Source organism: Glossina fuscipes, unplaced genomic scaffold (assembly GCF_014805625.2).
Source record: "Glossina fuscipes isolate IAEA_lab_2018 unplaced genomic scaffold, Yale_Gfus_2 60803, whole genome shotgun sequence".
NCBI lineage: Eukaryota > Metazoa > Arthropoda > Insecta > Diptera > Glossinidae > Glossina > Glossina fuscipes.
Window position 1 is genome coordinate 343,207 of NW_024003102.1, and position 72,089 is coordinate 415,295.

Below are 72,089 nucleotides of genomic sequence, written 5' to 3' on the forward strand. Positions count from 1 at the left end.
CGTTCATTTCTAGACAAATTATACCCTAAAACATTTGTAGCGACTTTAGAAACATAGTCAAGTTTCAGTTATGACAAAAATATCACGTATATTACGCTCATGAATGTCACCAAACCCATTAAGTTTCATGATTAGATGAATCCTCTTTTGATATAAAAATACATATATAAATAATTCGTAGAAATAAAGACTAAAGCCTTATTCTTAAACTCTTCCCATGCTAGGTCATTCAATCTCCTTATAAAAATATGCGGGCATTCCACTGATCTTGTATATTCAATTCAATGTGTTAGGATAACCCTTGGTAGCAAACTCAACTTTGGTCCACACATTGACAATGTCTATGCTAAAGTTTTTCTCACACTCCGAAAACTGCACAATATAAATCTATACTCGATTCTGCAGGTTAAACATACCGTTGCGTATTTCCTCCTCATGACGCATGTTAGCTACGTTATTCAAGTCTTTTCTGGGTCCCAAAATTTTAATTGAACGACTGCGGTTTTCTAGATCAAATACAAACTTTTTCATATTAATAACACGTTTTCGAACTCGTCAGTCGAACAATTTTTATTGTTCGTGTTGCTAAACATGGAATGTCTCACCACTGAGTCTGAAATCCTTCGACAATTCTTTAAATACGTTCAGAAGAAAATTGACCTAGTACTAAACTGATAACGTATATTTTGTTGCTGGTAGGAATACATACATAGGAATACATAGTAACAGCCATGTAGCTGCCTTCTACACTCACTTTTCTTATAGTTACTTTTTGCAAATAAAATGTATCTATGTAACTAGGTAATAGGCCTGTGGGTTACTTACACAATAAATAAATAAATTAAATGAAGATGAATAATGTGTTCGAACCTCGCTGAAATACCTCCGTTTTGTTCTCTTACACTAAAGAACTTATTCACTTATTTTGCTATCTTGCGTCTATTAATTTAATCTCTCTATTTTCTTACATTAACCAAATTAAAGTGGGCAAACTATTGTTTTTATTGCCCATCTGAAAATGCTATTGCTTTTGATTCGCTAATGTTGACTCAAGTATTTTCATTTATACATAATACGCTTGGTTACCCGAAAAGAAAAATTAATTATGATCGGAATGAAAATTCGGCCTATATACGCAGAATAATATCAGTTGCTCAAACTGAAGGTAATAGACGGCTCTGACGAGTTTCGAATAAATATATTAAGTAAATTACAAATTTATGAAAACAACACTTTAAACTTTCCATTTTTTCTTTGAGCTTTTTCAAGTTGAATCGTTGGGCTTAAAGACATTGAGGGTAGACATTCATCCGGGAAATTAGACCAAGGACCTATTTTCTAGTCTTTTCTCAAGGATCGCAACATTAACAACGCAGAATAGATGGATCTTATTTATAATATAATTGGCCGCTATACACTAAATAGTATTTGTTTAAAAAAAATATCAGAAAGTGAATACGTTACAAAGAATAGTTTTCCATTTTTCAAAACCGTTGTTTAATGTTTAGTTTGAAACTGTCTCTTTTAAGTTAACTTTTTATTTTATCGGATCGCGATTCGTTGAATTTAGTATTTTATTAATGCAACTACACCGACGTATTTACAATGACATATTTTTGGTTGACAGTGACAAAATTCGTTTTGGTACTCATAGCTGAAAACTAGGGTTTTCAAATTTATGTCTAGGTTTCCACTTAACATTGCTGCACTTTAACTATAGGAACATCAATATGACATATTGTAACTTTGAACCGCTTAGTCATGTTCTTTGCAATCAAATCGAAGAATAATTCTTACCTTTATTTTATTGATTACTAGCAAATAACAAATTCCTCAATAAATTTGTAAGGTCGACGTGTCCGGGTCACAAAAATGAGCTTTTAAGTGGAAAAATTATTGCGGAAGACTATAAAAAACCTTTTTTTAGCTTTTTAAACCATTCTTTAGTTACCCTGTATTTAAGAACTTGAAAAAATGTATTCATATGTTATTGTCCACATGTTTTGTCAATAAACTTACAGAGTATGGATTTAAAAGCTGCCGGATAATTTAGATGAAATGCTCGCTTGTATTGAAAACTCTACCGCACTTGAAATTTGAACTCGTGACAATTGAGTCGTTAGTCGCGATCCTTTGTTTACTCGGCTACACATGCGAAACTTAAAAAAAAAAAAGGAAAAATGTTAAAATATAACAAGAACGCCTTCTCTTTGGATATTTTTAACTTAGAGGTGTTTCCGGTTCAGAAGTTATCCAATGTAATTTTGATAAAATAAAAAATTATTTAATTTAAAATAATTTAATCTATATGTTCGTAGTTGGTGTAGTATATGAGCAGTTTTGAAAAATCCCGCTGTTTGATTTAAACTGAATTAAAATTTCCAATTTGCGACCAAAAGCAATGTTTAAATTAACTTATCAAAAATTTCTAGTACAGTTCTCTGTAAATTATTATCAGGAGGTATCAGGTTGAGGTATTTTTCCTTCTTGTTTTTTCTCCAAGGTCCTAGAAGTACCTTTCTTAGAGCATCTACCAACGAAGGAAAAGCACGTTTTACAGTTTATCTGTTACGAAACTGCAGCAGAAAAGACAAGCAATTTTATATAGACGGATTCAATATAAGCGCATTCATAACTAACAGGAAAATCTTCTTTGAAAGAACCTAAATAATTTTCAAAGACATCTATTAATACAGTGCTCTTTTCCACAGGTAACACCGTCAGAGCACTTCGGGAAGAGCTCCAACTTTCAAGGGTAGAATTCTTTTTGGATAATCATTTTATTTAGTAAGCTCTTTAAAGTTAGAGGCAGCTTTTATGCTAACAAAGAAGTGCTGCTTTTGTGAAAATTTTCAACTAAAACTTGCTAACTGCTTAACACAGTCCGTTTTAAAAATAAGATTTCTTCTACTCGCTAATCCATACACAATTTTTTTATTTCAGATAGAAAATCTCAATACAAGTTGTGTCAATTAAATAGCGGTAAATTATTTTGTGTTTAGTAAAACCAAAGATATTAATTTTTCTAAAACGTAAAGATAAATTCTTACATCATCCTTTAAACGTTTTCCAAATTTCATCCAGGTTGAAGAAGTTGACTTCATTGCTCCAGTGCTCTCTAATGTTTAATATTTAGCAGCGAAAACTGAACATTACTGAAAAATTTTAGCACAATGTGGTGATAAAAACATCCAAACAAATAGGTGATAGTGGTTGATAAAAAGTATAATGAAAAATAAATTAAATAAAGGCAATGGTTTGGGTAAATAAACAACAACAAATAAATGCGACATCATGATTGAGTAAAGTATCAATAACTACAATAATAGCAACAATTAATAACACCACATCCTTGATAAAATATCAAACTCTTGCAGCCGCGTTTTTTACTGGTGCGCAGGTATCACAGATTCCACAGCTGATGCCACCGGAGGTATTTCAAAAGGGCTACATTGGCCATGCCCTAATTGCAGGAAGAAAGACATTGGTTGTTATAAAGCTGTAAATGGCTTAACCTAATTAGAAGATGGTGGAAAAATTGGTCAATCCTAGTACGGTTAGCTATGCTGCGGCTGTAAAACACAATGAATGAAGCCTCAACAGGTTCTGATAGATCTGTCATTTCTAACATTTTGCCTCTCATAATTTATCATTTTCAAAAGCCATAAATAATTAGGTTTGTTTTGCTACATTTAGCGCTATGATATATTCATCTTATTATTGGACGTGAGCTATTTTCTGTGCCACGGAAAAAAAGTTTTTATCTCAAGGTTTGGTCCATGCACAGAGATTAGAAAGATTAGAGAAAATTTCTAATCTTAAATCCGATAAAGTATCTTTACGTTGAAAGTAGCTCAAGGTAGGAAGATAGCATCTTTTAAAATGTTATTGCCCTCTTCTGATTGTCCGGTTTACCTACTGGTCTTGCACAAGGAACGTCAACAAATCTTAAACAAATTGGCGTGATTATCGTACCGGGGGAGTTTCATATTCCGAAAATAGCATGAAGTTCTAGCAAAAAGGCTAGCCATGATCTATCTTTGTACTTTAGCAGAGTAGATTTAAATGGAATGTTTGGTTTTCGCTTCTTAACTAGCTTCTTAACTAATTTAAAATGACATGCAACTCCTATCATAATTTTCTGGATCTTGTATTTGCTAATGGATTGGAAATAGCAAAATCGGCAGCTTTTGCAAATTCAGAAGATATTTTTCATTCGGTCAATGGTATTACCGTCGAGGGCTTAAGTAGTATTCTTACAGGGTCGTAGGCTCTCCTAAATACGCTTCGAAATGGAAAACGAACTGCAACATCCGGAAACAATTATCGGTTGAGTTGGATTAGCATTTATACCATTTAAGCATTGAATGGAGCATCAAATGTTTTGCAAAAAAGCTTAATAGTATTTTTTGTTAGATCCCTATGAGCGTAGACAGCCACAAATAACTAAACTTTAGAAGGAGTCTTAAATAGTTTTATAAATGTTTCGGTTCCAAAAGGAAAACAGCGATCTTATCCGCAAAAATGCAATATAGCAATTTCAACGCGTCTGATCAGCATGGAACATCCAATTTGTTTGTTAAATTTGTAGAATAATTATAGATTCGCTGTGCTATGCATCTGTTCAAATAATAGTAGGACTGCAAACAAATTTCCCCCCTTTTTACCAAAAATTAGAGATTTGTTGCGAAAGAACGGTACATTACGTTTTATTCAAAGTAGTGTCCATCACAAGCCATTACTATTTTTCATCTTTCTAGCAGCATTCGGATACCGCGTCGAAAGAACTCTTTATCTGTTAAGTTTATTCACGAATCTACCTAATTTTTGGTATCTTCAAATGATGTAAAGCGTCGCTTATACAGATCAGGTGCCATTGATCCGAATAACTGATAACCCGAAAGGGCAGTGTCTGGTGAACACAGCCGGTGGGGTAGGATATAACAATTAAGAATTGCAAATGTTTCCTGAACGAGATTTGCTAGATGGTTTCTAAATCAGCTTATTGAAAACTCACTATATCATGACTTTTGACCTATCATGCCCATTTTTTGTCGCAATTGTATTAACTATTATTAGTAACAATGCTTAGTAAAAGTTTCATTTGGTTACAAACAATAATACACGGTGCACTGTACACGATATTCTGTCAATGGCTGACCATCCTAATGCTATTTGTAGTTGTCACATGCTCATGCATGGTAACGATATGAAACCTTTTCATTCGTCCAATAATTTAAAACGGTTTGATATTTTTAAGACGGATTTTCTTTATATAATAAATGTTTTTACTTCATTAGAAATGCTATAAAAAGTTCATCTTTCGCTTATGATCAAATGCTTGTGATCGTCTCATCAATCAATATTCTAGGCATACTGTTTGATGTTTAGCCTGCATATTCAATCCATTGTTAGCAAAGCAAAAGCTGCGTTAGGTTTTATAAAACGATATTTTAAGGAATATGACGATCCATTTGTGTAACCACGGGATGTACATAGCACTAATACGACTAAGTTTAGAATACGCTAGGTATGTTTGGGCCCCTAGCTACTGTTGTTGCCTAGAGATGGTTCAATTATTGCGAAAGAAATTTCTATTGTTTCTGTTAAGTAATCTAGCATTGGATCCAAATGTAATCCTCCTTCATATGAAGATAGTTTAACTTTAACGCAATTACCGTCCCTAACGAAACGGAAATTGACACTAATACTTACGCTCCTAAGAAATTTGTCGAAGAAAAATAGTATGTCCGCTTTTATTAAGCGACAAAGATTTCAATGTGCCGGTAAGGGCGCCAACATAGCATAAGCCCACTAGATTAGTGCAATGTCGTACAATTTATAAACTTTATTTACCTTTACGGATCATATGTAAAAACTGGGAGTATCACTGATTCCTATTGACGGGACGCAAAGTACTAGTTAAGAAATTCTTCGGTAACGAAAATGAAAAACTAGTTGCCTCACAATGCATAATCACTTATAACGTATATTACCCTAAAATTTAATATGTGCTGCCTTCCTAGTTGATTTAAGTAGTTTTGGAACTTATGTTGTCACTGCTGAGAAGAGTATCTTAACGTAGATCTAAGCAAATTATTTGAAGGACATATTATTATTGTATATACATTTTTCCTCTAAGATGTCACAATCATTCTTTGTTAATATTTTCTCTTGTTGATATGTTGATGTCCACATGCTAATGCATTCATTTGAATTCTTTAGCGCCTACATTCTACGTTTTTACATGCTTTCCTGCTATCAAAGATTGTGCAACTACACCATTAATCTCCTTAAAACTAGTCTACGAAATAATATTTTGGCTGTATTTTAGCCAATCACATGAATACCAATGAGAATACAAAGTAACCCATCACGCAGGAAATTTAGAAATCGTTTGTTACTGTTGTACCTTCTCGCTACGGCGCTTAAAACTTTTAGGAGCGATTCTAATGTGAAATTTGATTTACCCATTCAAATAATATTTTTGTATATTTGTTAAAATGGCGCGCTTGTTCTTCAAAGCGATGAAAGTTTAAACTCTATTATACTATATAGCCCCTTCGCCAAATTTATCAAGTTGGCACATAATGCTCATCAGATAATATTTAAGTACACTATCTGAAGTGAAGTTAGAGGTGTACGCGGTAACAGAATATTGTAACGATGTACTAATCTTAAGCAGACTAGCGTATATATTAACACTGTTCGATATAACAATTACTTAACTGTGGACTGATATCCTCATCACTTATATCTACCATCTAAAAGCATAATGTGAACATATCCTCAAGGACTGTGAAATTTATAAATTTTTTATAAAGCTCATAAATTTTAATAACACGTTCATCATCAATGTTAAACATATAGCCCGGCTTTCAAACCTCCTACCGAAAGCCGGAATCATATTAAATTCGTGCTTTCGTTCGTTCCATTCAGAAATGCGTATTAGGCACCGTAGCATTACCGTCAATGTAGGTCGAGTCAGACATATTGTCTTTGTGCGTTCTGACACATCCATATATTCGGACGCTTGTACATGTAAACACTGCGATGAAATGTTGGTTGTGTAAAGGATTTAATTTGGTGGGGTTGGGGGACTTAGTTTGGCGTCTATGTCTATGTTATAATCACATAATAATGGATAACCTTGTGGGTGATTTATGCGTAGGCTAATACAAACGTCTTACGGGGAATTATTCTTCTGTTCTTACTTGTTTCCGGATATGTTTAATAACGAACAGGAAAAATTTTTTGTTAGACTTCTTTCATCGGCTGAATTAGGTATCATTAGTAAACATGGAGTCGGACTCTTTCGGAAATTCCGGAAATGAATTTCTTGATAACTTCTTCTTTTTATTGCTTTGAACACTGTTCATCAGATTTTTTTTATGAAAGATTGTTTTATGAAAATGATGATAATATAACCATTTTTCTTCTGTTTATTTTGATTCAAGCTTTATTGTCAAACTTTAGAATATAAATATGGAAAAAATCATAAATGAGTTTAGTTAATAAAAAAATGGGTATTTGTTATAAAAGGCCCATTCGCCTCGCTATTAAAGGAATATGTATAAAAGCCTACAAAAGTCCTCTTGAATGGAATATTTACAATATCTACAACAAACGTAGATATATTGAAAACCATCTTGAACAAAATCTTCATATTTTCATAAAAGGTGAATGTAATATACATTATGCGCTATAACAATTTTACGTCCACGTAAGGATCTAGTTTTTCTTTATAGAGATACGAATGCTCTAATAGCGGTAAAAGATCACAGCACAGTGGTATTTTGTGTGTTTGTTTGATACACGTGACTGCCATTTTATATTCTACATTATGTAGAGCACACAATCAGTAGTTAAGCTAAACAGCACATAGCAACTCTTCGTTATAGTAATAACTGCTACTTTTGCTGTTACCGTCACTTGTCTCTTTTAAAATATTCAGCTAATAATAATAATAACAGCAGAAACTTTCAACATCATACTCCACTATTAAACACGTTGTTTTCCTCATTGGAAACCACTAATAATAGCATCTATCCTTGCTATTGTATCTACTTTTCTGCAGTTAATGGCTCTTTTTTTAAATTTTTACAGACTCACTCTTAGCAGAAGAAACCATTGAATAAACAAATGAAAAATAGAAATTTGCAACGGCAATTTCAATTTAAAAATACACTTCAATAAATGTAAAATAAATTTAATCTGAATAGAATAACCTATTACCCAGTAAAATATGCTAGGACCAAGCCTTTAGGCTTCTACAAACGCTCTTCTTCTTGACTTTGTCCAATTATATGTCTGTTTATCTGTCGATAAGTCAATAACAAATGATCCATATTTGTCCAGAATATTTAGTATTAGACGTGTTCTTGAGAAGGTTTTAATGCTTTTATTTCTACCATAATCTCAAAAAATACAATTTTTGTTTGGAATTTATTATTTATTTTTTGTTACGCAATCATTAATTCAATTTAAGTTAATTTTAAGCATATTTTTAATGCTTTTGGTTCAAGTTCAAATAAGTATACATATGCATGTATAGCTGCGCCTAAAAACTTTCTGGGAGATATGGTTTTACCCTCGTCGTCGGACATAGAACAAGTACTACCTAATATAAGAACCAATAATTAAAGAGGAGTCTTTTGCTTTTATAAAAAAAGGCAAGCTAGATATATAATAACATTTTTTTTTTCATGACAATCCATCAAGACGAAAGAGGAAGACGCCCAAGAGATCTATATGTGTGATATGGTTTAAATCATTAAATTGCGAATCTTTATTCTAAGATTCTTTTTATGCTTAAGTTGAGATTTTCACAGAATCTCGCTTCTATATGTTTGAATAAATCGATTACATTGTAACAGAAGAAAATGTAAGAAACAAGTTTTTCTTTAAACAGAGTGGTTATTCGTTAATTCGCTTTAAGGTGTTTGCTCATACATAAGTGAAAAAGGATTCACTTAAGTTGAGTACAAGAAATTGTAACAAGTTCCAAATTGTATTGCTGGAATAAGCCTCTTTCGGCACGACGACTCCCGAAAAGTAACGCAAAAAGGAATAATTGATATTCTAATGAAATTTGTTACCGGAAAAACATTTAGGGTGTATGCCGTTATTGTAAGTGTTGATTTTTTTTTGTGTGGTTTGCTTGGAGAGTACACACGAACTTTTCGTGTATGCTTTTTACTGATTTGCTGTTAAAAATGCCTTTCACACAATTATGTACACTTATACGAAAGGGAATGTATATATATAGGCATTTCATTAGTTGGTTTGAAATCAACAGTAATAACATAGCGATGACAAAAGAATGTTCGATGAAGCTTCCAGATTAATGCGGATATTAAAAAAAAAACGCAAGCATTCCTGCATGTAAGCGGTAGAACTTGAAATCCCGGTGAGGCATTTGAAAATCACTAATGAAATACTTATAGGTGCATTGTTTTGACTTGTAAATACACATGCATATGCAAAATTATTGCTTTTGGCACGATACATATATTAAACGAAACGCTTTATTTTCTAAATTCAAGCAAAGCTGGAGTAACGAAATGCATAAAATGTAAGGAAATTGAATGATTGCGAGCCGGTTGAATCAACTTGATTATGCTCTTCTCTTCACTATCTAATTGTTCTGAGATAAGTTAGTATTTGTATATTTTTCGGTAAAAACAAATTTCTTGTTTCGTTGTAAGAAAAACACTAAAAGTTTTTAAAACAAAATACTCTATAATTTTTGGGATTCAAAGAAGAGAAATAATTATTCATAAGAAGGAAGAATTACCACCTACTAAGTTTGTGAGGATATCGTAAGAAGGATGCTAGATTCTAATTGATTGTTGACATAAAGAGTAAACTCTTCGTGCTTTTTTCTATAAAAAGCTATTCCACGCGCAAAATGAATAGCCGACTAGGTAAGAATTGCGTTTACCAAGTCAGTGTTCGCGAACTTCAAATCTCAATAATAAATGGAAAACCGAAGAAAAACTGAATGCGCGTACTATACTTAGACTTGCTATACTTAGACTTTGCATTTATGAAGACGTAAATAGACAGATTAATGAATGCTTAAATAGTGAAACTTGAAAAGAAAGGTTAATTTGACGGTCTCAAAATGAAATCGAAATCCTATATATTTTTGTGATCAACATATGAAAAGAGAGAGAGAGAAAGCGAGAATGAAAGACAAATGATTGATTAGTAAGCACGCCAGGCATTGCAGCAATGCACCAGTCGAGAACCCAGTTGAATACGAATACTCTTTCGGCATACACTTAATAGTTTATTGAATTGGGCCATAAAGTGAATTTTCGAAATATCTGCTATCACTTTAAGGTGTAGAAATACAAAAGCACACATTAACTGAATAGAAAATAGGCGGGTGAAAAAACAGCAAAAATAATATAAATTTCTGTAGACATGAATATGAATGTTAAGAACAGGTCTGATTTCAGAGAAATATATTTCATCTTCTTCCACAATTTGAGTGTTATAAAACAAAACCCATACACCTTAGCTTATGGTTAAACAGAACATTGCTACTTTCACTTTTTATGAAAACGGCTTTTTAAGGCATGTTCATTTCTGTCAATATATAAACGCTTTGTTGGCGTTGCGGCATTGTTGACCTGCACATATTGTAGTAAAGCTCTTCATAGGAAAATCCGCTGCTTTTTTAATTGGATCAAGCAAACCAAAAATTTTTTTTCTTCTCAGACTTGAAACTTCATCTCCTCTGGTGCTTCCTGCAGACCCCATTTTCTCCGTTCATTAAAGAGTGTCTATCTGCTCATATATTGTGTTGTAAAGTATGTTAGTAATATTCAATTACGTTTGCCTTATTTTATTAAACCTATGACAAAATTGCAAAAATTAAATGCCCGATTTCATGATTTGCAAAACCCTCCTAAGCTGAATGAAACAGGAATTCAACGCTACACTCCAAGTCAAATTGACAGTCGGCGGAGTGGCCAGCCACCGGTAAAAGTCGTTCAAAATGCAAAAGTTGCTTGGGAAGGTTATGGCGCTCGTTGTTTGGTATGAGTATTTCCGTCCGTCTTTAGGATTGAAGGGAATTTTGTTTTGCTTTTATTTTTTTATTTACTCACAGATGAAACCCAGGTAAAATAAATTAACAGCCGAATTCAATTGACTCTAATTATTATCAAGAACTAGTAAAGAGTCCATATGGAGAAGCAAAAAAAAAAACAAAAAAATTATTACTCATGTATAAATAAATGAGAAAGAACAACTGAAGAGCAAAAAGCATATGCACAATTAGCACAGAGGCGCATTCCAACCGGTACGGATAAAAGTTGCAAGCAAACGCTTAACCCTTGCAAACAAGGCAACCGATAATAGTAAACAACACCAGTTAATTTTCGAATCATAGTACGATGTTAAGAACGCAAATTAATTTAAATACTACATAGGCAAATCGCACGTATTAAGCTTAGTTGTTTTGAAGGAATTCAAATAGTATGATATTGAGATTAAGTGATAGACGTCATTTAGGTCTTTGCAAATAAGTCTGAACAGATTAAACAGCTCATAATTATATTTACATTGACTAAGTTTAATGAAGATAAAGTGCCTAGAGAAGTGATTAGGGACGTGAAAGTTTATCTCATCAAGTAATGTGAGCGAACTGATAGTATCATTAACTAACTTAGAAGGAAACACTATGAATAAATCTACGTTTCTGAAATGATGGTAAGGATAACAGAAGCAACCTATACACATAAGAAGGCAAGAGGATCCCTACCCAACTTGATAAGGGTGAACAGCAAGAGTTGCTTTTGGACTGATTCAATTGAATCTGCATACCTTTTTAACTTTTTAATTGATTTTTAAACTTACTTGCTTCTTCTTCTTCTTTTTTTTTTCTTCCTGCTTATTGTATACTAGTTTTAAACCAATCAGTATAAGATTTCTTATTAACAAATACTGAATTCAAGTGTAATTTTCTGTAGTTGAATTTTATGTATGAAATAATGAACGAATAAATAAATAAATAAATAACAAATAACACCTATAGGAAGGACACCACACAACAAAGTCTGACTCAAGTATTGGTCTAATTAAGCACATGTGTAGCCATTTTGTAAAGTAAGGATCCTTAAGCTCTTTAGGCTGCCCTCTTAACGAAACCTGATACTAGCTTTACTTAAAGAGAGCTCATTGTGCAAATTAATATTTAATCTTCGGTCGAATAGAACCCCTAAATCGATAAACGAATCAACAATCTGCAACTTGTGTGACCAATGAAATACTCAATATTGAATGACTCCTTGAGAAAGAAAATTTTTTACATTTTTTTGGATTTAACTTTATAAAATTTAACGATCACCATGTAATCAAATTATTTAAGTCAATTTGAAGCTGATACGACTGCGATTCCAAGGAAAAGGGAGGAAACAGTTTAACATCGTCAGTGTACATTAACATTTGGCTGGATTTAGTCAGCAACGGGTGATCATTAATGTATAAATTAAATAAAACAGGTCCTACGTGGCTGCTTTAAGGGACGCCACACGTCACGGGAAATTCTTTCGAGGTGATGAAGTTGAACAGAATTCTGAAAGATCTGTTATGCAGATAGGAGTTTATCCATTTTACTAAGTAGGAAGGAAAGCTAGAGGAATAGAGAATCAGTAAGTTAACTACGACAAATGCGTTACTAAAATCGGTACGAGAGCCCCTAGAAAAAGCCTTGAAAACACAACAAGTAAACTCTCAGGGGTTCGTAATAGTAGATCCTTCTTTCCGAAAGCCTTGCTAGAAATGAGAAATATAAGATTTGATAGTAAAAGTTAAATGCTGAGTAAGATTTCCCTCAAACAATTTAGGCAAGACACCCAAATCTATAGTTTTCAACACGATGTCTGTTTCCACATTTGTGAAGCGGAATAAGGAAACTGCTCTTCCAACACAAAGAGAAAACACCTGATTTCAAGCACTGATTACAAATATTTGAAATAACATCATATATTTCGTTAGAGCATGATTTAAGTATAGATGAAGGAATCCCATCAGAACCAGGCTCAGAACTATACTTTAGAGACCATAAACCATCTAAAACACCATTTTCTGAAATTACCAAGTCAGGAATCAAATTCGTGTTAGATATTGAATACGAATAGTTTACAATTAAATCGGAATTAGCAATTGAAAAATTTCGTCAGAAGTATTCAGGCAGAAGATTTGATATAGTAGAGATTTGGCATAGCCCTATTGAAGTAAATTACGATCAAATAATTCATTAAAAAACACAAAGCTCTATCAGATGTTAAAGTGGTTACCATACAACCAGAATTATCACCATAACACCATGTTACTTGTGGCAAATTGAAATCCCGCAACGTTATAACTATATCAGTAGATTTAGACTTTTCGGCCACGTCACAAATGAGGATTGCATGTGGCTTATAAGCAGAGATATCTATACTCTGGGGGATAAAAGAGCAACTTAAATATAATTATTTACTAGAAATTTTTGTCCGAATGGTAATAAATTTAACGTGAGGAGGAGTAGGAAATTCAATTGAATAGGACGGGACTGCAGCAGATATGGCAATTAAAACGCCACTATCTGTGTCATCCAATCAATCCTTTTTGAAAACCTGAAAAGAATTGTGAAAAACTCCGACGAAGGCCTTAATCAAGTTTCAATGAAGCTCAAACAGGAAAACTTCGTGCTCAGTGAATTTAGGAATGTAGAGCGAATTTTTAAGTTTACGCCCCTACCATTTTGGTAAATGAAACCGACTGGGCGTGAAGAAACATTTAGTCTTTTGAGAATAGAAGAAGTACCGGATTAGTGTTATAGGGACAATCGTTAGGAATGAATTGCTTTATTAAGGATCCAACCGGCCAGAATGGTTCATTTAACAAAACTTCCACGTTTTCAGTCAGAACAAACAGCTTAAAAGACAGGATAGCTCCTTGTTGAGATGGAGGTAATTTGAAAGTGCTAACAGACAACAAATTGATGGATGGGACTTTTGCAGCAAGCTAACTTTTTATGTTATCCCCGGGGGTGTCAGGGGCCAGTCTTGCGAAACGCTATTTCGTCAAAAGAATGCATCGTGTCCCATGTTGACCATAAAAATGGCATTTCGAATTGATTCTACATCCACCAAAGAAGTGATGCGTACATTGAAAGGCTGGAGAAATCATTTTATAAAAAAGGCGTGGAAATGTTAGAAAAAATTTGGATGAAATGTGTTGCTCTTGTAGGAAATCGTTTTAATAAGTAAAGTCGAATTTTGTCTATAAGTTGTTGTTTTTTAGTGATCTTACGAAAAGTTAATTGAGTAATGTATCATTCTATAGGTGATCTCATATTACCCGTACAAAAATAAAAGAAATCAGCCATATAGCCGAAATTTGTTCTTTGTTTTTTTTTGACTTTTTACTCATTGCATTTAGATTGCGTCACATTCATTATAATAGGTTAAAGATAATGGGCGTAAAAAACTCTATCGCGGACCCAAACAAATTTTAGTGTACAAATGGATCAATCGTTTCTAGATAATCTTAATCCTTCCTAGCTGCTGTTACAATATTTAAGCAACCAAAACAATTCATTGAAGCGCTGCCATAAAGTCCATATATTTGGCTTCAAAAATAAAGCGTCATTGGGTCATTGAAAACTTCATATCTGCAGTAATATTAAAATTAGGTTAATATTTTATACTACTTCAAAGACCAATTCAAAGACTAAGTATCTAAATGAGCTCCGAAAAAATTAAACATGTTTAACTTCAAAACCATTCGTTTTATATCTCATTGCCCTTACAATAATCGTTACAACTTTTATGAAAGTAAAGAGCAATGATGAAAGTATTCAGACATATTTTTTTTAAAGCACTTGTTTTCATGTAATCTCATTCTTCGTGCATTAGGTATAACTTATTTATTAAGAAGTTCAAATACTATAAACTGGTAGAGCCTACCACTAAATACCGCGTACCTACGATTAAATATTTTGTTTCATATCATAAACTGCAATCCAAAGCCTTTTATTCTGTCCACATTTGATAAGATAAATCTGACGTTCCTAATGTTTCAAAACAATAAAAGCAAATGAAGCTTTTTTAAGTTTCACCTGCCGGTGTCGTAAAACAAAGAAATCTTATTTAGCTAGCGATTAAGAGAGAGGTCAACAAAAACTCTTGAAAAATTGGAGTGGAGTTCTGGCTGGTAAGATGGTTAAAAAAAAGTGGGAGGATCAATAAAAACGTCAGAACGAAATATGGTGCCAATGACTTGTTTCAAAACCTTTATAAACAAAAGACTTACTCAAACCCAATCTAGTAAATCGCTATGTTTGCAAAGAGAAAGTGAAAAGAGGACTGGATGTTGAAAAATAAATATAATGGAAAATAGCTGCTTGTTAATAATTATCTCTAAATAAGCCACTCGCAAACCATATTAGTCTCTTACTCTTTAGCATTTATGTTGCCTTACAATTCGATTTCAATCCTATACAATGTATTTTGTGAATGATGCGATTTAAACTTTATGTCATTTAATCAGAGTAAACGCAAAAAAATAAGATTGAGCAGAGGTACATCTCTGCTTACTTTCTATTGCATTCATCAGATCCGTTCGTACAATTCATCCTCTTTTTCTGATGTTGATATTATGTTTGATTACTGGTTACCCGTTAGTCTACATATTGAGCACGTAGTCAATAAGACGAAGTTTGTGCCCGCACCAAGGCACATCCATTAGTCTTGTCATATCAATCATCGAATATGTTTTAACAGTGTGGTGTCCACCTTGGCAGTGTTATATTGACCCTATCGAGTCCGTCAAAAAACGATTGTTGTTGTTCGCCAAAACAAATTGAAAAAAAGTGAAAAATAAAAACACTTTCATTACGTTTTGCTTGTGTCGTGCATAATTTGTCAATAGATCGCATCCTGTAAATAATTTGTAAAAATCACAATTCAGCAGTACGAAATTCATTTCGAAAACAGCTCAATAAATAAAGTAAAGTCATGAATGACAGATTTACTTTACAATAAATTGGAAATAGCGACTTTCAAGTTGGATACAAAAATACGTAGGGAGAATTCAGAAAAAAAGGGGAATATAGTTTAGATTTAAATGGTGTAATAAAAGATCAATGTTCTTTAATTTGGCTTCTGGATATTGGACTTGTCCGCACGAAAGTAATATACCTGTGGTGGACGGTATAAAAAAGACGCCGTATACTTGCGGGCTCTCCTAGATTTATAAGCAGGCTTATGAGTTTTATCAGTGCCGTTGTTAAACATTAGACTTATAAAAGTTGGCAACTTTACGAGTTTTTCATTTTATCCTTAAAAATCCTAAATGTAGAATTCTATAGATATTACATAATGGTTGTTAACAATTTAGTGTAGCAAATACTATAACTCGCTTTACCTGGAACATGCATGTTTTATTTTTTCTAGATTTTTTATTCCTATCCATACTTTCTGGCAGACTACGCCTTTTTCCAAATAGGATCTTTTGAAGATGGTTAAGAATATATATGCCACACTTTAGTTTTCTCTCTTGCTGTAATGAGTGTTGTGACAATAGAGAGCAGGCGAGCATGATAAATTTGACTTCGAGTCTGATCAAAAGTATGTATACTTTATTCTTTCTAAACTATTACTTTAATCCACGACTCAAATTTTATAGAAACAGAATGTTATTTGGTGTTTGCTTATCAAGATCTCTAAAAAATTGAAAAAGTAAAGTATTTAATTTTTGCATTTGTACGACTTTATTTTTGAAATGAATAAACTAATCTTAACGAAAATTTAATGACAATGGTTGTGTTCTTAAATAAGTTTTTTATTTAACTACTTACCATCACCGGATATGCTGCCTTGTGAACTGCGGGAGTCTTCTGAAACAAAAAGAATTTAAAACAATTTATTCTCCGATGCAAGGACATTCGCTGACAAAATTAATAAGATTTGTCTCAAGTATAGTGTTCTTTGTCTATAAAAGGCTTTTATGGAACTACGGAATTGCCTTTTACATGATTTAAGCAATCATTAAATGAAACACTCTCCACAGTAAAGTAAAAAAGCTTCTTCTCTGGCAAGATATCTTGCGTACTTTTCGTGAATTATTTTATACAAAAAAAACTTTACTATAAAATCTTAATACGTCATATCGAGGGGTAATAAAATATTTGTCTATCCAACTTGAAGAAATTGAGTTACAAGAGAAAATATATACACTATTTTACAAAGCTTCATTTAGTATCAAAGAAGGTTCTTTTTGTTCGTATGGAATGTTCGTATTGATAAGTAAAGTATCATTGGCGGGAAATTTACACTAAAAACTATGCGACGTTATGTAAAATAACTTTTCAGGTCTGTCATAAACTTGGATAGTCCATTAGTGCTCCAATCGTGGCAAGAAGAATGATAACTTCTACTTTTGAACTTTATAAAATATCTTATGAAACACAATGATCGAGAAATTTTTTAAACGATTTTTTCATGAGAAGAAACATATATATATGTGTTTGTAGTCAACTAAAAACTCAGCTCAAGAACACACTCAACAATAAAAAATCAATAAACTGAGAGAAAGTAAACAAAATTTCCTCTTATTTTTGTCATTAACTTACGATCCGTTGCGGGTATTCCCGAAAAACGGTAGCCCACATTTTTGTCAGGCCCGTGTACGAGTTTGGTCTAAGAGTGGAGTCGCTCGGTTTTCCAGCACTCCCATAATTGACTTTGTAAACCTCAATTTCAAAATTCCAGTTTCTGGTTTTTTAATACAACATATTTCTGTAAATGTAAGAATATAATGTAACAAAAACAATGCTAATTTCCTATTGCGGTTTGTGCAGCTATCAAAAAACTACCACACAGTCCTTTGGAAGAAGTAGATATATATAAAATGTCGGTATTTTTATTGTAAACCTTGCGAAGGAATCATAGCGCACCATACAATTTTTAAAGAAACTGTTCAAATTTTTAAACTGAAAGTATGATGGTAGAAAGGCATATGCAGATGGAAAGCTTTTTGCATCCAAGCCTGTAAAATCCAAGCGTTGACACTTTAAATCCCTAATGTTTTACTATATTATTATTATTATAATATTTTTAGATGGAGGAAATAAATTCTAGGACTAAAGTAGAAAATCCCTTATAGTGGACTACAGTCCACTATCAAATACACTACACCACTTCAGGGTTGTCCATCTAACGACTTTTCAAAATAAAGCTTTATATAGCCTTATTGGGGACTATACGTTGAACTCAATAAAGTAAGACAGATATACGGACAGGCGGATGAATGGACACACTGATGAACGTACAGACGGACGATTTTTTTTCTCAATTTTTTAAAAAATTTTTCTTTTTTTCGTAATAAATATTTGAAAGGCAATCTTTTTAATTTTGATGTAATTTACTGTGCCGAAGCCGAGGATTCTGTTGCTAGGTTTGCTCGCACACCTCCTAAGTTTCCGTAACTAAAAAAATTTTTAATATTTGCCTCTTTAAGTTGCAACGGTATTCCTTCCTTGGTTAATTGTGTTCCAGTTAGAATTAAAGGGCTTACGGATACATAATGATAAGCATTTCTAACGTGGTTTTGCGAACAATTCTTGTGCTTTAAAAAATATCTCTAGCGTTAGTTGGAAGAGTTGAAGCACTTTTGTATAGGTCATGATTAACCTAGGAGTTTTCCCTGCAATTAATTTTCTGAAGATGATATGTGGCGTATATTTTTTTTTGTGTGCTGAGAGCGAAATCTCAGGAGTTAACTCTTAAAACCACGATGGTTTGAATCTAGATTTTTGAGAGATGCTTAAGAGAATTCTTACTCCTTTCCCAACACATCTACAGTTAAGTGCGAATTGAAATCTTTTGGTCTTTTTTGGCAATAATAGCTTTTTAACGAGTTTCAAGGGCACTTTAATGCTATTTGCAGAAGTTGGAGGATCAGTAGTGCACTTTGTTAGGCTATGACGAGCCTTTGTCCATATTATTTTGTCATTGGTCAATACCAATTGCAATGACCGAAAGGGCAAATAAGCAAACAAGCGGGTATGATATTCGCTCTGCATATCAGACAGTCGCTAAGTTCCACATTCTTTATATTCTTTTGAAAAAAAAAAAACAAAAAAAAAGGAAAGGAAAAGGATGCAAAGAAAAAGAGAGTTGGTCATGAGAGAATGGCAGCAGAAATCATTGAAAAGTTATATTTAACTCAGGTAATGTCGGTGTTAGTCAAAGCGCAGACGTGTCCGCTGAGTTTGTATATTTCTATTTAATCCATTTATGAAACACTTGTTTTTTATTTCTTTTTGGTCATAAAAGATGCAAGAAAAAACTATACGGACATCTACCTCAATAATTTTATTAATGGTTGATGGCGTGCAATAAAAACAAGTAAAAAAATTATATTCGGTCATGAACGAACCGTTATTTTAGAAAAGAAAAAAATTAAGAGAACTACATTTTCACTGAAGTGAAGATAGCCCCCAAGAGAAACCCACATTTCATGATTCATGTCTTCGCTAAAATGTCTTTGCTAAGTTACAATTTATTGCGAAATGAATAACAATAAAGTAAAATAAGTATTAAAATTAAATAACAATAGCGAACGTGGACATATAAAACATACTAAGCCGCTAACTACGAACGCAGAACCAAAAGTGCTAAGTTATTGCCGGTAAATCTCATGCAAAAGTACGTTACAAGTACTGAAATAATGCAATGTTAAAATCGTGTTATAACCGTTTTTAGACTACAGACTTTTGATATGTCGTGGAAAATGCTGAAACCTATCAGAAAAACCTAATTCCATTACCCTAATCAGGGGACATGACCTCGAAATTCGCCAAAAACCGGCTCTCTCCCTATAACTTTTCGTCAACGCTATACATGCACTATATGGTAAATACAAGAACAATTTTTTTTTTAATTTCTTATAACATTTCTTAATTATTTCTTATTTTGTTTATATTTCTATTTTGGTTTTTCTAATCATTTTATAGCATTCAATTATCCAATACATTATCAAAGGCAAAAATGTGGGCCAGGTACAGTGGGCTAACTTCACATCAGTAAATTTTCATGCTCTGTAATATAGAGTAGGCGAGGCTGATTTTTTCTATTTTCAAAATAAATGTTTTAGTTGTATAAGTGTGTCAGCGTTTTGGGTTTTTCCTTTGAAAACTTTAGATCATTTTCAATTTGATTGGCAAATCTATAGGCGATATCTTAATTTTCGATGAAGGGAGAATGTTTACCACAGACACTATGCAGATGGATATATGGACAGACAGTGGGCATATTTTTCTGCCCGTAGCAAATTCAATTGAAAATAGCCAGGAATTTATATACTTTATGAGGATTTTGAAGCTTGGTTCCATGCGTTATAAAGATACTGAAAAAAAATTAAATTTTGATACACTATAATATTGGGTAGACGTGATCAATTTTTTTTCGTTTTTGTGCATGTACTAAAGCATTGCTCGTAGAATATGCGTTCCAAATTTTGTCCATTTGTCTGCTTGACTTTATGAGTAATGAGCAAAAAACCAATTTTTTATTCCACTTGGAAAACAGAGGTGTTCTCAGTTTACATGGCTTGTTCTGCGACAGATTTTGTCTATTTTCAATACCAATCTACGTGGAAGACCATCCATACTTTCTGCCTACTATGAAGTTGATAGCTTCATTTTTGTGGCAGATGTATGCTTCCAACAGACATTACACAGTCGAACAGGTGGACATGCTTAAGTCAATTCAGAATTTAATGCTGATCAAGTAGATATATACCTTCTGAGTTATCGGAAGTTTATTTCTGACGTTTTGGCAAAATGAATACACCCCTATTCTTCGCTGATGGGCATAAAAAAGCAGTTCGCCAAGCAAACAAATAAATTAACAGCTAGAACCAATTACTTAAACAATTAAATATAACTTGGAGAAAATTAAAGAAAAAATTTATGCTCATTATAAATGCGTTTATGTTTTCTAAATGGGCTTGAGAGACAAAAATGAGATCAAAAGTAGTTTGCTTTTAGGGTGCCAATTAAAAATAACTCTTTTTTATTTGAAATTTCGAACAATTAAAAAAGGAATTTAGAAAAATTTATTCCTATAACGTAAAACGACCTCTGTTCGAAAAAGGCATCATAAACTTATTAGTGGTTAGACGAAAGTTGTGAGTTGTGGACATACATATGAACAACGATAGTAATTTGTGTTTAATACAAATGTGAAATTTAGCCGATTTGGAAGTAACTGCCATTTTAAGTTCGCTACCGTTTTTATTGGCTTCGCATTCCCAACATAATGATAATGAATTTAGGAATTGCCACTGAAATACGCTGCCAACATTGACTAATCGATAATGATGATAGCATTATCTGAAACCACCGTAACCTCAATAATGTTATCTTTGGCATTTGTATGCAGAAAACAATAACTTTGTATATCTGGCTAGTCTATTAGCATATTAGTGTTTACTGTGTTTGTTTTAATTATGGCTGAAAAGGCGTCCTTTGGCAATCAGGACTTTGTTCAACGTTCGAGAAGCGTACTCTTTGAAATGTTATATAGCCGTTTGCTCATAAAGAACAGTGCATGGCGATCGAGCTCGTTTAAAAAGATGAAGCGGAGTGATTAACATTGCCATGAAGGAAGCTATAAACAATTATTTCATAGACAGTCTACACACAACAAAGTATGACCTCAAGAAATGACGGAATTTCTGAACCATATCCTGAGCAGAAGCGCACAATCTGAAGTAACGCTGAAAAATAACTGCGACCAAAACAGTAGGATTTAACGAGTATTTTATAAATTCAATGCAAGAATTACGCGGTCAATTTGATAGTGGTACAGGGTAAAGTTAGAATGCACTCCGATTGGTTAAACGATCTCGTAAGTATTTTAGACTGGCACAAACTAATGCAGCAGCGATTTCTAATGTCACTTTGACCTTAAATACCTTTTAGGAGTTTGAATTAATATTTCAGTGTTCCAGAGTACTGGTACTGTACTTAATCCACGTCTCGAATAAAACTAAAACCAACTTTACTTTTCTGAAAAGTACATTTAGACTTCCATTGACGTTTTCAATAATCTCGCTACCTAAAGATATTGTTCAAACAATTCTACCTGACTATGGCTTACATAAAATGCAGTCGTTGATGTACACCTACAAATCTGTGCATAATATACAACCGCACACAATTGAATTACAGCAAAATCAACATTATTTTAACGACAGACAAGACGTCATTTTCACTTTAGACAGTTTGGAACATAATAGTTTGCCGGTATTGGTTTAAAACTCGGAATCCATATAAATTTTTAAGAGAGAATTAATGCAAAACTTATTACAAGACATTGAAATGCTTCTAATATAAGCTGTGTGCGTAGTTTGTGTATGTTAGTAAAATATGTGGAATTAATTAAATTAGTAAAAACTTTACTGAAGTAAATATTTTATTGGTGGATAGCCTCCAAGAGGCACTAAGGCACATTAATGTGTAATTTAGTATTGTGAGATTTGCAAACATAAAGAAAAAAAAAATATTTTAGAAAAAGATGATGTGCAGAACATTTCGTATTGTACTATGTCTATGCTTATGTAATTTACTGTTTATTTTTCTTATAAGCTCAAAAATTATTTTTTTTAAAATAAATTTTTTAATAAGATGGAGAGATATACAATATTAAATGTTTATATACTGTTTGTCGTTATCACCGTATATGACTTATTTATAGTCAATTATGTTTAAAAGAAGCATTCTACCAAACTTAGCAAAGATGTTTACGCAAACAAAAGCTGTCCAAATAAGATAGCTTATAAACTTCACTCTACTTTTACTGAAGACAGTGTGATTTGCAACTGTGCTCTTTAGAATATGTAAAGTGCTAAAATGTTAAATGTATTCACATTTTGAACTAATATGTTATTTACGTGCATCAGCCAATTTTATATTTATTCAAAATGTGGTAAGGGTCATGATTTTAAAAAGTATAAAGTAATATATATATATTCTGGCAAAAGCTTTTTCGTATTCAAGAATTCGTGTTTCGTTCAGAAATCATTTTCATTGAAAAATAACCAATGTTGATAATGAACATATTAGGTGCCTGCAGGTATTTTGATAATTTTTTCACTTGAAATAAACTTGCGTTTAATAAGAAAAGGCAGTATAATATATTTTAATAAAAATACTTTCCATAATTTTCTACACTTTTTCCCATATTTCTGGCAACATGGCGACACCATGTCGAGAGAGCGATATTGGTTTGGCGATCAAATCATCAACCCATTTTCGTACTTCTTTAACTTATCGAACCCGCGTGCCACCCAAGACAAATTGCATCGATTTTGATAAGTGGCAATCACAAAGCGCTATGTCTACCGACTACGCTGGATGTGGCAGAACTTCCCATTCGAACGACGGCGTATCCTTTCCAACTATTGCAACGTGTGACCAAGCATTATCATGCAAGAGAATGACTTTGCATCTGTTAAGAGCTTTTGCAACGATACATTGTTGAGTTTGTTCAAGTGACGTTTGTAGACATTTGCAGAAATAATTTGATTCAACTTTAGCAGCTCGAATTGCACTACACCTTACTGATCTGACCATATAGACAGCAATACTTCATGCTCATGAACACTCCGCTTCGGTGTCGATGCGAATGGCTCTCCTGGACTAACCCATGACATTTTGCGGTTGGGATTGTCATACCAGATCCACTTTTTATCCCCAGTCACAACACGCCGCAGAGAACCTTTCCTTTTTTGCCTGGCAAGCAATGTTGGACCGGTCCGAAATGGCATTTTCAGTCAATTCATATGGTAGCCATTTTCCCTCCCTTTTGAATGGGAACAAACAGTGGCAGAGAAAATGTGGCGTTAATATTCGCAAGTTCTTCCTGAGAAAAGGATAGGGGAGAGGGGATATAAGGCATCAACCATACAATTTTATTTTTATATATTTAATTTTATTTGTGAATATTTCCCGTATCTGCAGATACCGAAGACAATCCTTTTCTAAATCCGAGTGGTGATTATTGCAGTTGACGCAAAGGATGCGAGAACATTCGTGAAGTTTATGTGGAGCCCGTTATATTTTGTTATTGTGCGGCGGTTGACAAATTCTGCATCTCATATGGGAGTGTAATGCTCTACTTCACATTTATACCTAGCCACGTCTACAGCAAGCGGTGCCGCTCGAAAAGGAGAATAATTTTGGATATAGGGTAACGACAACGTCCTTCGTCATTGGGTTACGTGAATTTATTTCTCTATAATATATCATTTATGACCCATGAAAAACTCACAGTTTAGACAAGTGATATACGTTGTGCCTTTCACCGGGCTGAATGTTTCAGTAGTTTGGATGGGATTAGGCATAAATTGGAAAATTAGAAACTAAGTGTCAGTGAACTTTAGTCTCGTAAAACCCAAATAAAATTAATGCCAGATCGAATAGCGTATAAACCTTTTTCAATTGAAAAAGCAATTACTTTAGATGCAATAAAAATGAATTCTCTGTCAATTATAAAAACGTTAGCTGGCGATAACATCGGAAATTCCGTTAATTTTTTTGTGTCCAAATTTTTTTTTAAATCTAATTTTTGGGTTTATTTATTCATTTATTTTACCCATTTATACATGAAATTCAACTAAAGAAAATTACAATCGATTTCGGTGCAAGAATAATAACAAGGTAAGTTTAAAAATAAATTAAAATGTTAAAAATAATAATTCATGTATAAATAAACAAAAAAAAAAAAGAGAAAAAAAAAGAAAAAAAGGCTAATACAGAAGCACACCCGCAACAAGAACATATCCAGGTGGCAAGTGAACCTCTAAACCATTCCAACCATGCATAAGCTTGGCAACCAACGCGTTAACAACATAATATTAATTTATATAAAAAATGAGATATTAAGAATGAAATGTTTGCTTAAATACGACATAGGTAAATCATGTATATTCAGCAAGGTTGCTTTAATAGACTTTAAAAAGTCCCATAATGACAATAAGTGATAGACATCATTTAGATTTCTGCAAACAATTATGAGCGAGGTAAACAGCTCATAATTATATTTACATTGACTCGACTCAACCAAGATAAAGTGCCTAGAGAAACGGTTAAGGACATTAAAGCTTATTTCACCAAATAATGCAGGCGAATCAATAGTACCATTTATTACTTTGATTAAAAAGGAAACCCTAAGAACAAATCTACGTTTCTCAAGTGACGGTAAGGATAATAGAACCTATTTTCAAAGGGCAAACAGCAAGAAGTGCTTTTGAACAGATTGAATTGGATCTACATAGCATCTATATAAAGAAAACCACACAACGGACGCATACTCGAGTATAGGTCTAACCAAACACATGTACAGCCTTTTCGTAATATACGGATCATCAAGCTTTTTGTACTACCTATTTATAAAACCAAGCGCAGACCTACCTTTGCTTAACGAGAGTTCAGTATGCAAGCTAAAACGTCAAATAGAAAGCCTAAATGTGTGAACGAATCGACGTCCTCCAACTTGTCCTAATCAATGAAATACTGAGTAATGAATGACTTCCTTCTTGAGAAAGAAAGGGTATTTAGATTTATTTTTAGACGATTTAAAGAGCACAATGCAACCAAATTATTCAAGTCACTTTGAAGTTGATGTGATTGCGATCCTACGGAAAAGGAAGTTTCAGTTTCACATCATCAGCATATATTAAGATCAGGGTGGATTTAGTCAGCGAGGGCACATCATTAAAGTATAAATTAAATAAAATGGGTTCTAAATGACTGCCTTGAGGTACGCCAAAAGTCACGGGGAATTCATAAGAAGTGATGAAGTTAAACAAAACACTAAATGATCTATTGTGCAGATAAGATTAACGATTACAATAAATGGAAAGGGAGGCCAGAGACTTGGAGTTTAAAGATGAGTAGTTTATGGTTAACCGAATCAAAAGCTTTGCTAAAATCAGTGTATGTGACATCAGTACGAGAGCCACTAGAAAAAGACTTGTAAACATGACAAGTAAACTCTAACAGATTAGTGACGGTAGGTCTTTCTTTTCGAAAGCCATGTTCAACAGGAAAAATCTACGATTCGATGGCAACGGCTATATGCTAAGTCACAATTCGGATATAAAACGCAAAAATGATCAAAAAAAGTAATAAAACAATTTCCAGTCTTTCCCAGTCAAAAAAATGGCAATTGAAAGCAGATAGGAAGCATTTCCTAAAATAACTGAGATCTGAATATAATTTACTCCTAAAATATACATGTTTTCCAGATTCTATTATACCCCTGGATAACAAAACATGAAGAAAACACATGTGATCCAAGTAAAGTCTCATATATACGTAGATGGTGTATAAACAAAGATTGTCTTTTAAAAATCGCGATAATCACATAGTGATGCGATAGTACAAAAATCATTCCCAATACGATACGTATTTTCTAAGTCATTTTGACGAAATTTGTTATAAAGATGCTTTTTGTTTTAAAGACAAACGAAATTTGCAATTTTCTAAATATCTCCCCAAGAACTTGAAGTGTTACGGAGTGGAATATGTGTTGAAACCACTCATCTATGTACGGAAAGTAAGCTTTCATATGACAAAACGGTCCAGTTTTTTAATATGTTATTTTGAAATCAGTTCATTGGGGAAAGGATTCCCATGAAAAGTAAGCATTTATAAGTTGAAAATAGGTATAGAATACTTCGAGTTTTGATAAGAAAATTAAATAAACGTCACTTTACATGGTGAACCCGATCCCATATATTAACTCCTGCAACGTATGTGCATTCACATCAAAATAAAGGGTACTTCTTGTTATTTTATTACGAAAATAAATGAACTTGAAGTAAGGTAGAGTATTTAGGAATCGGCTTTGCCAGAGTACAATGTTTTCACATCCTTTTATACAGAAAAACTTGGTATATATAATTAAAATACGATAAACTTTCCAGTAGAAATTTACAGGAACGAGTAGCCCAAAGTAAACAAAAACATTGTTTTAGATTTCCTTGAGTTTGGCAACTGGAGTTTATCCCAATATGCTTAGGAAATAAAAAAAAAACACCATGTTAAAGCAGCTTATATCTACATATGTACATGGACATGTAAACATAAAAAAACCTGTAACAAAAAACATGAGTGTTGCAATGGTCATGTATATACAACACATACTCATAAACTATCTATACTGCTAGTGACCACCGCTGACTTCCCAGAATCCGTAGTTTCCAGCAGATGCTTACTACATAGCTTCTGACCAGAAGCTATCTCTCTTTGGTCACTGACATAAACTACAAGCGACTTTTCGGACACTTTTCGAAACGTCGGACGGTGGCCACTCCTCTGTCTTCGAACTCAACAGAATGAAAAAACGTGTGCCCCACATCCTCTGCTAACTCATCTCATTAGCATCGCGGGTTGTCTTCTTTTTAAAGTTGTGGAGATAGGCTTTAAATAAACTTCCCCACTGTCCTCTTCTGCGTTACGTAGAAATCAACTTCCTCATATTTCGTCGAGGATCAGTCTTCAAATGTCGATGGCAGACGATGTGTACATCTTCTGTTTGAAAGTGGCCCCACCTGCTTTGAATTCTTCCTGACTTTCTGCCTTCCTTCAGTTTAAATCTTGCTCATGCAGTTTCCCTTTAGTTATCAGATAAAATCGAATCATTTTAGCTATACGGAGGGCAGTGTCCTTGGATGTTGTGAGAAAGGAGCTGCGTAATCTTGACGCACATAATCGGTATGTCGACCTGAGACAGTAAAGTTGTGGGGTTGTTTGCACAGCTCAAGCGTGCCCAGTTTATAAATGAATTTATTCAATCACATTTTCGCTATGTTAATGACGTCGTCAATATGCTTGCCAATCATCACCACTATTACATCATTGGCGAAAATTATAATTTTCCAGAGGGTAGAGCCAAGGATTGGACAGTCATTGACTTTCTACAAATTATCACCGTTCTAAAATTTTTCCTGTTATCTCTGAGAGACAGACCGGACTGTATACTGAAAGTTCATTTAGTTGTTTGCTTTCTTTAGGTATGAAAACCCATTTTTGATTTTTCTGTTTTCTAGTTTCCTTGCGCTAGACAGAAGCCGTAGATTTGGCGAACACTTCGATTTAGTCATCGTTTGCCACTATAATAGCAAAATCTAGATGCCGTCTGGTACTGGGACTTTATCTTTTTGGCTGCTTTTGCTGTCGAGGCGTGGGCTCCTTCCAAGCGTAATAGAATGGTGGCTGTGTTGGGGTACCGTTTCTACAAGATACTTTGCAAATGTTGTATAGATATTACCTAGGCATCATTTTAGTTTTAGGTAGAACAATGTTGATAAATCTAATCCATTTTCAGGATTACCGAGGTTAACGTGCATGCCTCCTTCGATTTTTCGAGATCCTACTACTTCGATCTCCCTTTTCCGGTGAAGAAGGGACTAGGTTCACTTATCCTAGGTTTTCGGTTGGTAGCTCCGGCGAATGGTAATTAAGAATTAGACCTCCGGCGGGTCTCCTCTGGTATCGTGAGACAAGAAAGCGAACGCAGACATGTAAGGTATCATTTTTCCCATGCACAGAAGATAAACAAATTTAGTCATTAAAAATAAAGATTATTTGAAGGAAGGTTACCACAATTTTTAATTCATCAGACAACTGAAAACATGCAAACATTTTGAAGAAAGAAAGGGCAAGTTTACCGTTGCATATCTCGTAGTTTATGAGTAGTGAGCCAAAAACCAAATTTCTCAGCTTATGTTGTATTACAAGAGCGTCTTTTGAACAATTAATATCCACCCACCCGTAAGAACTGTCACTGCTCTTGCTAAACTTGAAGCCGACGTCTTAAGTCACATGCTTAGACACGTATATAGAGAGGCAGACTTAGTAGATCCATCCATAATTTGATGCTGCTTAAAAATATATATATGTTCTTTATGACATCTTTGAAACTCCTTTTTGGTGTTACTAATCTTTAGGTAGGAAAAAGGATATCGATACTCACATTGGGTGGGTGTGGCCATCCTTTTCCATTTTTGTACGCGTAGACTAGAATCGCATATGATAAAAATTTTTTCGTTGTTCCTGTAGTAGGTTTTAAGAACATGCTACTTTTTTCCTGTGCTGTAGGCGTTAGCTATGGCTGACTTTGTCTACTTTCAATAGCAGCCTGCCTGCAAGAACCCTCAATGTTTTTGCCAAAGTTGAAACCGATATCTTCATATTTCGACAGTGAACAACGTCTGACATTTACACAAGCGATCATATGGACGGACACAAAGAGGAACTGAGGGACGAACGGGAGTGCTTAAATTAATTCAAGTTTTGATGTTCATGAGAAATATACGGACTTTATAGGATCCGCCAAATTTCCTTCGTTGGCAGCGAGGGAAGAAAATATCATAAAATAATCAAGTTACTGGATTAATACAGATTTTCTAAAAGCTTGCTTTCGTTATTACTATTACAAAATTTCAATGAGCATAAAGAAAATGAAATAAACTCAATAAAAACTTCAATATACATTATGAACAGAAGGTGTAAATATTGTTATTATTATTATTATTATTATTATTATTATTATTATTATTAATATCGCCAGGGAAATAAATTCTAAGACTAAACGCTTAAAGCACTGGCATCTAAGGCTATCGGCTTTTATTAAAATCTCTACCCCACTTGAGATTCGAACCCACGACCGTTGAGTTGCTAGCCGAGATTCTTCCCAACAAGTGTCAATAAATTTGGTAGACAGTGAAGGGGTAAGTCTAAATTCATATCAATTCTTAATAAACGAATGAACGAATCTTTGATAATGTATTCCAAATCAGTTGACTTATATAGTAAAATTAAGTCTTGGTAATACTAGTATTCAACACAAACGTCGCTGGTAGCACTTTATTTTATGCTACTACTAATGAATGAAAAATAAGTGGAAATAACAGAAGGGCAAACTGAGAGAAGTAGAAATAATAAAAACTGCTGATTATAGAACGTAAGAGCTAATTTACGCGCCACTATTAAATTTTTTATTTTATTGTATTGACAAACAACACTTCCTCCTCTGGTTAAGAATGAAAACTACAACCATTGTTATAATTATGGGAAAAGTAAAGTTTGATTTCCGAATAAACTTAACATATGATGAGAAGGCACAGTCAACCGCCAAAGTAGTTTTAAAAGGTTTTTCTCTTCGGTGATATATTGTTAAATGACTAAAATACAGTGTAGTAGTTACTGCATTTAGAAAGACTTGGGAAACCATTCATATTAGTAATAACGTGGTGCATATGGTTTTCTGTTAGAATGTAAACATATATTTTTTCTTTTCCACATGAAACCAAGAGAAAAACAGTAATTGGTTACGAGTTATTATCTTATATTATCCAATGAACCCAAAAGCGTTTTTGCGTAATGCGTAATACTTAGAGAATTTATTTATTTATTTATTTATTTATGTTAATTCTACTTATACATAAAACTCAACTAAACAAATAACAGTCGAGTTCAATTGGCACTTAAAGTAAAACTTATATTAAATTAATAATAAAACTCAGAATAAGTACAATAAAACAAATAAGATGGAAATAAAAGAAAAAACGCATGTACACAACCACACTTACAACCGGTACAGGACCAAAATGCAAATTAACCCCTAAGCCATCACAAACATGCATAAGCCTGGCAACCGATAATACTTAACAACAATTCATTTTCGAATCGTAACAAGTTTTAAGGATAAAAGCTAGTTAGAGTAAGACATAGGTGAATCGCGTGTATTAAGCAATGTTGCTTTAATGGACTTTAAGGAGTTCGATAACGAGAATAAGTGATAGACGGCATTTAGGTTCTTGCAAACTACTCTGAGCGGATTAAACAGCTCAAAATTATATTTACTCCGACCAAGATAAAGTGCCTAGAGAAGCGGTTAGGGACATGAAAGCTTATTTCACCAAGTAATAAAGGCGAGTCAATAGCACCATTTCTTACTTTGATTACAAAGGAAACGCCAAGAACAAACCTACGTTTCTCAAGAGACGGTAAGGACAGCAGAAGAAAATTCTAAGGGCAAACAGCAAAAATTGCTTTTGAACAGATTCAATTAAATCTGCATAGCACCTATCTGAAGGAGACCACACAACAGAGGCATACTCGAGTGTGGGTCTAACCAACCACATGTACAGCCTTTTCGTAATGTAGGGATCATCAAGCTCTTTGGACCACCTTTTTATAAAACCAAGCGCGAACCTAGCTTTGCTTATCGAGAGTTCACTATGCAAGCTAAAACGTAACCTATCGTCAAATAGAAAGCCTAAATGTGCGAACGAATCGACGTCCTCCGACTTATGCGAATCTATGAAATACTGAATGACTTTCTTCTTGAGAAAGAAAGCTTCTTACATTTGCTCATACTTGATTTCAGAACGTTCACTGAGCACCATACAACAAAATTATCCAAGCCACCATGAAGCTGATGTGATTGTGATTCAATAGAGAAGGAGGAAAACAGTTTCACATCATCCGCTTACATTAAGATCTGGCTGGAATTAACCACCGATGGAAGATCGTTAACGTATAAATTAAATAAAATGGGACCTAAGTGACTTCCTTGAGGTACGCCAGATATAAGGGGGAATTCATCCGAGGTGATAAAGTTGAACAAAACCCTGAAGGATCTCTTGTGCAGATAAGAGCTTATCCCTTTTACCAAATAGAAAGGGAAGTCAGACGCTATTTAAAGATAAGTAAGTTATGGTTAACCATATCAAATGCTTTGCTTAAATCAGTGTAAATAACCTCTGTGCGAGAGCCAATAGAAAAAGCCTTGAAAACATGACAAGTAAACTCTGTCAAGTTAGTGACTGTAGATCGCCCTTTCCGAAAGCCGTGCTGCTGCGGAGAAATATACGAATTAATGGCAAAGGCCAAATGGTGAGTCACAATTCGCTCGAACAGCTTGGACAAGACACTCAACTTGGCTGTGCCTCTGTAGTTCTCAACAAATTGTCTACTTCCACTCTTGTGGATAGGAATAAGCAAATTACTCTTCCAACACGAAGGGAAAACACCTAAGTTCAAAGAAAGGTTAAAAATCTTTGAGATCACACCACATAACTCGACAGCGCAAGATTTAAGTACACATGATGGAACTCCATCAGGTCCTGGCGCACAACAATATTTTAGAGAACTCAACCCTTTAAAAACGTCATCTTCCGAAATTACCAAGAGACAGAGTTAGTTATAGGATATGGGTAGTCTTCTGATAAATCGAAGTTAGCAATCAAAAAGTTTCGTCGGAAATACTCAGCAAATAGATTTGAGATTTCAAAATCATCCGAGGAATCACAGCCATTAAAAGAAACATGAGAGGAATGTGTGGAAATTTTTCTTTTAGACTTAACAAATTTAAAAAAGTATTTAAGATTAGTAAACAGAGAGGATTTAATGAATTGAAGGTATTTGCAGTAATAATGGTTGTTGAGGGAGTTAAATCCATGCCTCGCCACCGAGTAAGCGAAATAGTCGAGCGCAGAGCCACTTTTCGAATATTTTTTGACTGGCGTGTTTTTTCTAGACTCGTAATATTTAATTGTCTTATTAAACCAGGGGGGACACCTGCATCGAGGTCAGCACTGCTTAATCGGAGCAGATGCAGCAATGGCTAGATTTAATGTATAGTAGAACGATGACAATAAGCTTTCAATACTTCCGGTTGAGAAATCAAGCCTCATCTGTGGAAGACGATGTTTTAGCAATACAATATTGATTTCATGAAAATCATAACATTTATTTATAAAAGTTTGATTTCGCATATTAAGGCAGTTCAACGAACCATCATTCATATGATGAAAGGAAATGCACATTGATGGATGATAAGGGTCCTCATGTAAACTAAAATGTGGGCAACGATTTACTTTAATCTCAGGAAAATTGGCAAAGCAGAGATCAAGCAGTCTACCATTACAATTAGAGGTACGATTATATTAAACAAAATTATGATCAAACAATTCATTAAAGAACACAGCAGCCCTATCAGACGTTGAAGTAGGAATCAAACAGCCAGAATTATCACTGTTACATCAAGTGACTTGAGGCAAGTTGAAATCACCCAATGTAATGACCAAATCGTTAAGTCTAGATCGCTTGGCCACTTCCCAAATAAGAGCAGCGTGTTTATTGTAAATGGAGATATCAGAATTTGGTGGAATATAGGAGCAGGTTACAAATAGCTGTTTATTAGGCATTATCGCACGAATGGCAATAAATTCAACGTCAGGAGAAGTGGGAAATTCAATTAAATTGGACGGGACTGACGCGGATATGGCAATTAATACACCACCAACAATGCGATTCACTCGATCCTTTCTGAAGACTTGGAAAGAATTGTGAAAAAGTTCCGACGAATGAAGATCGGGTTTTAGTCAAGTTTCAGTGAAGGCCAAACAGAAATATTCCGTGCTCACTGAATTTAAAAAAATGGAACGAATTTTTGAATTAAGGCCCCTACCATTTTGATAAATGAGAGATAATGGGCCTGAAGAAACATTCAGTTTTTTTAAGGCGACAAGACTATTGATTTGGTATTACGGCGACGATCACGAGGGATAAATTCCTTAATCAAGGATCCTACTGGCCTACTGGTTTGTTTAACAACATACCACTGTTTTCAGTCGGAGCTAGTATTTTAAAAGAGGAGATTGCCCTAGATTGAGAAGGAGCCATTTTAAAAATGCTAACGCGCTTTAAGTTGACTGATGGGACTTGAGGATGATTTATTTTTCTCTTTATTATTTTTAGGCGATGGCGCTTGATTAGAGTGAGTGGCGGCCCTGGGCGGAGATACCCTTGCCAATTCAGCGTAGCTTAAAACGGAAGGACTTGCCGGTTTGTTTGTAACTACTTTGTTACCAACCGACTCAACAATATCGGGAATATTAACGTTCATTTTAGAGTTAGAGAGAGCGGTAACTTGTACCAACGAATCAGATTTAGAGGAACTCAGAGGTGACGTCCCACACGCTACGCTACGAGTAGTTATTTTTCTAGCTTGGGTAGAAAATGAGTGCTCAATAAAACGGCACTCACCAAACCTAGACTTAATTACCTCAAACTTCTCCCACAAGGAGCCGAGATTTCTACGCAATTCCGAGAAACCATTTCGCGTCTCCGTGAAAAGTTTGTAAAAATCATTGTCCCGCTGCCTACAGTCAGGACATGACCATCTTAAGCCTTTGGAAGGGTCAGCGACTGCGTCAGCAGTACGGACGAGCATGACGGCACACTTTGCATGGCCAAAGCGCTCGCAGAGCCAAGAAGAAACGAATCTATCCGATTCCGGGCCTGTTTTTGCACGACATGGTGTATATAAGCACTCCATGTCAAGCCAGCGAACAGAAAGAAGTGAATTATTAGGACAAAGAAGAAACAAAATTCAAAAGAATCCACTACTCTAAGTTTATCTACAAATTTGAGTAATTTAATAAAACTTCCCCGTTACGTTGTGACTTGTAACAAGAGAGCAAAAGAAGAAGAGAAAGCAAAACCAAACCGGAAGCACGAAAAAGAGAGAATACAAATCAGAAAAATTCTCTCTTAAATTTTCTCTTAAATTACACGTAAAATCTACACTACTGAAGCAACGGTAATCAAGCCAAGAGAAAAGCTATTGACACCAAAGGAAAAAAATAAAAAAAGAAAAAAACTCAAAAGAAGAAACTAGAAAAGACTCGAAAGAGATTTAATATTGCGATCACAAGTGCTAATCGCAAGAACCAAAATGAAGATCACAAAAATTTTAATGTAATTAATGTAATTCTTACACTTTACAGGTTCAAAGCTTTTATACTTTTACATAAACCCAGTTTTAAACGCGTATAAAACGAAAACAAAAAAATTTTAGCAATAAAACTAACAAAAGCGTACGATCTCGCGGGCGTCAGTTGTCAGGCAGTTGAACTTCACCTTTTCTTCACTTTTTTTTATTGAATTTCAGCTTATTAATTTATATTTGGCCTGGAATTTGTAATTTTACATTTTCCCTAGTTCTAAATTTAACTCTCCACTTCTCTTTCTTCTTCTGCTTCTTCTTCTGTTCAAACCAATAAACAAAAATTAACTAATTATTTACGTAAATGAGCAGAAGACAATAGTTACAAATAGATCTATATACGTACGAGCGTAAACGTAAATAAAAAACCCCTCTGATTGCGGTTTGGATAACATTTTTTTTAATATATTGTTTGGACCGTGCCATTGTTTGTGGAATGAAATAAATACGTAATTGTATGGCATACAGAATTGTTAAAACAATGAACCCCTGGAATGAACCTAAATTTGGTTAAATGGCTTTGCAAATAAGGACTATTGCGTCTTTAGTGTAAATAAACCACATCTGATGTTCCTAAACGACTTTCACTTATACAAAAAATAGCTTTTGGGCGTGGTTTTTGAGCTGAAAACCTAATTTTCCTAAATGAAAATGGCATTGCAGTTACCAATGGAGTAGGCTAGACAAACATCGCAACCGATCTTTCGTGGCATAAATTAAATGATTTCGACTTAGACGAAGTGACAAAAATTGAGTTCCGTAGCCGAATTTTTAGAAAAGGCCAAAGGCGGTCATTTAAATAAAATAATTTTTAAATGAAAATGGAGTTATATATATTATTTTATTTTTTCCAATAAAAACTTAGTCCTGAGCGATGAGGTTGATATATTCTTAATTAATGACTGTACAAAGAAAAGTACTCACCGGCATTGTTTTGAGTTTCATTCATGGCTGAAATCCATTCAACAGCCGTTTGTGGCATAAAATTTGGTGCTGCTGATGGTGACGCATTGATATTTCCTGTTACACAGTATTCCTCCAATTTGTGCCCTTAAGAAATGAAGCGAAGGAAATTTTTGAAAACATAAATTAAGACATGTTTAAAAATTATTCCTAAAAGAAGTCTAGAAATATTTGCAAAAATGTGAAAATTGAGATCTTTGAATACAATATTGCGATGAAAATGTTAGACCAATATTTAAGTTGATTTGCGCGGGAAGATCGAATATTTGAAATATTGTTGGTGTAAATTGATAGCACTGCACTATGCATATGTGTCAAATTTTACATCAGAAATTTCTCAGCTGCGCTTCAATTTGTATGACACAAAAAGTATTTTTACCGATTTTTACAGGGTGTGTATTGTGGAGCAAAGAAGTTGCATTAAATTTCGTTTGCGAAGGTAAATGAGATGAAACCTTGACCTACACTTATGACCCGGAAACAAGCGATCGAGCGAACAAATATCGGGCCAAAGCGGAGCCAAGGAGAACAAAAATGTCCAAATTCGCTCAAAAATCAAGACGAGGTTAATAGTTTTTTTGATTATCGTGGTGTTGCGCACTGGAAATTCCTTCTCCGTGCCAAACTGTTAAGAAAGAATATTCATGTAAACATTTGTTAGTTACAAAGTGAGTTTTAACTAATATAAGTATCATAAAGCCAAACATTACAGATCATAAATTTAACCTTAAACATAAACATTCTAAAAATTTTAAACATAAAAACATTATACTTTAACTGATCACTAACCAGGAAGAATAAGACATTTTATTGCAGAGTGTTCAAAGGCTTAATAATCTCCAACTTTATGATACATGCACTCATACCAAGCTCGATCAGTTTTCATTACATGATTTTCACAAGCTTCGGATAGGATCGTTGTTACCATAGTTTCTTCTGCAGCAATTTAAATTAGACATTTAAGTACTTTTCGATATCAAGCATTCGTGTTCAGATATGCTATCCGGAAGCTTATAAACGAAAGCCAAATTTGACATAACATACCTACTCTCAGGAGCCCGCAAGGTTAAACGATTCCTATACGTAGAACACGGATGTTAGGATCCCAGGGCGAACATCGCAAACAAAACAGTAGAAACTGTTTTTATAGGGACTCAATCTGCTTACGATAAAGATCGTATTGTGGATGCCAGATGGAGTCGAACAATATTGCAGAATACCCGTCACTAGCGATGTATACAGCAACCGTCTTTGTAAGGATCGCGAAACTCTTTGGGCCAACACTTGATAAAGTTCAATGTTCTGTTTGGCTTATTGACCGTAATATTTATATGTGCTATGACCGTAATATTTATATCTGTCAAAAAAGAACTACGAAATCATTAATTGAAGTTGGCTTGGCAGTTTGCACATTATTTATTTTAGGCGATGTATTGCAAGCATTGATTGATTAGTAAAAACATATGCTTACACTTGTTAATACTTAGCGACACTAAAATAGTAAAGCACCATTTATAAAAATTGTCCAGATAAGCTTAACATCATCAGCATAAACCGAAACCCGAGAGTATTTTATACCATTTGGTAAGTCATTTATATACAAGCCAAACAAAACAGGCTCGAGATGACTATTTGGACGAACCGCAAAGTCTTTGAAAGATATATTATTAAACAACACTTGTTGACTCCGTATAAGGCGATCGATCAAAAGTCCATCCAAAATCGCTGTATATTACATCTGCTTGTTTACGACCGTAGAAATCTCCGTTAATTAATGTACCGAGTTCGAGTAAGTTGGAAGTCGTTCATCTATTTTTCATAAATCCTTGCGGGCAGCTCGAGGTAGTTGGGACAATTTGTCGTCACATCTTATCTGTTACCATTTTTATACTCATCACTAAAGGATGAAGGTTATACATTTTGTCAACACGTTTGCAACGCCCAGAAAGAAACATCGGAGGCTCCACAAAGCATATATATTCTTGATCAGTATCAAATCTTAAATCGATTTAGCCGTGACTGCCTCTCCATCTGTCCATCTGTGTAATGTCTGTTGTAAATATTCTCCTGGCGAAAAAAATGAATCTATCTACTTCAAATTTGCAAAAGTATTACAAGTTCTTGCAGACACGCTGGTATGGAAAATGGACCAAATGGGTCGAAGGACACGTTCACAGCACCGCGTAAACTGAAAACACTCCTGTTTTTCAAAAGCCAAAAGAAATTATGTTTTGGTCATTACTCGAACGCATATGCTTTGAGCGATGCTGTAATACCTGGACAAACATGGAAAACATTGAGCACGCCTACCCAATATTATAGACTTAAACGCTTTTTTTAATACCTTTACAACACGCAGAAACAAGTTTCATTAACTCCATTAAGTATACAAATTCTTGGCCAATTTTAAATTTGCACCTAAACATGTTCGCCAGTTCGTCTGTTCATCTGTCAGCTTGTGTGTGTAGTATTTCTGGCAAACTCTCTCCCGTTAGCAAAAATAAAGATATCGCTTACAAATTTGCAAAAGAATTTGGAATTGGTCTAAACTTTTCAAAGGACACGCCTATAACGTCCACATGCCTACACGGCTAAGACTTTTGTTTTGAAAATAGAAGAAATCAGTTGTGCCCACTCCATATTATAGAGCACGATAATTTTGTTGTTCTAATTCTTTTGTCTCTTTTAGGATAATGGTGATGGATACAAAAAATGCAATCCGAATTGAAATTTCTTACTTGTTTCAAATAGTTTTATAATGGAGTTGCATAATAATGGAGTTGAATAGATTTGATGGAGTGAATTGAAAAACGCAATACTAAATGATTTTTCCCACTTTAACGGGAGGTACCCAGAAATAACCGACAGATAATATAGTTTAGTTAATTGTGCATATAAGTTCTCGGCAAAGTTTCTCAGCACATAAGTAGGCACATAATCGGGACCTGTTTTAAATTTGTTAGCAACGAGTGACAACTTACCGTAAACAATAAGAGTGCCAATCATATAAAATGTTATATTATCATTATACGGATATCTATTTTGCGTGTCTTGATTTATATTCGTAACATTTTTACAAATGTTCACCGATTGAAAAAAATAGCAAATAAATTATCAATTTCGCTTTTATCTACAGACACAGCCTTGTTTAACTTCATGGAGCGAAGATAAGTATCAACTTTCTTTGTTGCCTGACCAAAGTCATAGAAAGATTTAGGATCCTTTCTTAAATTATTTTTATTATACCCATTACCGAAGGTTAAGTGGCATACTGATTTTGTCAAAACTTTTGCAACCCCCCGAACGAAGTTTCTAAAACTCCACAAAGTATATATATTTGACCAGTTTCAAGTCTAGAATGTACCTATGCATGTTCGTCCGTCCATCCGTTCGTTCACCCATAGTGTAGTACATGTGGTAAATATTTTCCCTTTAGCAGAACTGGAGATGTCGCATACAAACTTTCAAAAGAAATTGGGGGTTTCCTAGACTTTTCAAGGCCACGCCTACAATGCCCACAAGTCTAACACAAATTTTTATTTTGAAAATAGAAAAAATCAGCCGCGCTATTCTATGTTATAGAACATGAAAATCTTTCCCTTTCATTGGTTTCGTGTTCTTTAGGATAACAGCGGTGGGTATAAAAGATTCAGTCTCGACCAAACATAATTTGCTTACTCATTAATATTTCACGATGAAAATAGTTCCGTAGTACTCGTTTAACATACATTTTGGTTTTTTGTATTCTGCCTCATATAAGGATTCTGATGAAAATTAAGTTTATGAAAAAAATTGTACTTTTTATATTTTACATCGAACTTAAACGGACCGCGAGGGTCTTCTTTTCGGAACACAGTACGGAGTTTACGTTTTCAGCCCTCTTTCATATAAGGGGTGTTATACAAAGTACGCCTTTAAAAAGAAAAGGCATAATTTTTGGCATTTCATCACAGAAATAATAGCGTTGTAATAGAGTTTTATTAAGCGGAGTGGCATAGAATATTTAATGGTCCGATTTGCCCGACTTCATTGCTGTATGATAAAAACTATTATCGACATAGCAATTTGACAAAAAAGTCAAGTACACATCGGTTCTGCGGACATACAGGCTGTCATGGAAAACAAACTTTTAAAGAGCAACAAAGTCGAATTTTTAATTCTTTATGACATAAAAAGGTGAAAAATAATAGATCCTTTACCAACAAAATTTACTTTACTTTGAGTGTTCTTGCATGTAAGAGCTTTCATAAAAAATATGCTATGGGAACAAAGAAACAATATATAATTTTTGGACTGTTGTCAGAGAAATAAACGAATAATTGTGTTAAACGATGTGATGCCACGTATTTAAGGATCGGCAGCGCCTAACTATAATGTTTTACTTGCTTTCTCAGTGCAATGCACGTACATTTCATAAAATAAATATACCTTCGATAAATATGTGTGTGTGTTTTTTTTAGAGTCAAAAATCAAAATGGAAATTAATATTTGCTAATGTATTGAATTTGGAACAAAATATTTCGAAAAGAGAGTTTTAAGCACGACTAGCCGATTTGCAACAAGGAAACGTTTTCTCAAAAAATCGCTTAAACTTGGTTCTCCACATGTCTGTTTTATCACCAAATTAACGTTACTTCAAAATCTTTATGTTACATTTGCATTGAGTGTACAATTTTCATCACTTTGTAAAAATCATGCCTTCATTTGTTTTATAGGCCTCACTTAATTTTTTCCTCTCTTGTTTTTAATTCTTATAAAAATTCGACGTTTTGTTAATATGAATGCCATTTTAATGTTTCCACATTATACTGGTTAAGTATTTAATAGAATTGCGCGTCCAAGATCCTATATAGGATATTTGTAAAATGATAAGGCTAATATTGCAAAACATTTTATTTTCAACTCTCTTATTTTCTTATTTACTTATTATCCACTTAAATATGCAACTCTCCTTTATTCTTGGAATGTCGCACGAGTATTTTCCATTGAAGGAAGTCTTCTTCTGTGAGCTCCTTCATTACTTGTGAGGCTTTTTTTCCACGGACTGAACCGTCTTGAAATGGTGCCTCCCAATGCATGGATTGGCGTTTAGTTTTTGGATTTTAAATAAAACCGTAACCCTCATCGAGGATTGGTCTTTTTCAGTTGCCTTTAAAGTTTCAGTTTTCACGTGTTTTTTTCGATTGTGAAAATTTTAGAATATTCGCAGGCACTTTTTGCATGTTAAACGTATTAACTGCAGTTTCTCTTAGGCATTGTTTACCAATTCCTACAATTTCAGCAGTCGCACAAACAGATATTCGACCTGTTTCTTCAGTTTCTTTCAATATTTTTCGCTTGTTTAACGGAGAAGAGAATCACAGACGTGTATGATCTTCACCATCTTGGAAACGATTCAATCGTTCAGAAGTGCGTACACGTGATAAACGTTCACGGCCATATCAATATAATTTAATAAAAGGTAAGTTGCAGCCCCCTTTTTTACAGTTTCATAAGGAATTCCAAATGTTATACAATACAAACGAAGGCCAGGACAATAATCAAAAAATTAATGTACATTGCTGTCTGCCGTACAACTTTGGTTCGAACCTAGCTCTTCTGTAGAACTATCGATATTGTTACTTTATATTCATGTTTCGCATGCTATAGAAACTCTTTTTATCGTTTGAACACAACAGTACAAGATTGAATAAGTAAATATAATCTTAGACTTATGCAAATAATTATGGTCCGTGTATGTAAATCTGAGATGCTCATATAACATCGAATTAGTGAATTTTCATTTAGTTTTGTAATCAAATTTCCTAAATAATTTCGTAGGTACACATTCAGGTCAAACCGAATATAACCTATCTTTCGTTTACACAGATCGGGATTATCTAGATAGAATTACCTTTAGGTTTGTTGTCGGTATGTGAAGTATAAGAATTATTAGGAGATTGTTGCTGTTGCTGCGCTAGAATCTGTAAGTGTGTTAATTGTGAATGAGTGTGATCACTAGTAATGGTTGAATTGCTTTGTATCTCCGTTACAGCATGTTGATGCGTATGCTGCTGCTCTTGTATATGACTATTGGCGCTGCCCTCTTGTCGCTGATGATGATGTAAGTAGAGATGACTGTGCTGTGGCGAATGGAGGTTGTGATGGTGATGGAGTTGGTGCGATGACGTCACCGCGGTGGCATGATGCGTCAAAGAGTTAGGTAGAGTAGAAAGTCCATGACTGACCTGTGATGTTTGCATTTCCATTGTGAGCATATTATAAAATCATGCGTACAATCAGGCAACTAATATCTCAATCTATTAAATAATTAATTGGCAACTCAGCATCTGTAAAGAAATGACATAAAAGATATCATAACATGGAAGCTAACCGAGCAATATCATTACTGACGACGTGAGGAGCACTTTCTCTTCGTTATTTTTACCAACGACGAAAACATTTATTTCATTATATTATTATTGTTGTTGGTATAATTTTATTATTATTATACATATAATTATTAATTTTTTTATTTATCTCTTAGTCTCCCTCTCTCTGTCTGTCTGTCTGCGTATGCGTGTGTGTGTGTGTGTGGCTGTGGGTGTGTTTATTTATGGGTTTTATTTTATGGGTTCTCTTGTGGAAAGGTGTGTACGTTGCTATGCCTGTTTCCTTTTATTCTTGGGAAGGAGTAACCCATAAAGGTACAAATAATCTGCAGTATTATGTCACCTAGTACTTGTTATATATGTTACAATTCAAATTTTCCTCTTTCTTCTAATACCTGTTCGCAAGATTTGCGAAATTCTATATAATAACAGAATCTGCTGCTTGACATCCCTATTTATGTATTTATTAGTATGGGCATATGGTAAAGCCAGCTTTTTCGTCTACCTACAGTTAGTCTCAGATTTTTGTACGTTTACTATGTAGCACTGCTAATATGCGTTGGGGCATCGCTGATATCTGTGTTGCTGTAGTTCTTGATTGTGTGAAGCATATGTGTTCGTCTTTCGTAAGACTTCATGGTATATGAAAAGAATCACTAAGTACTACAACAACTTAAGTATTGACTCCTTTTAACATAGCTTGCACATTTAAAGTTTACTATAGTAGTCAAATACCGCAAGAAAAAAAAAAATGAAAAGAATGCTGGTACAAATAGGAAATAAGAAAATGCATGAATTCAGTTTTAGTAAAATGTCAGAAGTCGTTGAGTAATAAAGTATAAGAAAATAAAATTTTGAGTTGTTTACGTTCGTAATCAGATGCAGAAGAAACCATGCCGAAAAGTTAAAATATTAAGCAATTATTAAAGAAAGGTATGTAGAGAAGTATGATTGAATTAAAGAAACCTTAAACAAATGTACTATATATACTGAAAAACATTGTAACAAAAAATTGAATGAAATATCTTGATAATAAAGTATATGAACTTCATTTATATGTCTTAAGATATTTCATTTATAAGTTTTGTTTACGATGACGTTTTGACACCATTTTTTTGATGAAGCAAAGCAATAAAAAGGGGAAAAAGAGGACTACAAGTGAAAAGTGAAACATATCAATAGTAGGCAAAAGGACATGTTTTTTCTTTTCAACTGTTGTGAAACTGATTAATTTCAATTTTTGTACAAAATATATAGCAGAGGTAAATGAAATATATTTTTTAATAATCGATCTAAAATGGAAAACTAAAACAAACAATTAAGAAAATTTTATTCGGTTGTGGTCGGCTCTTTTATACCCATCACCGTGATCATGAAAATAAAGAAAATTAATAAATTTTCATAGTCTATAATTGGTACCGTTGATTTTTTCTTTTTTTAGTATAAAAGAGGAAATTTATATAGTGTGCATATGGTACTTTATGAGTAGCTAGCAAAAAACACGAAAAACAAAGATGTTCACTGTTTTCTTATGTGTGAACGTTGTAGGCATATTCTTTGAAAAGCTTGGGTAATTTTCAAATTCTTTTGCAAGTTTGCAGACGATATCTTTATTTTTGCAAAGGGGAGAATTTTTATCTCAGATACTACAAAATTGCGTTTTGAAAAAAAAAGATTAAATTTTGATACTCTATAATATTGGATGGGAGTCGGCAATATTTTCCATTTATGTTCAGGTGCCACAGCATAGGCCAAGCGTTCAAGTTTTTGTACATTCAGCTCTATAGTTTATGAGTAATGATCAAAAACATTTTTTTTTTTTGGTTTTTGAAAAACAGAGGTGTTCTCAGCTTACGCATTGCAAGAACTTCCAATGCTTCTGCCAAATGGGTTTTCAAAGCTTCTTTCCGGGCGTTGGAAACGCTTCGGCAAATTGAATGTACCCTCATCCTTTGCTGATGGGTATAATAAACTAGAAGAGATAAATAAAAAACAACCGAAACAAGCGTGCACGCAAATTATGTTATGGGCAATGGTGCGCATTTGTTTCGAAATTTCATGCAAATGGATGCAACAAAAGAAAGAGCACAAGCGAGTGCTAAAGAACGTTAATGAGTAGTACAACAAGTAATGAAGTAGGTGAAAACACAGTTGAACGTGACGGTAAGTGGAAAGATACTAAGACAAACAAAGAGAGCATTGATAAACGTGCTGCAAGAGAGTTTCAACGAGAAAACAGACAGTCAAACCAAATTGTCAAGCAGCCGGCGATGGAAAAGTCAGGGGATACAATGCACGGTAGCCACTTCAACGAATCCCGTAAGCTCAGAGGGAAGTAGATCTACGTGGTGAAATGGGCCATACGGCTGCAGTACGTATTGAAATGAACGTAACATAATAGTAAGCGAAAAAATGTAGCGACGAATAGGTAAGAAATTTATTTTGTATGCTTGATAGAGATAATGTTAGATATAAAATTGGAGTAGAAACATTAATTCATATAGGCCAATAAGTTTTATGTGGCGAAAATTTCTGCCACCACGTGTGAATAAAACTCTGAATTTTGGGTTTTCTCGAACAATTAGAGGTCGACCGAATACTTAAGTAAAGTGTAATCTGAGATTTTATAGGACAATGAATATGTAGAAATGAGAACTTTTTTTTGTTCCTAACCTTTTGGGCATGCCTTATGTGTATAGTGTATAATATTGGTGATTACGTGGCAGTGGAGAATTTCGTAAATGAACCGAGCCGGTTTTTAAAGTGATCATTCTATAGGTTGCGGCTCCATATAACATTCTTAAACTTTTTCCTAATGATCGATACATGCTGAGTTTCAAGACGGTTCAAATAAGTCACATTCCATCTACAGGATCCAATTTAAAGTAAAATTGTGACGAATTTAGTTCAGGGAAGTTAACTGTGGTAATTACGTATGGAAGGGAAGAGAGAGAAGGTAGAGGAATGCCAGTACAGATAGACAATGTGAAAATAAATAAATTTTAGTTTAGTACAAATGTCAGAGAGCATTGACTCATAAAAAGCAAGAAAACCATAGTTTACGATGTTCCATATAATTTGCTACTATTCATTTGAATATTTAAAAATATTTGATCTGCTCCTTTTTCATTTTTTTTAACTTGCTGTGTTGTTTATGCGCCCTACCTCCTCTGTGTTAAAATATTTACATATCTCGTTTTTTAGCGTTGCTTCTGACACCTTTCCTTCTCATTCGCCGGAAACCTCGACATTTTATGGCACACGTCGATTCAATTGCAATATTGAAAAGATTTGGGGCAAATGGCGAAGTCATTGTGAAAACTGCATCGTATTTTAAGACAATTGTTCTGGATATCTGGCCTTGAAATGTGAAAAAAGCGTTGGCGTGATTTTATCACACAAGAAGACGCCTATGTTGGTAAATAAAGAAGTTTGAAAAGATAATCTTTTCTTGTCGCGTCACAGGAATTGTTGAACGTGTATACATACTATGTGTTTTCATAAATACTTCAGCTGCTGGTTGCGAGTTAATTGATAGTTACCCACGCCAAATCCCAAGCTGAATATTCCTGAATATGTCAGAAAATGACGTAGTACAAGTTTTGAGACCTCTATAATGTAGTTGTGCGCATGGGTCTGAAGGCATTTCATCATGTATACTTAAATCATGCTCTGACGAGCGATGTGGCGTTATTTCGACGATTTTCAATCTTTGAAATCGGGTGTTTTCCCTTCGTGTTGGAAAACTAGTTTCCTTATGTCACCTCACAAAGGCATCTTGGCGGGAGCTACCGAGGCATTGCCAAATTGCTATCAAATCTTATATTTTTCCATTTCACCAAGGTTTTCGAAAATGAAAATCAATTGTTATGAACCTTTTAGAGATTATAAGCCATTTCTTCAATGCTTTTTCTAGTGGCTCTCGCACATTGATATTAATGAATTGACTTATTTAACCATAAATTATTGACCTTCAAACTTCGGCGTCTGGCTTCCCTTCACACTAAGTGAAATGGATAAACACTTATCTTCATGACAGGTCGTTCAAGGTTCTGTTTAACTTCACTGCTTCACATGAACTCCCGTGACGTCTGGTGTCCCTCAAGGCAGACACTTAGAATCCTTTTTATTCATTCTATACAATAACGATCGTTCTGACTCTGCTCAGCAATGGAATTGTGGAATAAATAAATTCGTAGCGGATTTTGTAAGGTCTTTTCCTTGTTTAGCCGCAGATGTTATCTTGACAACTTCAAATAATTTTATATAATACGTATTTGTACACACAGAGGTCAATCACTAGCTTTTGTCTGTCGTTACAGAGATGTCAATTAAACCCTCGAGCACTTTTGAACTTTAAGACAGCACATTTTCTTGTCGATTATGGGAATGGGTGGGTCTTAACTCTTAAACGCATACTGCTGCCAATTGTTTACATTTCAGTTCCAAGTAATTTTATCTAAAACCTTAAGGTGTATGTTTCTGAATGCAAGGTGATAACGTTAGACTTTATAATGCGTGAAAGAAAAATATTGATAGTTTTTGGCGGTTAAGTTATATCTTTTTTCGACATTTGAATATGGCGGATAGTAAAGTTCAATCTGTTATTTTGAGAGATATATATTGGCTATTTTCGAGTTTACTATAAAGGAGTAATTTATCTAACTGAAAAGAACTATTTCTTATTTATTGCCATGTAATCTGTCATTGTTTAATGTCGCATATGAAAATTTTAATGAGTATATCCCAGATTTTTGAAAAATAACGTATGTGTCCAAATGTCTTCATTGTGCGATTATCACATAACTAATGCTACGAAAGTCCCGCATTTGATCATTTGAGGTTTCATGAAAGCTAATCGATTTTCTAAGACGCCATATTCTCAAAAAATGGAAAACCAAATATACATTCATTAAATGGAAATGTCTCTGAAAATGAAGAGCATATGGGTGATCTAAATGAAATTGATTATTACCCAGACGTACAAAATCTAATAAAATAATTAGTGGTCAATAATGATGATGCTAAAGAAAAAGACAATGAAGATCCTCTCTTAGCTATTCTTGGTGGTGGCGCTTGGACGCTTCTCTAATTAATTGCCGTAATTAATTTCAATGATAATGGACAGCACAAGCGTGCTGGGCTCCCAAACGATGACGATCTTCATAAAATAAGGCCTGTAGTGGAACATTTGAATAAATTGTTAGTGAATGTAGCAGCATTTAATCGGAGGCTCTTTCCAGACGAGCAAATGTGTTCCACTAAGATAGCCCGTTATACGAAACAATACTTACCAAAAAAACTTCATAAATAGGGTTTTAAGCTCTTTATTTTGTGTTGAATATCTGTATATGCTTTCGACATCTTTTTGGATGATCGACATGGCAGTGATCAATTCATGCATATTCTACAAAAACAACCCAACCGTTACTTTGTGTGGTTATAGATCAGAACTTGCAGAGACGTTCTAAAAAATATAATGGGAATAAAAGATAACCAGATAATCTAGAAAGAGATACAGAAGCTAAAAGACACCGACGTTCTCTGCGGCCTGTCCTTCCAAAAGGTATACGATGGTATAGGGCATGATAAAAAAACGTGCAGTTTGAAAAATAGATGCAAATTTCCAAAAATCCTCCCAGAAGTACCCAACATGAAGTATTAATAAAGGGTGTTTTAAAAAAAATTGTTTTGGTCGAAGAAGTAAAGTTTGTTGAATTCAACTTTGAGGAGGAAGACGCTGAAATGTTTTGTGTACACTTCAAGAACCATCAATGAAAAACGCTCTCTTAATGATATTTCTAAAATATTAGTCAACATTTTGCAATACAACACTTTCATATAGTAGGCTTCAATTCTATCAATATAAACGCCGCTCTAAATTCTAGATTCCAAAGAAGGCTGCGATTTTGTTCGTAAAAAGCTGAAGTAAGACAATAGATCAAGCCAAAATGGGAGCACTATATTACGAATTGCTTAGGACTACCTTTGTAGTTTTTACTAAACTTCGTTTTAAACTGTACCATCAATCACTAGGTCACTTTCATTTTTACAACTTAGTAACACTTCCATTCTCATTTATATTCCCCAAATTTTCGATACATTGTTCACTTAACAACTCGGTTCTTAGAAATCGCATTCGTTTGCAGTGCGAAATTCGCTGTTTATGCATTCATCGAACTCGGTTTAGATAACCCTTCTTCAATTAAAAGGCACAGCTTATGAATCAATACCCAATCTTTAGCGTGTAACTGAAAAATTATATTAGTTTGGAAAAAAAAAAATCCATTATTTTTATATGAACTTCAGGACTTTATTTAACATGCTTCGAATTGTCCGATTTGGATCAAATATGCACCGTTTTGTTGTACGATTTGTTGCCATTTTAAAGGTAACTTCAAAATGGCTCCCTCATAGAAGTCCTGGTCTCTATTTGCAAAAAAACTCTAGTAGTCGATTTTCACAATCCTCCCTAGATTCCAATTTTTTATCATTAAAGAAATTTTGCAATGCAAGAAAAAGATGATAATCGCTTGGTGCCAAGTCCGGACTGTATGGCGGATGCATTAAAACTTCCCAACCAAGCTCCCGAAGTTTCTGGCGAGTCACTGTAGATGTGTGTGGCCTAGCGTTGTCCTGGTGGAACACGACACCTCTCCTGTTGGCCAATTCTGGCCGTTTATGGTCAATCGCTATCTTCAAACGATCCAGTTATTGACAGTAGAGATCAGAATTTAGCGTTTGGCCATATGGAAGCAACTCATAATAAATAATCCCCTTCCAGTCCCACCAAATGCATAGCAAAACCTTCCTGGCCGTTTGAGGTGCTTCACCGCTCTTTGACCACGATCGTTTTCGCACAGAGTTATCGTATGTGATCCATTTCTCATCTCCAGTCACCATCCGTTTAAGAAATGGGTCTATCTCATTCCGTTTGGCCAAGGCTTCGCAGATGGAAATTCGATCCATCATGTTTTTTTCTGTTAATTGGTGTGGCACCCAAACATCGAGCTCCTTTTTGAATCCAGCTTTGTGTAAATGGTTTAAAACTGTTTTATGGTCGATTTTTAGCTCCTGGGCGATGTTACAACTGCTAACATGCCGGTCAACTTCGATCATTTCTCCGATTTTATCGACATTTTCGACGACCGGCCTACCTGTGCGAGGTGCATCTTTAACATCAAAAATTCCTGAACGGAATCTACGAAACCAAAATTGCACATAATTGGCTGTTAGAGTATCGGAACCATAAACACCATTCACAATTTTAGCCGCCTGGCTTGCATTTTCGCCTTTTTCAAAGAAATACTGTAAAATGTACCGAATTTTCTCTTTGTTCACTTCCATTTTTAACACGCTGTAACTCACAACTGAATGCGCCAAACAAAAAACAGCAAAAGAATTTTTTTTACTGCGAAATGTCACCTTTCCAACGAGCTTAAATCTGAAATTGTTTGATCGATACTTTACGAGAAATCTACCAGTGCAGCCATCTACCGAAAAAATAATGGATTTCTTTTGCAGTTCCTAGACCCTGACTTTAACTAAGCGTGAAATTTTTGATACTTTTTTTCATTTGAACACTACAATCCAAACTCTATAATTGTAAATGCCGAAATACTCTTTTGAATATTACAAAGCAATTTACCAATCTATTCTAATTTCATGATCGTTTCTTATTCATGTCACAATGTTGACTTGAGGCCCGGTAAAACCCTGCATAACAAAAGAAGATAAATTGACTCAATAACAAACTCACATGTGGTATAATGTATATAGTTTATCACTTTTTTTTCAATCTTTCCAAATTTTCTCGAAAATTTTAATACATCTGTTTTGAACAGGAAACCTCGCAATTGTTTTTGCGATGAAATAAGCAACTAGTGCTTATATATGTGAGCGCTACACTTGCTCTTATATCCGTCTTGCAGCTTTCTCTAATATTGATGAAAGTGTGTTGGCATATTTGCATGTTTTGCATTTAGCTGTGACTGATTTAAGTTTTTTAACACGTACTCTACTTTTGATCGCTGTGAGCAATTTACTTATTATGGGTATTGTTACAGTGAATGCAGTGGTAAAGATAATATTGAGAATGTGGAATACATAATAGCTTAATACATCTTATATGCGCGGGATTTAATGCGCTTTTAATATATTACGAGTTCCTTACCATTGCCTTTAATGGCCAGCGTTGGTTTTCTTTTTAATGTAAATCGGGTTAAAATAACATTCATGTGCGTCTTTAACAATTTTTAGCTGGGTTTCCTGGTAATTCCATTTGTGAGTGCTAATTTCTGCAGAGAAGCAGTCCTCACCTATCGACACCAATTCGACGGATACCTTCTTGATCAATATGAAAGATTCTATTTATTTAAACTATACTGACAACTATGCCGTTGTCTGAGTATTCGTACATAAATTCTATCCTGTCCTATTGCATTGAACTTTCTGTTTTAAAATTATTATTCCGGTCAAATGGTTCGATAAAATTTTGACGTGAATTTCTGGCTGAAGAAATCATTCATTAACGAATTTGCTTTATTGCCAACTGATATTTATTTTATACCGTATTATTTACACTAATGACATCATGAAGTGACATCATAAAAAATTATCCACAAAACATAAATAGAAGTTTACATGTAACTCATCTGTTTCAACCACACATTAGTTATCATTTTGGGACCTCGTTTGGAATGAGCCTGTAGATGATATTGACAAATATTCATGTAATAGCTTTTCCTAAATGGGTCCAGAAATTCATAAGTTATAGACGAAAATAAGCAAATATCGTAATTTTTTCGAGGTTGCTGCAGTTTTGTTTTTATTGTGAGGGTGTATGTAAACAGACCGCACTGTTTTTCAGCTCCTGTCTTAATAAAACAATTAGTTCAATATTAGAGTGTGCACTTTGTTCAGATACCAGATCGAATTCGACCGCCAAAACCTTCAATTCTTTGAAGGCTAATTACCGTCCTTACTCATCATTTATTGTTAATTCTTACATGATTTTAAAACAGAAACATCTTCACTCCTAATTATTACGTAGAATTTTTAGGTAAAATGAATTCCGGATTTGAAAAGACCCAATAAGAATGCTTGTAAATTTGCAAGTTCTCAGGAAAAACTTAGTGGTTTTGTATCACATATACCACTACTTATTTTAAACAGTTCCTAATGCTGAATTCGCTCAGTTCAACGCTTAGTTTAGCCATGCCAGCCTGATTGCGTCATTGTAGGTCAACAGTCACGAGTCTTTTTGAAGTTTTGGCAGGCATTCTCGAATTAATTTTGTGGTCTCACTAAAAAGTTTGACAATCCGAACTTTTACCATATAAATTATTTAAAACCTTTCCTCATTTGTTACAGAACATACACAGAGAGTGGTTCTTCACTCCCATATTTCTTGGGGTGTCTTTATAACATATGAATTACCAGTTCCAATATTCGGTGTCATTAATTTATGCCTTTCTTCACAGTATAGTGACAGTCCTCTGCTGGTGTTTTTAATTTGGTTTATTGAAAACACTGACGCTTCAAAGGTGTGTTTTTTTTTTGCATATTAAAAATGTGCAGGGTGGTGAGCAGCAAAAACCAATTAACAGAAATTGTTTTTCAAATATCCTAAGTTTGTTGATCTGAGTACTGCGAATTCTTCTTTACAGGAGAATGGAACGCATCTATAATACTTACAACCCATGCTGTATACAGTTCTAATTAGGTATATTCGGTGTGTGATAAAGCCGGTTAAAGTTGAAACTTTTTCATGTAAAGCAGATAAGACCGAACGTAGACGATGATATAAATTGTGTGTGCTTAATATCAAAGCTCTCTTAATTGTGGGTGCACCGAAAGCCCATTAAGATAAATTATAATTCGAAAATTTAAATGCCCATAGATATATATATAAGACATTTATAAGATACCAACATATTTCTTTTTAGCAATTTTAAAGAAATTATGGCTACATATGTTGTCATATCATACTCATCTTTAAACTTTCAGGTTTCAGTTGTCCACATTAATTTATGGGAGCGTGGAAGCATCAATGAAAGAAGTCGAATGGACGTAATAAAATTAATTCAGGTTTGCGTCGGTGCAAGACGATCTGACGTTATTTTACGTAGCAGGTGTGATTTTTTTCTTGAACTCACGAACATACCGAAAAATAAACAAGGTCGTGGTGAAGAAAACAAAGTAGATCTAGGTATCTAATTTTTGGTTAAGTCAAACATTTGTCTTTTCTGGTTTATTATTATTATTATTATTATTATAAACTTAGCCAGAGAATAAATTCTAAGACTAAAGTCTTAAAGCACTAGCATCTAAGGCTTTCGGCTTTATTAAAAACTCTACCGCACTTGAGATTTGAACCCACGACCATTGAGTTGCTAGTCGAGACTCTTGCCTACTCGGCCACTCAGGCGGCTTTTCTGGTTTACCTACCAAAGATAGCCTGTTAAGTATTTATTATGTAGTAAATTCTCGCTTATTACATAATAAAAATTTATAAAAAAGAAAAAGTAACTATTTTTCCTTGCATTATATCTCAAGTGTGAGAAATTTTAAATAAAAAAAATTGTTAATAATAGCATTGTACCATCATTGTTTTTTTACATTTTTGCTTTTCTGAGCCAGTGCATTAAGGTAGACTTGACATCGTGGAATAAAACTTATTATATCCCAACAAACCATTTAGAGATATTGATATGAACTTAAGCAAATATATTATCTTACGATATCGTTTGCAATACAGCCAGCGCCTTTCCCAGAGACTGTTACACAACTTTCCGATTATTCTTGTCTAATTCTTGATTTTTATTCGGTATTGAAAATATATCCGGGCTCTGTGTGGTACGTCCTTGTTCGTAAATACTGTACACTAGAATGGTATGCGATCGTGATATTTTTTTTTTTTTTAACTAGATTTCCTTTACTTATAAATAAATATGGTGTATCAACTTCGAATACTTTATTTCACAATCTGTTTAAAAAAAAGTGAACTGAAAACCTTTATATATAATCAGAGAGTGTTTGCAATCAAAAACGTTTTTAACTATTTCCAATTAGAAGAGGTTCGAAATAAAAGTATAAGGGAACAAATTGTGAATTCCTATTTTTTGGTATGTTGGTGTATTTAGCTCCACTAAATAAAAACTAATATGATAGTAATAGATGAGAATATTTAGCTAAATGTTCCCATGTTAGAATACAAATGTATTAGAGTTAAAAAAAATTAAAAATTAAATTTAAATTTACGTTGGAAATTAAGCCAAGGTCAGTTCAGTAGTCATGCGCGCTTATGCGCGCCAATGAAAATGCTTCTCCTTTGAGTAAAGAAATATATAACGAACAACAAAAGGGTGAGGGTTATCGCTTCATGGTCTTCACTTGAACTTCGTAGCTATCCAAACAAAATTAATGTTTCTATACTTAACAAAATAGTGCTAATAGTGAAATAATTAATGTTGTGATTTAGTTAAAAAGAAGAGAATGATTATATTTAACTTGAAAGAAATATTTTTGTCTTGACCTTTTTTATTAATAACCTAAAGACGTAATTATGATTTCAACAGATAGGCCACCATTGTGCAATCAACCATCCTCTTCAAGTTATTTATACCTTATAAAACAGAGCACCCTTCAAGGCTCAAGACAATAGGATATAACGCTCTTTTTTGCATCAATTTAGAAGGCAAATACCATAGCGGGTTTTGTCGCGAAATTTTGAAAATTGCAGTTCGTGCGACAAGTTTTTTAAAACAAAGCGTTCTATAGGTTGTAGTCGTAGAAATCCAATCCATATTCTATGGTGTTCATCCTTGAATGAAAACATGTCAGCGTCCCAAATGTTATTGAAATAGTTTAAAGTGCGTGAAGCTAAAAGTGTAAAACATAAACATCAGACGAACATACGGACAAACAAAAATCGGTAAGCATCACTTTCTGAACCGATCGGGTCGATTTATATATTAACAAAACGTGGGTCCACATCTCTTTCTTTTGGGTAAGAAAATCTGTATGAATCTTTTTTTTTAAATTCTATTTGACAAGACCGGGTACATATATAAAGTGTGCAAAAAACAAAAAAGTTCACATATATGTAGGGATGCGATAATGCTCAAACCTAATAAAGAAAAGGAAGTTCGTATTATTTGATATGTGCATTTCATGTTCTCATCATACAACAAATCTATAGATATGTGCTAGGTAAGACATAAAGATGTAAATGAGAATTTTTATAGACTAAATATTTATTTATAACTTATTTATAAATAGTTGTTCTATTAAAAAGACTGCAGAGGTTGGTAATTTCTTTGACTTTTCAAGACATCTATTTTCAATATATTCCAAACTAAGAAGATTGAAAAGCCCTTATATACTGAATGTTTCATTTAATTTCATTTTTTTTTCTTTAAATTATTTTAATGAATTTTCTAAGTTAATATAGTTTCTTTTTGATTATTTAAGCATTATACCTTTATTATTACACTGTCCCCGTTAGGGATAATAACCTCTGTCACTTTTCTCATCTTGATATTTATTAACTGTTACCCTTTTCGATAGATTAGAAATTAAATATGTAATTAAAAAAAAAAAAAAAAAAAAAAATTTTATAAGTCTCTTAAAGATATTTTCTAAAATAAAGAAAAAATTCTATAAATTCCTTTGAAGTTATATTCGATACATTTCACCTGAATCGCCAAATCCAAAGATTCTCGACTAAAAACTCAATGGTTATGGGTTCAAATCTTAAGTGTGATTGAGCTTTCAAAAAAGTTGATAATCTTAGATGCTAGTGGTCTCAGACTTTAGTCTTAGAATTTATTTCTCTAGCTATATTAACAATAATAATAACAATAACAACAATAACAATAATTTATTCAATACAAAATATCTGATTTTAGGTTAAAAGTTCCGACAGCTCAACTAGTAGTTTCAGCTACTAACTCATATGTCCTTTTACTGAAAGCTAGAAAGTTGAAGGACAACAGTGCGTTCTCTTGACAAGTGAAATTATTTTACGCAATTAGTCAGCCCAATGAACATTACTGTTTAATATTGTCTGGAATAAATGCTAGTGTCCAAATGCTTTGCTTCAAAACAAAGACCTAATAAAATTGATGAATACTGCATGGTAAATTATAAATATAAATATACTGTTTGCTCAAACTTGATTAAAAAAAAAAAACTTACTTTGATTTGTTCGAAACACAATCGAACTGTAGAGAATTCTTTAGAAAATAATTTTATTTGGTGAAAGTTTTTATTTGAAGTGGTGTGCACGTTTATAACCACGATGCCGCTACGGGCGAAAGAAGCGATGCACTATTTAAATTGGTCGTGTAAAATAACGATGAGTCCGCTTTGAAGTCCTCCAAATATATATGTGTGAAGACTAATGATCAAAATAAAATTCTTGATTTTTTAAGAATGAATAATTATATTAAAGCAAGGAGTTTGTGCCTTCGTAATTCAACTACCATATATAATACTAACTAGCAATGATATTTACTAATATTTTGCACAAAAATCAAGTCCTTGATTAATTAATCAAAGCGTTCTTTACTTTTTTGAATATTGACATTTATTTTTTTTTTCGCTTTTCGCAGATTGGGACAATACAAAATGAGTCCGAAAACAAGTGTAGTTTTCTCTCTCGTTTCCTTTGTGATACAGAGAAAAAGTATGACAGTTTCACAATTTATAAACAGTTGTAAATTTTGAATTTTAATTCAATGCGCTTTTTATTTTAAGATTAGTCTGATATACCAATATTCTCAAATCTTGAAAAAAAGATTTCTCTCCACGTAAGACTGTTCTGATAACTTGAATATTTTCCTGCTTTATTATTTTTATATAACTAATAATTTGCTCCGTATCCTATATTTTCGCGCTTCACTCTACGTTCACACATTTGCAAATTATCCAATTTACTCTATATTTTTTCAGTGAATAAAATTAAAATATTTTAATTTCAATTATACAAGATTTATTCGCCGACGTTTGCTTACCAAGATTGGTATTATTCCGCAAGAATTTCTTTATGTAATTCGACAGGGGATTAGTTTCGCCTAGTAATCAATCTAAGCCATAACTCATCACTTCACTGCAGTTACTTTTATTTAAAAAATTTTCTTGTTTATTCGCTATTGTTTGTTAATTTTTCTTCTGTTGTTTGGCGGGTATTAAATTTGTTTATACAAAATACATATGGGTATGCCATGCATATACATGTGTGGTACATGCGTGTATATAATATATGCCTATAGGTACATAATATATACATACAAGTATATAGTATAAATATATAAATACATACAAGAATATAGTATGCATATATGTATATATATATCTGCGTGTGTATGTATATACATGTTCACGATGTTTGGTCTCTGTTAAATATTATCCGACAAGTTGTCCGCAAATGCAAAGGTCTCGAGTAGAACTGTTTTATACAAAACCCTGGCGTTGCAAACGCTGACTTGTTACGCTTGATGTAGCAAATGCAGTAAATGGTAATAACAATACTCACAATATAGTCCAGCAAATAGAAAGCAGAGTACAGCCAATGCTCTAAGCTCAATTCTTAAAGGCTCACAATTTGAGCCAGGCTCTGAACGGATATCAAGTGACGGTCGGTGTGTTTTGAGTGTTCTTATTGGCATAGTTATAACGTTTGAAAGGAAACTTTTATGAAAAAGACAACATGATGGCTGTGCTATTAGCGCTCAAATATATGCCTGAAAGCAAAACCATGTGATTAATCATATCTAATGTATAAAAATTCCGCTGAATTTTGCTTATTGATGTGGCTAAATTATATGTAAACTGTATTATTTAATCGCTTTCTCTCCATCGCTATTTTTACGTTTTTTCTCCCACCCTCTTTACTCACTCTCTCCCTTTCACGCTCGCTCTCTCTCTGTCTCTCTCTCTCTGTCTCTCTCTCTCTCTCTCTCTCTCTCTCTCTCTCCCTCTCTCTCTCTTTCTCTCTCTCTCTTTCTCTCTCTCTCTCTTTCTCTCTCTCTCTTTCTCTCTCTCTCTGACTCTGCAACGCCCTCAATTATAATGGTAATTAGCCAGAGATCGACTTTAACCGAACCTTACACACCCACCGTTATGGGTTAAATGCTAATTTCTTAACTTTTTTAGGTCTTTAGGTGCAGTAATCTTACTTTTAATTGAACTAATTGATTTTGCGTAGAAGCGAACTTTAAATTTTAACTTCGCCAACGTTAAAGACACGAACGCAATCATAGTTCATGCAGCTTAACACAACAAAACCAGCACAATACGCGTTGCAGGCCTTAAAAAGCTACAGATAAAATGTTGACTTAAAAGAAAAGAGAAACTCCACAAGCAACCAAGTAATCTCGATTTGTGGTTGGATAAACTTGCGGCAACCTAAAAACTCTAAGCATATATAAGTAAAATTTATCTCAAACACATATAAAAGGGCGCGCGTGCGTATATCAAGCAAAGAGTGCGATAAATTGACGAATCGTATGTATGCATGTAAATATACTCTTGTACTTGTGCATATAGGCATGCATTCATTACGAATACCAACCAATATCAGTTATTACACCGATTAGAGAAAAGTGTTTTATCCGCCAGTCCTCGATAGGGGCACATTGATTTTATAACGTCCGTTCTTAACGCTCTGATTGCTGAACAGCTTCCATCACCTTCTAATCTTATGAAGTTTAAACGTGCGAATGTAGTCTGATATTGCATGCCATAAACAATAGCCACGTGGTGGTAATACTAAAAAGAAATCGACAAAACTTCATGATGCTAAAAAACCGCGATATTTTAACGTTTGGCATATGCGCTATTTTTTCACCTATCCGATGTGACATGTACTGTCTTTAACAAAGCGTTTGTTAAAATTAACAATGATTTGCGAATTGTCAGGTTATTATTAATAGCATGCCCTTCAAAATTTTTCCTTGGATAAGTTCTTACGTCAGTAACCCTGCTCAGAAAATTCTTTTAAAGAGATTTTATCTCGAATAATCAACGTGACGGCAGGAACGGCAGGGATATGCAGTTACAAATACATTCTATATAGTTAAAAGCTTAAACTAGCAACATTTCAACAAAATGAAAATTATGAAAAAATGAAATGCTATAACGAGAAAGAAGAAGAAAAAGGGACCAAACTATATATCCTAGGAAAGGTATTAAAACTAATTTGTGGTCATTTGCAACTAGGGAATAATTTCAATAATTAGCTCAAACATGTTGCTGCATTTTTAAGTTAAAAATTATTCGTAAAGCGTAGCTATAATTTCTCACAAACTTTGTATCTGTTAGGTCCCCTAAAAACTAATTTGAATAAGTGTTTCAGTTCTCTTTTCGATTGCTTTAAAAAACAACTTAGTAGACACCTGGAAAATTGTTACACTTCCTCCCCATGTACATTAAAATCGAACTTCTCTTCTGCGCTCTTTTAGAATTAAAAGCAAGGAAGAATTATATTCGTTTCGGGAATCTTGTATACCCACCACCATTCGATTAACCATAGGAATACCAATTTTATTCCACTGCAGCGCGATAAGAGAAGAGTAGTTATTATTATTAGAGCAATATAAACGACTTTCAGTGATCAATATTTTCTATTTTTTAACGGGAAAAGAAATCAGCCTTGTATCTTTCATAATGTAAGGCGCAAGAGCCCACAAATTTTTGCTTAGAGAAACGGAGTTGTGTTCAATTTACGCTTTGCTGTGGACGTGTGCTTTAACCAATTTGGCCCATATTCACTACAAACCTGCTCGCAAGAAACTGCCAGGAGAGTGGAACAGCACATATCATAGGCACACAAACACATAAAGATTGGGTAAGAATATATATATTTTGGCGAGTGTATAAAATTTGTATTTTTTCCTATTCCATATTTTATGTTTTAACGCTGAGGTAAACACATTTTGTCTTTGGTTCAAGATTTCTCTTTGCTCTTAATAACATCAAGACCGATATTCCTTCCCGCTTGTTTGACTTGACGCTTGGCTATAATTCCAAAATCGCAACGGTAGGCCGTTTTGTGATTTCATATTATAAGAAATAAATTTATAATATGTACAAACTCAATTTTCGTTATATACCATATAAAAACCTTAGAGATAACGTATTAGAAAACTTTTGTCTGCAAAAAATCTTCTAGCCATGTTATTATTCCCGGTAAATTCTTTGAAGACGAATTACCTAAATTGTCCCTTTTACCTCCGTTTCACGTTACAAACAATTGTAACTATTCTGATATAAAACATATCGAGATTTGTGATATATATTAATGAACTGTGACGCACTGTGATTAACGACACCACATTTCCGAATTATTTAGATTGCGTTACATCAATATAAATCGAATAATCAAGATTATATGAACAAAAAAAATTTCCTCCATATGCTCTTTCTGTGTACTAAATGATAATGTTCTCTTATACCTGTTGGATTCTTGCTCATTCTTTCGAGCTCGACACTTCTATCAATCTAAACTGTCAATTTTTTTTCGTTACAACTTGCTGAAATGATATAAGCTATTGAATCACACTTAACATTCTTTAAATTTGCAAGTCTTCTATGCTCTTACAAAACCAGATATATATTTAATAATAGTAATTTGTATATATATATAAATAAATGCGTTCTATTAGACATTTAAAAAATATGTCTAAAGTCATAGTTTTAACGGATTAAGTAAGTTCAACTTTGAACAAGTTCTTACGAACAAATACAATTACAATACAATAGAGTTTCCTGGGAAGCTTAAAATGTAAGTAACACATGCTTAATTTTCATATTTTCATTGCAATTCGGTAAAATGTGAACAAATTTTGCTAACTGTTGATCCTCATAAAATGCGAAAAAAAAAGATTTGAGGTCAAAGTTTCTTTTCTGAACAAAGTTTTGAGATCAATATACTCGCAGACAGAACAAGCAAGACTAATTAATTCTAAGGAAAATTTCCTACAAAACGTCTTTGGAAAACGGTGCCACCACAACACAGCTGGAAGGTCTCCTACAAAATAAAATATTTCATTCGGTAATGTATAGAAAAAGGATTGGAAAAGACGAAATTCTTGAAATCCCACGTAAAAGAATGATCCTATGCAGGGGAGGGTGGCAATATTTAAAAGAAAAGAAGCAAATTGTGTACCTATCATTACGCATATTTTGAAACCTAAAGCCACCGAATTCGTACGAGAACTTGCCGATGCAGGAAGGTCAATTCAACACGACTATATTAAGCAGCGAAGAGGAATAAATTTGTCAAGATGACTTTACCTTTCTTTTAAATTTTATTTATTAAATCTTACTTATTTCTTCAGCGCCAATATAGTGTTCATTTTATTCCAGGTTGTTATTAAATAATTTTTGTGTGAATAGTTATATAATAATAAAGAAAAAGTTAAGGTATATCATAAAAGAAATTTTTGATTTTTGCAGAACTTGATTCCACTTTTCATATTAAATAAGTGTCTTATTTACTTAATATCCCAAATCACGGTATCTTCAAGAAATGTATCTGCCGAATTACCGCAGATTTACCGTACAATCGTAGTCTTTCGCGGGCACAATGATGTTTTCGTACGGTTTTCTAAGCAAATTTCCACGGTTGGCTGTGCTCGTCTACCATGCTTTCATTTTAAATGTACATTAAAAAAAGACCTGTAATATAATTGCAAACGAAGCATGATGTTTATAATAATAGTGATGATTTTATTGTAATGTGATGTGGCAACAGCACGCAGTGGTGCTAGCTACATTGATTGGTACATTCTATCATCCCGACGAGTAAGTCCAACTTGATGATATGGCGCGCAAATCCAAAATCGGCACGTGCCAAGGCGGAAAACGCTTCGCTTTGATAATAATAACGAGAGCGTTAGTTGCACGATTAACTATTGGAAACGAAGAACATTGTTCGCAATGGGGATGCCTTCCATTAAAGAGAATTTACGTGTTTACTTACATTCCAAGATGTAGTGTTTTTATCTGCCAAGTCCGCGGTTGATGAACTTACTTTTAAACAAAGCAAATGTAATATTATGAAAATAAAATATAAATCGCGATAGCTTCCGCCTTAAGTTTTCATAAATCGAGTCAAAACCATAGAATTGCCACAGCAACAAGTCTGTTATAGAAAATAAGAAACTGTTGTATTTCAGGTGTCAATTAATTACTAACAGTAAAGTAATACAAGTTGTGGTGTTTCAGCCATTGTGACAGTTCCAGTTGCAACAGTTCCGGATTTTTAAGGTACAACGGTAATAGGGGTGGATCACTCAGCTTGTTCCAATTTTTCTAAAATATATTTTTCTAATTCATTTTGCAGTTCATTTGTCACGACACTTTGAAATGAAAAAGCAACTCCAACGTAGATTTTAGATATTTAGGCGACATCTCCAGTTTGAAAAGTGTACAAATATAGACAGTTCGAAACTATACAAAAACAACCAAGTTAGCTTTACACACTCTACGGTATTCAAATCGATAGATATATTTAAATGCATTTACCAAACGATTTTTAAGCGATAATAAGAGGTGGACGTTTTTGGAGCCTCGTTCTGGGCGTTACATTCATCTGCACAAACTTAATATACTTATTTAAAGACTGGTGCCAAACGACCTGTTTGCCTTAGAGAAGTAGTCGCAGATATCTTAGGCTTTAAGAAACATTGAACCCAAATATAAATATATAATAGTTAACTATAGGCTATATAACACAAAATGCGTATTGACTGCAAATAGATGCAAATAAAGTATATGAGGCGACCAAAGCTCTTCTTACTACACTCAGTATCTATACTAAATTTTTGGAGGATTTTCAACGGGTTATAGATTTATTAGAAACTTACTCGTTCTTAAGGTTAGTCTTTTATTATGTTAAATTCTACTTGAAGACCTTGATGTTAGTTATAAGTAAGACATGAAAAAAAATTTAAACTTTGGCAAATAACCATCGGGTATAATCAACGGTATTAGCCAGTAAGAGAGTTGCATTTACTTTTGGATGAATTTTTGGGTAACATCATCAACTCAAACAATTTTTGAATGAATTATCGGGCTTTCAGATTAATACTATGGTTCTCAGGCATGTTTTGTGGACTCTGATCATTAGTTGTAGATGTATAGGTCGTTAGTTTTGCTAAATGTCTTGATTTCATCGAATTGGGTAAAGGCTGTTTTTACGTCTTTTTTAAATTTTGATAATTCCTATCTTTCTCCCTGTTTCTCTGTTATGTGCCCCTTCTTCTGACTTGCTTACTGCCTCTATATTAAATTGTGATAGAAATCTACAATTTATTTATCTTTGCTTAGTGAAAATAGTGAAATGTTCACCGTTTACAACATTTATGTCAATCACGAAAGCTTTACAGATTTGTAAAAACCAAGTCAAATCATTAAAAATAGATCGGTCCTTTTATGAAAGCTTAATTTTATTTTGAGCTAACACAAAAGCTACTTTAATGAGCTTAGAGGCAATGTAAATTTCCCTTAGACAGATCCTACAAACCTTACTTAAATTTTACAGTATCAAATCTTAACAAAAACTATTCATTTTGTTTTTTCTACACGTCACCAAAGGATGAGGGGTATATTCATTTTGTCAATAGGTTCGCAATGTCCACAAGGAAGTTTCAGAGACCACATTAATGTATAAATATTTTTGATCGGCATCAAATTCTGAATCGATTTAAGCATACCCGTCTGTCACTTTGTATAATGTCTTTTACAACGTTCTTCCGGCTGCAAAAATAAAGCCGCCGGTTTCAAATTTGGCAGAAACATTGGAAGTTCTTGCGCGCAAGGTGGTCTTGAAAATGGGACAAGTCGGTTTGCGTCCAGAGTGCTATATAAGCTGAAAACCTCTCTGTTTTCCTAAAGGAAAAAAATTGATTTTTGCTCATTGCAACAAACATAATTGCAAAAATTTTAACCTATATTTTATGGACGATGCTACAGTGGCTGTACAAAAATGAAAAATATCCACGGCCACCTAATATGATACTTTATCAAGTTTTCATTTTTTTTTTTTTGAAAATCTTTTTAACGCCTAGGATCGAGCTTCAAACGCCATGAAGTACTACATTTTTGACCAATGTCAAATTGGGGATGCACTTAGGTTATCTGTGTGTTCGTCTGTCCGTCCGTCCGTCCGTCTGGCCAACGGTGTAGCAAAAATTTTCTGCTTCGCAACGATCACCTGCAAATCACCTACAAATTTGTAAAATGATGTAAGCCAGTCAAAGAACAGGCTAGCTTCGATGTTTTCTGCTGGTTACTCATAAACTATATCACAAACATGATGTAAATTTCCACTTTATTCTAAAAAATTGAAAAAAGCAGTCACACCCATCTATTATTGTAAAGTATGAAAATTTAATGATAGTGTAGTGAACTTAAGTTAATCTGGTTTTTCCTTTCTTTTCGTCTTTTTTAGGATAACGGTGATGGATGAAATATTGTACACAACCGAACATAATTTTGTTAATTGATGTATGTATATACTTTTAAAACATTTAAAAATACTTATGTAAAATAGCAATGGCATTAGAAATATCTGCCTGATCTTCTTCCATTCACGCCAAAACTCAAAACAAAGCTATTGACAAAGCTTAATTATGATTAATTTTTAACCAAAGAGTGCCATAAACTCATCGGCGCAACGTGTAATTTGATAGAGTATATTTTGAAGTGCAGTTCAGATGAAAGATATTAAAAAAAGCACATGAGCCAAGAGGTAGACAAAGAAGCAGGTTGTTGATCTTTCTTTACTTTTTCGATTATTTACCATGTAATTTCTTGCAAAAGAACTGTTACTAATAGAAAAAATGTAAATCAACAGCTGTCCCTCAAACAAGAAGAAAAACATTAAATTTCTACCCCACGATCGCCATCACCACCACCACGCTATCAAGCCGAAAACTTATATATCAACACGATGTCGCCATCAAAATGTGTACGCAAAATATTCATTTGAAATTGGACAAACGTCAAGGGCTTACAAATAAATGTTATGGACAAGTTGCACTGTGTACACATGCTTATACAAATATGTATTCATGTTGTCTGTTGAACAACCTATCCTGGTATTTTTCGGTTGATACCCAGCAAACATCAAAATAATAGTTTCAAATACAAAAAAAAAGGAAAAACTCCAGATATATAGTAAAAAATTGAGTCAATCATAACCTTTATATTTGAAAATTAATTTTTGCAATTATAGTATGAAATTAGTGCTGACAACTCCATGTGAAAACTTCAATTAAAGGAAAAAAAGCAATGAGCCACCTATTTAACGTAAAAATCCTACTACATAAAGCTTATCATAAAAAACCATAACATTTAAGTAAACCTAATTAAAATTTATTTATATTAACGGTTGTTCTACTTGCCCTTTTAGTCGTTACCGATACCACAGAAGCTCGATTCCACTAAAAGAAATTGCATTCAAATGTTTATTGCAAGGAACAAGCAAAGTCGATGTAAGCCGATGGATTGTTTTTGAATGATTAACATTTTTGTGTATGTTGTGCAACGAGCCAACAACAGCAACAATAAGAATAATATTTATGAACACCTGTTTCATTAGGGGCAATAGAAAAATAAATTCATAACAAGAGTTGTGGTAGTTCCTGAACTAACTCTGTCAGGTGAGAGGTCATAACCGCGAACCAAACTGAAGAAGGTGCTGCGTATACTCTGTAGGAATTAGTATTTAACAAATGCAAACAGCTTGTTGCATACAAATTCTTTCGCCTATCTATTCTACACGTCGGGCCCACCCTTAAAACTCTTGTGTTAGTTTGTAACGCTTATATTTCAATCGTATTTCTCTATTTGAAGCAACAGGCTCAACCAAACGAATTTAATTACAAACTTGCTATTTATTTGTACATGGTATCCTTTTCAGCAGCTTACCCACTTGAACGATGTGTGTTTCACAATATTTTCACAGCAGTTATGTTAAAAGAATATAACATTAAAAAAGTATACGATAAACTGTTCTTAATGAAATGTTTCTTCAAACTTTTTGGTTTTTCACTGAATAACATAAGAAATTTGTAGACAATCTCTAAAGAAAAAAAAACACATACAACAGGAGTACTTATATATAATATTCATTCTAATTGCTAAGCATATGTAAGATGATGTTTATTCAAAGGCATACAAAAGTACATGAACTATGTTGACCAACTTAGTTTATGTGCGGCTTTCTTTATTATCTTATTTATTAAACGTTAATAAAGACATAGGGAAGGAATTCAATTCGCATCCCAATTGCAGTGTAATCGTATTGTTGTTGTAATAAAACAAAAAGGCGCCAAAGAGATGGTTTCCTGCGCTTGCTCAAACGTATGGAAACTGGTATTAGCGTTTTAAAAAGTCGTTAAAAGTTATGATTACGAAGTGAAGCACCAAGACCTTCAAGGAGCATCGAAGAAATTCAAAAATTCTGAATTGTAAGTAAAAATACTGCATAAAGGCGCTATGCAAACGCAACCATTGATCGCAGAACTACTAAATGTGCGGGATATCAGTACACCTTCAGATACCACGCGAAAGTGTCAAAAATTAGGAGAGAGAACGGAAACCTCATGTGTGACAGTGTCCTAAAAGTTTGAGGGAAGTTCGGCTTTTGATTGTATTATTCCAAGCTGTGACAAATGGATTTATTTTCGAAATTAAATAATAATCGTCAGCCGATTTTAGCCGACCAGTAATCTAGACAGCATAACCAAATGGCTTCAGAAAAAAGACAGTGATCTATATTTGATGAGACCAGAAAGCTGCAGTGGATTGTGAAATATTGGTGAAGGTGTTAATACCCAACTGTATCGATGATAAATAATTAATCTGAATGATGCACTGATCGAAAAATAGCCAAAATAAGACGGTATACACAATAAGCTGGTCTTGCTTCACAATTCACGCAATTCACAATTCCATCCACACAGGTTAAAAGTAAGTTGAAAATTGCGGTCTATCTTACTCGTGTTATTGTATCTTGCATAAATTTTCGACAATTATGAAAAGTTCTAAAAATCCTGAAAAAGGTAGCCTTTATAAACGAATGGGAGTTATTAACTATTATCATTATTCTTTGGTTGGCAGGAATTCAGCTCAATTTAGCTATAGTAAAATCCCCGATTTGTTGGACGATGGCATAGCTTAAATTGTGTCAGTGTAAAAATGCGATTAACATGCTATATATGCATCCGCTTTTACAGGCACTAATTTTGTGTTTGCAGGGTGTGTTATGATCGCTCGACCAGAACACAAAACTACTGTGACAGACCACATACACATTGTAGCGGATGTGAAAGAGTGGCTGAAAGAGGAAAACACAACTCAAAATTGCACAAAAAACATGAAATACTCGTAGATAGAGAAGATTAGGAAACGAAACAATACCATTAACATTTCTAGTCAGTGCAACAGGCAAATTGAGTTTATCATACATTTTGCAATTCCTCAAAACACTCATGATTGGAAATTTCAAGATTGTAAAAATAAAGTCTTACATTAAAAGTCCTTGATTGTTGCACACGAGTCTAACTTAACGTGAAAAAATAATAATAATATGACAGAAACCGTAACAGTTTCAAGAAATTTGTCAAAGCCACCTCCTGAATGCGTAATAAATACCACATACGGTTGCAGTCCTAAAAAAGGCAGATTTTATATATAAACAAAATTAAAGAATCAAATATTAATGTGTAATCTAACCTTGATCAGGAGTGTTCTAGATCCAATATGGTTCAAATTGACAACGTAAATTATATACGAGGAAATAATGAAAGAATTGTTATATTCTCTTGTTTCATTGGTATGGGTATCATCCGTTTCACTATGTATTGTGGATATATTTTATATTTATTTGCAGTTTCAACTGAAGAGCTAAAAGATTTCTTCAAAATAATTGTTACTATTACTACTGGTAATAACAACTCCAACCATCAAAGGTTCAAAATGTTATGATTGTTCATTGCGCTAACGTACACAAATTTTCAATACTCAATGTTCGTTATCTGCTAGCGATAGACAAATTGTTTCCCCAACTTTCATTTGAAATGATTGCAATTCATTTTGTCAATGTACGTGTGGTGCTCCACACATAGAAATTCGAAATATTACCAATATGGCAAATCTTGATATTGTGCTTCTAATTTTTATTAGGTCTTTGGGTTAATTGTACAACGTATTTTATTGCATCAAGAACTAAAAGAATCTACATTGCCCGCTCAGTATAATAAAATGAAAACCAAAGACATGAGAGTTACAAAGAATTTAAGATAATCAAACATGACGAATTCTGTTGCAGCCAAACAAATGTACTACACTAAAGGAACACCGAGCTTGCGGAGGAAGTTTAACAATTCCTGACATGTGAATTATTTGTTTTTTTTAAGTAATGTGAAGGTCAGAGGACTACTCTACCATTCATGTTCACAAATCAAAAAAAAGTAGCCCATGTCCGCACAAATCTATTAATGATCAAGTTTTTTATTTTCTTCACTTTCTTCACATTCTCTGTTCCTCATAAAATAAGCCAGAGAGGATGCTAAAAGTTACTGTACACATTTTTCACGAGACGGTACATTCTCTATCTAAAAACGTGTTAATTTTAAATTGAAGAAAGTGGACCCGCAGGGTGGCAAATTCGTGTTTTCTTAGCAGCATAATCAATTAGATATCAAATAAAAGAACCTGGAGAGTAGCATGCGACAGTTTAAATGTGTTACTCCCAAATCAAAGATGTCGGGAGTCACAACATGGTTGAATAATTTTGTCTTATTAAGCCCCAGTTTTATGGATGTCAAATAATAGAACTGGGAGAGTAAAACATAAAACGCAATAGTTTGAAAACTATGAAAAGAGTTATATAAAAAAATTTGTTTAAGCATATTCAAACTAGGGGCGTTTAAAAACAGCCGACTATTTACATATTAAAATTTTATGCGTCCGAAACTTTTATGTATAGCTATATAATAGTGAGTGGAACAAAGTCTGTTGTTGTTTTGAAGTGATTGTTGGGTACAAAAGGTTTTCCCGAAATTTTTATTCTTCAGGTAAGCAATATAATTTGTTTTTACAGAAGATGATACTCTTCAATGGATCAATAAGCTCATCGAATCTTCGCCCAACGATATTGGTTACTGACTTAGCTTGAATTTCTACCACTGTTACTGCAATCTAGAGAGTATGCACGAGCACATATTTTTATGTTGCCTTTGTGAAAATAATACAAATTTAAAACGAACATATATAACAATCGAGTATAGCAAATATGTTTCATAGCTCATGAACCTATTAGCTGTGTTTTTAGCGACAAGATAAACGATAACACAAAACTTTTAAACAGACCTTGGACAGCCAGATACTTTATTATAAATATTTACTATATCAGAATATATATGTACCAAGCTTGTAAGCTTAGCTAAGACCGCCAAACGTAAAAGATCCCTATCACCGTTGTATGTCAACGTCCATATGGACTTATTGCCAGCACATTTAACCGGTGATACAATTGTCTGACCTGAACACTACCCCTGTCGATAAACATTTTGATAAGTGATTAAGAATTTTCCGACCCACTTACTTGTGTTTTCTGAATATTTATCGACAGTAATACGCCAAGGAGCCGTGTCACTTCGACTCCATTATTTACCGCTTCAAAGAATAACACCAACTCCATTTTTAAAAAATAGTAACAACAGTGGCCTCTCTTCAAAGGTCAAATTGGTCGTCTTTAGCAAGTTACCAATTCAAGATTGGAGACTAACACGACTGCACAGAAAACATATGTTAATCTGAAACGTCTCAAAACTAAATTGGAATGAGTTAATAATTCCAAATGTCTCCCAAAACACGTGCATTTCCACCTCCAGTAATGGCTGTCTATAAAGCCTATTTCGAACTTACCCTGAGGGCTCGTTTTCACCTCAAAGTATGTTACTTGAGAATTGAAAAATGTACCTAATTTTATAAAATAAATAACTCTGCTAACTTTCTATTCGATAAAAGCTAGTCTTAAAAACTATTAATACCAAAATTTCTACAGTAACATTAATAAGCTTGGTAGAAACTTGGTGTTTTCTTTTGCCATGCGTACTATCTTCTGCTATAGTTTTCAACAAACTTCGTCTAATATCACTTCCTGATTGGATTCAGTGGAAATTTGAGGAAATTAAAAAATAGGAGGTGATTTCTCAAAAAATTAAAAAAAACCATGTCGTTGTTGTCTTAGACTTTGCAAGCTAACGAAAAGAAGATGGTCAAATAAAAAATTCTGTTTCGATTCTCCGTTATGCGTGAGCCGTAACTACAATGAGGTACTGCCCACAGAAGAATGTAAGTTAGATAAACCATGGTCATTGTTTGTATAGGATTGGTTCAAACCGAAGAGGTCAAAAAAATCAAGAAAAAGATTTTACGTAGCGGTAGATAAAAGGTTTGCCGATAGATTGAAAAACCTGAATCAGTGCTATTAAAACCCAGACTTAATAGTCAACGATAATTGTTTTTGGCAAATGATTTCATATATTTGCGATTAATAGGTGGTGTTTACAATCGAATCAATATCATTTTTTTATACAGTTGAGTACTGCAGCACAAAATGGAGATGCTTTTGGTTTTGATGTCTCTATTTTTACCTGCTTTATTAGGCGTTTATAATATAACATTAAAAATTGTAGATCTAGTTAAAGCTTTTTAGAGCGCTATATATATTGATGACTTTAACATTTAGGACTATGGCATCAATTCGGCAAAATTCATATTTTAAGGAATTCTTGCAAAAAAAGTTTTTAAAGTTTTTGAATTTAATTGAGATAAAAAAAATATTAAAATTTCCATTGCATTTGACCAATTAAGGGCTAATATCACATAAAATAATTTTTTTTAATTTCTGCCTAAAATAAGTGCAAAGATTTAGTAGTATGCAGACTTATACGTGTCGAAAACTACAAAAAAAATTTCTTCTGAAATTGGAGGCGTGGAGTTAACAATTTTGCAGCTACAAAAGCTTACTCAAGTTTTGAAAATATGAGCCAACATTAAGTGACCATCATGCGATTTTTTTGAAAAATTAAATTTCGAAGACCCTCGGCAATTAGAAAAACTCGATTGAACATCGACTATAAAAGCAACCAATTTGAATTTTTTTGAAAAAATCCAGGTTCGCAAAAAATCTTATTTTATCTTTTCTTTTATTAAAACTATTAAATTAGTTATATAATTGCAATGCAATCGCATAAAAATTGAAAGAGCAACAATGTTTTGTTTACTTCCAATCGAAAATGTCTGCACAATAAACTTTAATGGCTTCGAACATTTCTATCAGCGTGACGTTGCATTTACCGATATTTTACATATTTTTCATCAACAACTGCTGTTTGTGTATTATTGCACTGTGGCACAATTTTCTAGAAATTTCGAGGAAATTGAATTTAGAGTCGTTCTCAATTTCGATTCTCTATTCTTTTTATATGAATATTTGAGGGAAATTTTAGGTTAATTAGAGAAAAGCACAAAAAAAAGACGACGTCATAGTACCTCCCCATGCGAGCTTCAGAATATGTTTTTAAGACTTTGCGTGTATCTTAGACAGTTCCATCCTTAGTATATGCAATAATCATCTATTGCCCAAAATTAATAGATAACATCCTTGGAACGTATCGATCGCTGTTTGTTAACTTTTTCTGTTATTGTTGTTCTAGTCATAATAACATTATGTGTAAAAGCTTAACAGATGACCAAGGAAATCATATTAAATGAAATTCCGTTGATGGAAAGCACTCAAATTCTTCGACAATTTTAATGATTTAACTAGTATAGGGGATGAACAAAATAATTATAGTGTTTATAATAACATATAATATTATAAAAGTGTAACGATATATAAATAATAATGTGCAATATAATAAAAATAATAATACGAACACTGAATCTATACATATTTATTTATTGATAAATTGTTAGACGATAATTTGCTTGTAGAACCGCTACCGTTCCTCTGCGGAATATATTCCTAGAGTGTCTGAGTACGTTTCAACGGAATGTTCTCCCATTCTTACACCTAAAACATCCATCAACTGCTTCAATGATGTTGGAGATCTGTTTAGCTATGTTGAGGTCTGGCGATTCTGGTGGCCAGGAGAATTTTTGATCATATTCTGACGTTCTGAAACCAAGGCTGACCTTTTTTGACTGTGTGTATGTGCGCACTATTATCATTCACAGTAGTCCGGCCGATGAAATGAACGAAAGAACCAGTTGTTTACCCCAATACATCCGCTAAAGCCTTAACGCCACTCTTTCAGCAGGCAGTCCGGATCGTAGGCCTGTTTTAGCGTTTTCCATACCTAGTCGCGTCCGTTGCTATGGAACAATGTGAACGATAACACATTTTTGCAATCATCAAGTGTGATAGTGGCATCACTTCTCTTGCAGCCTAACGTTGATTTCCATGCTAACGAGTTCCGCAATTGAATGCTAACTTTCTGGAACTCCCGTTGTATTGTTTTCATTGAAATTGTATTACTCAAGTGAGTACTAAGCTGTATTGTCAATTTTGCCGCGGATGTTTTAGGTTGTCTATTGTTCACGTTGTTGCTGTCAGTTGAGTTTGGGTTTCACTCGCTTCGTCTACCCGCCAATGACTTTTTACTATTCATTTTGCGTGCTCTCATTACCGTGGATATTATTGCTTATGAAGCGTTAAACGGTTCAGTTGTTTGTGTAATAATTTGATCGAAGCCTGAAAGATAATACACCTCACCACTTGATAGTTTTAACCGTCGCAAAACAAAGTCTATAATACACTGAAGTATAACCGCAGGAATTGGCACTTAAGGTA

At 33.8% G+C, this 72,089-nt stretch overlaps 1 protein-coding gene across 1 annotated transcript; it reads right to left on the reverse strand.

The window, feature by feature from the left end:
- Positions 1–387: 387 nt before the first annotated feature.
- On the reverse strand, positions 388–55,454 carry LOC119643435 (G-box-binding factor-like). Its single transcript, XM_038042780.1, has 4 exons — positions 55,409–55,454; positions 41,731–42,166; positions 35,799–35,924; positions 388–506 (listed from the first exon to the last, which is right to left on the reverse strand). Exons 2-4 carry the CDS (start codon positions 42,092–42,094, stop codon positions 388–390), a joined length of 609 nt encoding a protein of 202 aa, XP_037898708.1. The 5' UTR covers positions 42,095–42,166; positions 55,409–55,454.
- Positions 55,455–72,089: the final 16,635 nt, after the last annotated feature.

Bases quoted from the DNA above. Each gene is read 5' to 3' on its own strand.
- LOC119643435 (XM_038042780.1), bottom strand. From the start codon at position 42,094: ATGCTCACAATGGAAATGCAAACATCACAGGTCAGTCATGGACTTTCT. The intron at 35,925-41,730 runs GTAATTCTATCT...TCATTTCTTAAG, and splicing joins TACCGACAACAAACCTAAAG to GGCACAAATTGGAGGAATAC. The intron at 507-35,798 runs GTGAGTACTTTT...TATTTGATCTAG, and splicing joins TGAAACTCAAAACAATGCCG to AAAACCGCAGTCGTTCAATT.